At 46.2% G+C, this 71058-nt stretch overlaps 2 protein-coding genes across 10 annotated transcripts in view; one reads left to right on the top strand and one right to left on the bottom strand.

The window, feature by feature from the left end:
* The window catches only part of TCN2 (transcobalamin 2), a 26912-nt gene extending 6290 nt beyond the window's left edge, over nucleotides 1-20622 (bottom strand). Inside the window, exons 1-8 of one of the 4 annotated variants that reach the window (XM_084819466.1) lie at nucleotides 20564-20622; nucleotides 20416-20477; nucleotides 15555-15623; nucleotides 12261-12450; nucleotides 6222-6382; nucleotides 4972-5133; nucleotides 2616-2791; nucleotides 490-670 (exon numbers count right to left, since the gene is read on the bottom strand). In XM_084819466.1, the coding sequence (XP_084675592.1) occupies nucleotides 490-670; nucleotides 2616-2791; nucleotides 4972-5133; nucleotides 6222-6382; nucleotides 12261-12450; nucleotides 15555-15621 (937 nt within the window). In that variant the 5' untranslated portion in view covers nucleotides 15622-15623; nucleotides 20416-20477; nucleotides 20564-20622. Of the gene's footprint in view, nucleotides 1-489; nucleotides 671-2615; nucleotides 2792-4971; nucleotides 5134-6221; nucleotides 6383-12260; nucleotides 12451-15554; nucleotides 15816-20415 lie in introns of those variants that run through there. The other 3 variants (XM_084819464.1, XM_084819465.1, XM_084819463.1) reach the window with 3 other exon arrangements.
* Nucleotides 20623-24415: 3793 nt separating this feature from the next.
* PES1 (pescadillo ribosomal biogenesis factor 1) lies at nucleotides 24416-49864 on the top strand. 6 transcript variants are annotated; one of them, XM_084819459.1, is made up of 15 exons: nucleotides 24416-24539; nucleotides 26037-26116; nucleotides 28023-28176; nucleotides 28458-28567; nucleotides 31168-31339; nucleotides 31882-31971; nucleotides 36560-36676; nucleotides 38766-38843; nucleotides 39192-39281; nucleotides 40839-40969; nucleotides 41584-41709; nucleotides 44858-45042; nucleotides 45283-45410; nucleotides 46209-46376; nucleotides 49051-49864. In XM_084819459.1, the coding sequence occupies exons 1-15, from the start codon at nucleotides 24516-24518 to the stop codon at nucleotides 49135-49137; spliced, it is 1740 nt and encodes a 579-aa protein (XP_084675585.1). In that variant the 5' UTR covers nucleotides 24416-24515; the 3' UTR covers nucleotides 49138-49864. The 6 variants fall into 6 exon arrangements, with proteins under 6 accessions (XP_084675585.1, XP_084675584.1, XP_084675586.1 ...); XM_084819458.1 differs by having other exon boundaries at nucleotides 45280-45410; XM_084819460.1 differs by lacking the exon at nucleotides 24416-24539 and adding an exon at nucleotides 24757-25166 and having other exon boundaries at nucleotides 45280-45410.
* The last annotated feature ends 21194 nt before the right edge of the window (nucleotides 49865-71058 follow it).

Here is a 71058-nt window from a genome sequence, read left to right as displayed (position 1 = left end):
CCTCCTCTTGATATGACTGCTGCTGTTGCTGTTACTGCCATTATTGTTGTTGCTGGTTTTATTGTTGGCTTTTATTATAGTTTTTATGTTTTTATCACTTTTAATATTTTAACTGTTTTTATGTATTTTTTTTTTTTGCTGTAAGCCACCTTAGGAGGCTTCTGCCCTGAAAGGCAGCCAAGAAATGTTTTAAATAAAGAAATAAATACAGTTGGCCCCCATGCCTGAGAATCCCCACCCCTGATCTATCGGACCAGTGTTATCTGCTCTGACGGGCAGTGGCTCTCCAAGGTTTGTGGCCAGGGTCTTTCCCAGCCCTACTGGGAGATGCTGCAGATTGAACCCAGAGTATTTTGCTCTCAAAGCCAGGGCCCTGCAACTGAGCCAAGGCCCCTGCCTCCCCTGGGCCTGAAGGTGGGATGCTTCCCTAACGGAAGCCAATGCACACACCCCAGCCTTGCAACACCCTCCATGCTGCCTCCCCGGTACCTCTCCCCGCGTTGCACTGCAGGCCGGCGACGTCCAGGTAGCTCTTGCCATGTAGCGCAGGTAGTAGCTGAGACTTGATGAGGCTGTTCTTGAACGTGCCCTGCTCCAGGCCCCGAAGCAGGGCAGCCACCCCGTCGATGCACTTCTGCTCCTTCGGGCTCATCCCCGTAGCAATCAGAAACTGAATCACCAAGAGATGGAGAGGACATAAGAGAGGCCGGAGAAGGGAGCCGCTCTTTGTCTCCGTAATCTATGATGTTTCTAAAGATGAAGACCGATGTCCCCAGCCTTCCCCAATCTGTTTTGGGAGATCAAACCAGACCTGGCTGGGGATGATAGGAGTTGCAATTAGGGATGTACGGATTTTGTTAAAGCCATTCTGTCTGTGTTTCACGGACTGTCAGGCGTCTTTCCTTCCAGCATTGACGGGATTGGGTTTTTTTTAACCAGAATTTCATTCTACCTGTGCTAAATTACCTTAGTGCTAATGCACACTTGCGCGAATCTGCATTAGTTCGTGCACATTAGCGCTAATGTGCATGAACTAATGTGGATTCATGCATTTGTGCAAGTGCGCATTAATGCAAATCCCTCCTCCCAAAACAATTAAACAGAATCCGCGTGACTCAGAAAAAGCCAGTCCGTTGGGGAATCTGCGGGTCGGATTCATAGAAATCCAGACTCATTTGACTCCGTTGCAGATTTCTTTGACGTTGAACACATCTGCAGGGCATCAGGTTAGGGAAAAGCACCTCTTTTTAAACATTTTTAAAAGCTTTGCAGGTATGTTGATGTGTCTGCCTACATGTTTGTCACCTTATTAGTGCATAGCCAGCTTCTGCTTCAAACTAAAAGAAAATGTTTGAACTGCACAAATTTTTGTTAGATTTGTATTCACCCATATAACGCTACTGCTTGTCATCCAAAACCTGGAACAAGGAAAACTCCTATCTGTTTGGTGGACACACACTCTAGCCTCCATTCCTGGGGAGGAGCCAGGTGGCTGGTTCCTTTTGTGGAAGGGCTGGGAGGGCTGCACACCCAGCATGATGCACTTCTGGCCCCGGTGGAGAGGGAAGGCGAGCCCCATATAATACCCAAAGATGCGCAGATGGAAGGAGATGGATTTTGCAGTCAATCAGCATAGTTTAATAGTTCTTAAACTATGGTGTTAGGACAAGGAAAGGCAACCTGATGCCCTCCAGATACGTGGCTTACAATTCCCATCAGCCCTAGCCAGGATGGCCAATGGGTATGGGAGTTGTAGTCCAAAACATCTGGAAGGCACCAGGTTGTCTATCCCTGGTCTAGGGCTACCAGTAGACCCTGAGGTCCTGACAAAGATAAAAGGAAAATGCTGCATACCCAGAAGGCTCTTGGAAGTTTCCACCATGTGCTGAAGAGGCAAGTCACTCTCCAGCATAAGACTTAAAAACCATAAGCTGAAAAGCGGCTTGCCTCTTCAGCAGTGGAAGTGGCCACAGTGGAAACTTCAAAGGATGGACAGCTGATGACTGGAACGAAATGGAGAGAACTGGCTTCCAGAATGGGATGCAATTGGACAACAGATTTTTCGAGCTTCCTTCCTTGTGACAGCTATAAAGCAGAAGTGAGCAATACACTCCAGCCTGCAGGTAGGGGGACCTGGCCTCTTTGGCTTGAAAACAAGGTGTGGGAGCGCAATTCGCCTGGAAAACAATTGTTTTGCTACTGCCAGGTTTCAGTGGCAGAAGCAGCAGCAGGGATGGGTGCTGCCACTGGTGAGTTCCAGGGTGGGGTGGGGTGTGGAATCAGCCTCCAGACCACTGGAGGCTGGTGGCTCCGATGTCAGTGGGGGGGTGAATCTGTTCCAGGTTTCAATCAGAACTCTAAAGGAGCTATTAGCTCTAGAGCTCTGAGTGATTCTGACTGAAACCTGGAGCGGATTCACCGCCCCACTGACGTCGGAGCCTCCACTGCTCGAGACCCGCCAGACTTTCCCACCCTGCCATAAAGTAAGGAAATGTGGCAGCCTGCAAAGAACACCCCAGGCAGAAGAGCAATCTCCAGCCACCAGACTGTCCATTCCCACCGCCTCTATTGACCGAAGCAAGGAAACCCAGCCAGAAGGGCATGGTTCTTCTCACCTGCACTGCCAAGGGGCTGCTGTAGATGTTCCCAAAAGCACCCTCGGATGTCTGAGCCCGCAGGATCTTCTTCGTCACTCTCCTGACCGCGTGGTCAAGCTTTGGCGCTAGCTCAGGCGCGTACACGGTGGCCTGTTTCAGGCAGGCAAAGGCCAAGCCTGCCATTGCCTCGGTGTCTGGGTGAAGACAAGCAGAAGGGCAGTGGGGCGGGGGGGGGGGGATGCTGTAATATTTATAGTCGAAGCCTGGGAGCGAGCATCCATCCAAAGTGCAGATGTGCACCTTGGTAAGGCAGCTCCACCTCGTGGGACTCTCCCCTTTGCTTATGGCCAGCGTGGTAGCACAGCAGAGTAGGGCAGCTGCTGGAGCCCTAAAACCAAGAGTGAAGCCACTGTGGTAGTCTGAAGAAGCTGAGCGAACCCTTAGGAACAGAGGAAGCGGCCTTATACTGAGTCAGACCTATGGTCCATCTAGGCCAGTATTGTCGACACTGACTGGCAGCCGTGGCTCTCCAGGGTTTCAGGCAGGATTCTTTCCTTGCCCTACTTGGGGATGCCAGGAATCAAACCTGGGGCTTTCTGCATGCCCTACCCCTGAGCTACGGCCCTTCCCGTAAAGGCACCAGATGCACTCACAATTCCAGTGAGCAAAGGCTGGTGTTTTGTTTTAAAATGCACACTTTGCATGCACAAGTACGGGTGAATTAGTGACTGTTGTGATACATGGTCCCAGTTCGCAAGTCGAAGGAACAGCCACAGTTTGTCCTGCAGCCAGAAAGGTCAGCGGTGGCTGGTCCTCAAAACTGTGGTGACGGTGTGAGGCTTCACCCACAGCCACCTGCTATGTACCTGCTCAGGTGGACGCAGTTTCCACAACAGACTCAGGCTGTACCAAGCGGGTCTTACATCAGCACGGACGTTGACCCACAGGTTGGTTCAAACACAGGGGAAGGCCATCGGTTTTCTGGAGAGCAGCGGGCACAAAGCCACTCAACAGCCCTCAGAAGGCTTCTAAACAGCCACTCGCCGAGAGTAGGGAAGTCTTTGTCGAATGGATAAAAATGGGTTCCCTTTTCGTCACAATACATCAGCAGGGGGGCAGATGACAGCAGCTGAGGTCTGAACAGGTTTTGTGGACCTTTTGTCAGCTTAGGGCGCAATCCTGTTGCAATAGTTGGCAGCCTCTGACATCAGAGGCTGCAGAATATCCAATGCAGGGCAGTCGTAGCATGGAGACCCTGGCCTCCGTGCTCTGGCCACCTTGCATTTTTGGCTTGATGGCTGGTTTCAGCTGTCTAACTGCAGCTTCGGGGAGGGGGAGGGGAGGCTGCGCAGCAGATAGAAAGCTGCATAAAGCAGCTTCCGTGGTCTCCTCCCCTCCATGCCCCTGGGACTGCCCCCTTCCCCCCATCTCCACGCTCCATTTCCAAGCGCGGAGACCTAGCTGATGCAGAGAGAACCACGCTGGCTACAAGGGGGCAGGGAGCACGGTTTCTGGGAACTGCATTTGCAGCCCTGGCTCCGACCTCAGTCCCCAGAAACCGAAAAATCCTATGGCCCTCTAGACAGTGTCTAGTGGCCATAGGATTGCTGCCTCTGGCTGATATACCAACCACATCCTTATCTGGATAGAGATAGCCTAGCTAGTTATCCATGCTCTGATAACCTCTCATCTAGATTACTGCAATGTGTTATACGTGCCTTCGAAAACAGTCAGGAAGCTTCAGCTGGTCCAAAATGGGGCCGCAAGACTGTTAATGGCAACTGGCCAACGTGATCATATTACGCCAGTACTTTTCCATCAGCACTGGCTGCCAGCCCCTTTCCGGGCCCGATCCAAAGTGCTGGTATTAATATTCAAAGCCTTAAACGACTGGAGCCAGGTTATCTGAAGGATCGCCTCCTCCCATATGTGCCTGCCTGGACCCTAAGATCATCCTCAGCAGTCCTCCTCTGTGAGCCCCCACCAAAGGAAGTGAGGTGGGTGGCTACCAGGAAGAGCGCCTTTTCTGCTGTGGCCCCCCAGCTGTAGAATGAGCTTCCTGGAGAGGCTCACCTGTGCCTACATTGTGCTCTTTCTGGAGCCAGCTGAAGACCTTTTTATTTTCCCAGGCATTTAATCTTTTAGCTGTGTTGTTTTAGATCTGTCATTGTATTTTAAATCTCTGCATTGCTGCTTGGTTTTATTGTGGTTTGTACTTTTATATTGTAGTTTTAAGCTTTCATATTTTATATCATGCTTTATGATGCATTTTGTAGTTTTAATTGCTGTGAACCACCCAGACAGCTTCGGCTATTGGGTGGTATAGAAATGTAATAAATAAAAAATAAATAAAATGTGCCAAGCTGGCCCTTACCCACAGAGAGCCCGCGGGTGTGCCGAAATTTGGCCTGCGCCTCCGCGTGCAAGAGCTTGTTGATCACGTGCTCGTTGACCTTCTTGCTGTGCACACACATGGCCAAGACCCCCAAGCTGTACTGGTAGTAGTTGGTGATGGGATGGCTGATTCTCTTGTCGTCTGAGTGCAGAAGGAGACCAACCAACAGGTCAGCCCTTTCTTCCCACAGTGACCCATTCCTTCCCCCATTCCAGGCCTAAGAACCTCTGCTTTGGGATTCCAGACCCTCTCCTTCTATGTGACCACCAGTGAGTTGTAGTGGTTAGAGTTCTGGGCTAAGACCGGGGAGACCAGGTCCAAATCCCCACTCCGCTATGAAGCACTCACTGGTGACTGTGGGTGACTGTCACTATCTCTCAGCCTAACCCACCTTACAGGGTTCTTGTGAATCAAAAAATGGAGGGTGGGGATGAGAGAACAATGACCTTGAAGGAAAAGTGCAATACAAATGTAATAAAATAAAAAGAAATAAATGTTGGGCTGCCACTGCTATGACCCAGCAATAATACAGACGAAGGTAGTCTTGCCGTGGTTTATCCATGCTCTGCTGACATCCAGACTAGACTACCACCATGGGTTGCATGTGGGGCTGCCCTTGAAAATGACTCAGAAATGTAAGTTGGTTCAGAATATGGCAGTGAGATTGTTGACAAGCACTGGCTGCTTGGCACATATATTCATGGTATTAAAGGACCTTCACGGGCTTCCAAGTTCTTCCTGGGGATAATTCAAAGTGCTGGTTTTTAACTTATAAATCCATATATGGTTGAGGACCAGGGTACTGGAGGGGCTGTGGAATCCTGCATGAACCTGCCTATTTGCTAACATCTGGATCAGAGGCCCTGCTCTAGGTGCTTCTAACTTCAGAAGGGAGTTGGATGGAAGCCAGAAACAGGACCTTTTCGATAGTAGCACCCCAGTTGCAAAATGCTCTTCCCAACAACACCTAGGCAGGGCCAACTTGGTTATTTTTTCCGCACTGGGTGAAGATGCTTTTATTCTCCTAGGATGTGAACTGATACTTTTACTCTGCTGTTCCTTGTTTTTAACGGTTGCCTCTCTTTTCCCTGGCTTTGAGATGGCACATGGATCAGCTGCCTGTGGCTCGGCCCTGTGCACATACAGCCAGCAGGAGGTGGTACCTAGCCCTCACTAGCCCTCCCAGCACAGCCGCCCCACTGCCATTCCAGCACCTCCTCTGGTCTCACCTATCTGCTTCGCTTCCTCCTCCAAGTGAAGCTTCAGCTGGGTGACCAGCTGATTCCTCGCGACGGTGTTCATGTTCTGGCAAGCAGCTCGCAGCGCAAGGAGGTGCAGAGCCAGCCGTCCTGTCCCAGGCTGCTCCTGGTAGTGGACTTCAGACGGAGCACTGGACCAAAGCAAGTCAAACAACCACACTGTGAGCTCTTCTTGTGCTGCTTGACTGGGACTCTCCAGGTCTAGTTTTGTCTACAGTTATTATACTCGCTGTCTGAGTTCGCACAACACGGCAACCCATCATGGGTGACAAGCTATGCAGTGTGGGTTGTTTTGCAAACAACCCACAGTCTGCAGTTTGTGCGCCCAACAGACCGTTGGGCTCGACATGGGTTGTTCACGCCGCTCCTTCCCCCTTGGCCCTCCAGCCGGCTCCACTCAGGATCCCAAAGGACTTGGTGGCGGAACCCAACTTGTCTGCCATCAAGGCCCCGTCTCCACTCTGATCGCGTCCCCTGGTTGCAAAGGGGGCCTTACAAAAAATTCTTTATGTGCACGAAATGGGGCCAAAGAATAATTTTTTAAAAGCTCATCCTTGTTAAGGCGTGCAAATATCCTTTTTTATTATTATTATTATTTTTGTTGATGGATTTTTGTAGTTGCACAAGTGCACAACTCTGACTATCCAAAATACAAAGGCTTGCCTTGTCTAGTACCTTGTATGTTTCAGTTGTCAAACATGCAAGGTGTCAAAGGCTCCTTGGAGGCCTCTCTCAGTCTAATCCAGTAGCCAAGTCCAGACACAGACAAAGGGATTCTTTTCAAAGCTTTATTCTTCTTTTACAACTTAACAACTCTACCGTTTGCAACTAGATCTGAGCAGCACAGTACCTATGCCCTAAGTTGGAACAGTTGGTCCCCGTTTGAAAGGGAATCACTGGCAGACCCCTGAACTTAAGGGCTAGGGAGAGTCCCTCCCCTTTTCCCTTGGATCCTCTGGGCGCAGCCGTTGTTTGCGCGCCAACCGGGCACTACGCCTCCTTTCTGCGCCCTCCATTTGGCGCCGCTCTCTGCGTCGGCGTCGCGCGTCCACCAAGTCTGCTTCCCGCGCTCTGTCACTCCCAGGACTGCTATCTAAGCTAGGAATGCTGGTGGGAGGAATCTCCGTCAGCTGTTGGCCCTGGGAAAGAGGAGCGTGCTCCTCTCCCAGGAGAGACTGCTCTTCCTCAGAATCAGAACTACTCTGGGATTCCATGGGCTCAGTGTCCACCCTGACACAAGGTAACCGACAAGAAGGGACTATGTATTGGCTGATTTTTCAGCCTTTCACAGTTAACAGGTGGGGAAAAGGGGTGTAGATCACCCCTTTAGCAGAGTGATCCCCAGGGTTTTAAGTATTGCCCCAACCCTTGGGGATGCCTTGCTTTGAATCCCCACTTGCCTGAGCCCCCAGCATGTTGTTTTCATAGACAGGCACGAGCCACCCCCTTTTCCAGACACTTTCACCATAGCCACGGCTACATTGGACAGCTGTCAAAGGAACTGCCAGAGGTTGCTGCAGTCGGTGCAAACGGGGGGTGGGGCTGGCATGTAGATCTCTGTGAAAAAGAGCAGGGGCTGTCACTGGCAAGGGGCACTGGAAGCCACAATGTCTCCTTAGCAAAAGTTTGTCAAACTCGGCTAATTGTTGGAGGTGTAATGCAGTTAATGCTTCTTTTATTCATATGTTTTGGAAATGCCCAATAGTTGCCTCCTTTTGGGAGGAAGTTATCATATGGATAAACATTGTATTGGAAAGCTCTTTAATATTTACTGATGTACATGTTCTCTTAAACTATTTACCTGCTTTTTGGAATATAACACATGGTCAGCATAAATGGATTTTTCGAGCCCTCTTAGCAGCTGATACTGATACTACAATACTGGAAGGATAAAAGCTCACTGCCTATAATGCAATATATTGAAGACAACAACACTAGCAACATTTGAAATAGCGGAATATAGGCACCACTTGTGAATGGACTTATATCTGGATATCTGGTCTGCTTTTACTGAAGTTTATGTGTAATCTATTCTTTTTTCCTTTCCCCCCCCCTTTGAATGTTACAGTATTTGAAACTGAGGACTTTAGAATATGTTGTTATATTTTCAATTTTTTGGTTTTGTTATGTTTTTGGTTTTTTGTTTTGTTGAAACTCACAGTAGCAAATTGATAAAAAAAAAGAGGCTCAGTCGCAATCTCAGAGCGGCCATGGCCACGCTCCGGAAGAGCCGCAGAGGTTTCTCTCGTTCTTGCCAAGCGGCTTGCTGCCCGATGCCTGTAAGCCACGATGGGTTGGCATGTTCAGGTTCAGACTAGGGATGTATGAAACGACTTACCTGTTTCGTTTCGTACATCTGTGGGGGGGGGGGGGAGGCGCTCTGTCCCTCCCCCCAAAATCCTCGACGGCCAGCTCTGTTCTGCAGTGACTCTGCGGAGCCGCCAGCCGGGGCAGCCCGCAGCGACATCCAGCCGCTGCTGGGCTGCGCAGGGACGCAAATGGCGGCCGCCGTAGCTGCCGCCATTTGCGTCCCTTTTTTTTTTTTTTGGCCGTGATAGGCTACGTAAGTATTTACGTAGCCTATCACGGCTAAAATGGTGAAGTGAATGGCGGCCGCAGATGCGGCCGCCATTCGCAGAGCAGCACGAACAGCAGCAGGTGAGCGCTCCGTTTCGTACGCCTTTTGTGTGTGGGGGGCTTTGTTCCACCACAGGTTTCAGGGGGCCGAATGCACTGGCATTCGGCATCACCGAGATCTGTGGCGGAATTCTCCACCATCCCTAGTTCAGATGACATGCCAACCCATCATGGGTCAAACAGATGCAAGATGCAATAAGGATGGCAAAATGATAACAGATGACAAAGAAAAGGCAGAGGTGCTCAATTCCTACTTGGCTCAGTCTTCTCCCAAAAGAGGATCTATGACCCCCCTGGCAAAGGCGAAGTACAGGCTGAGGGGGCAGGATTGCAGCTGGACATCGATAGGCATATGGTCAAGGAACACCTAATGACTTTGAATGAGTTCAAATCTCATGAGGGCCAGATGAACTGCATCCTAGAGTAATAAAGGAACTGGTAGAAGAACTCTCAGAGCCACTCTTTGAGAAATCATGGAGGACGGGCAAAGTGCCAGATGACTAGAGGAGGGCTAATGTTGTCCTTCTCTTAATAAAGGGCAAAAAGGAGGAACCTGGGAACTACAGACCAGTCAGTCTGACATCAATCTCTGGGAAAATTCTGGACCAGATTATCAAGCAATCCATCTGGAAGCCCCTTGAAAACAATGCAGTGATTCCTCAAAGCCAACATGGATTTGTCAAGAACAAGTCCTGCCAGACAAATCTGATCTCATTTTTTGATCAAGTAACCTCCCTTGTGGACTGTGGGAATTCTGTGGACATCATATCCCTCGACTTCAGCAAAGCTTTCGACAAAGTGCCCCATGATATCCTGATGAGCAAACTAGCTCAAAGTGGGCTAGATGAAACAACAATCCGGTGGATCCACAGAATCGGACTCAAAGAGTGCTTATCAACGGGATCTTCCCAAACTGGGCAGAGGTAACAAGCGGGGTACTGCAGGGCTCAGTCCTGGGCCCAGTGCTCTTCAACATTTTTATTAATGACTTGGAGGAGGAGGTGCAGGGGGTGCTGATCAAATTTGCAGATGGCACAAAATTGAGCAGGACAGCTAATACTTTGGAAGACAGAAACAAAATGCAAAGTGATCTTGATAGACTGGAACACTGGGCAGAAAACAACAGAATGATATTTAATAGGGATAAATGCCAAGTTCTGCACCAAGTTCTTTTTCCAAGTTCTAAGAAAAAGAAACCAAATGCACAGTTACAAGGTGGGGGATACGTGGCTCAACAACACTACAAGCAAGAAGGATCTTGGAATTGGTGTCGATCACAAGCTGAATATGAGCCAACAATGTGATGTGGCTGCAAAAAAGGCAAATGCTATTTTGGGCTGCATTAATAGAAGTATAGCTTCCGAATCCCGGGAAGTACTCGTTCCCCTCTACTCAGCACTGGTTAGGCCTCATCTGGAGTACTGTGTCCAGTTCTGGGCACCACACTTTAAGAAGGATGCAGACAAGCTGGAGAGGGTTCAGAGGAGGGCAACAAAGATGATCTGGGACCGGAAACAAAGCCCTATGAGGAGAGACTGAAAGAACTGGGCATATTTAGCCTTGAGAAGAGAAGACTGGGGGGAGATATGATAGTGCTGTTCAAGTACTTGGAAGGTTGTCACAAAGAGGAAGGCCAGGATCTCTTCTCGATCATCCCAGAGTGCAAGACACGGAATCATGGGCTCAAGTGACAGGAAGCCAGATTCTGGCTGAACATCAGGAGAAACTTCCTGACTGTTAGAGCAATACGACAATGGAACCAATTACCTAGGGCGGTGGTGGGCTCTCCCACACTGGAGGCATTCAAGACGAGGCTGGACAGCCATCTGTCAGGGATGCTCTGACCTGGATTCCTGCATTGAGCAGGGAGTTGGACTCGATGGTCTTGTAGGTCCCTTCCAACCCTATTATTCTATGATTCTAAGAACGAGCCATGGGCTGTTCGGGCAGCTTGTTGCCCACGCACAAGCCACCCTGCAGGAATCGGTCCAGGATCAGACCACATGACAACCCACTGTGGCTTGTCACCCACGATGGACTGTTGTGCTGCGCAAACCCACTCATTGATTAAAAAGGGATTGATTGTTAAAAATTATGCCAACTGGCATTATCACAGTATTTTCAAGAAATTCCTTATTGTGTCCTTGTCTCCCCTATTCCTCCCCTCTGTTGTCTCCCAAACTGTTGGAATTGAGACTGCAAGCTCCTTGGGGCAGAAACCTGCCTTTTTTGGCTTAACAGTACTTGGTTAGAGCGTCACATCATGTTAACAGCATGGAAGATCTAATAGGTCATAATCTTAGTTTCCAAATTGTTTCCCTATAAACATGACTTGTGTTATGGTAAGGATACAAAACTAAGGTAGATTTAGATCGGGGGCAGTGGTGTAAATTCTGAAGCGCCGGTGTTAATCATAACAGTCCCCATAGCTATGCCCCCAAGGACAGTCCAAAAATTCAGGTAGATGTGTTTGATCCATATCAACAAACCAGCTCTAGCTGTTTCCATCTCCACCAGGAGCAGGTATTTTCTAAAGCTGCTGGGTCCTGATTTCTCATTCAAGACCAAGCCACCCCCAAATACTTGCCATTACAAGAGGGAACAATATATCGTTGCTGGGAAAATTCATTTCCCCCCAGTTACGGTGAGGATTGCAGCTAAGCTCAGAGGGAACAGGGAATTCTGAGGGGGTGGCAGATGACATCAACTGCAGCACCACTGATCAGGATGTTGGTGATGATGACATCAGCTGATGATAATTACATCAGCTATACCGCTGTTGATTACATGACATCAGCTACACCACTGAGCAGGAGTGGCAGCCTTCTTTCTGTCGGGGGATGCATTCCCTCATGAGTAATCTATCAGGGGCTGCATGTCAGTGGTGGGCGGGGCCGAATGTGGGTGGGTCACCACCACCCCTTTCTGCCACTCCCTTTCCCCCTCTCTCCTCTTCCTTGCCATCCGGTGGGCTTCCAGGGAAGGGACAGATTGTTCTTGCCAGAGCTCTAAACTAACTTCATGCAGAGGGCTTTCGAAATTAGTCCGAAGGTTCAGGTTCCCCACTCTAGGGCTTTTGCTCCCTGAACAAAAAGGGATGTAACCAATTTGGCAACTGACAACGCAGCCTTACACATGGCTGCTCCAGAGTAAGTCCCACTGAGTTCAATGGGACTTACTTCCAGGTAAGCGACTATTGGCTTGCAGCCTGACAGCCAAGAGAGATCAATGAAAATACTTGCCTCAAATTTCAGTTCCTTCCCACCTCCACAAAAAGGCTTAAACTTCCCCACAAGTGTTATTTTTCTGTTTGTGCCCCTGATCAGTTCCTCTGCTTTGGCCCAATTCATACTTTGATTCTGTTGGTCAGACCTGCTGGCGTTGGACTGGAAGCTCTCGTCCAGTTGCTTGAGGTACTGGCTCTCTCCCACAAGGCTGTGGTCATCGGAAAGGCGAAGGCCCAGGTAGACGCTGGGGTTCAGCATCTCGGACATATCCGACGTCAGCTTCAGGAGCTCCACATTCAAAGACCTGATGGCTTGAGAATGTCCTCTGGGGATTTCTTCCAGAACATGTGTGTGAGAGAGACAGAGAGAGAGATGTGTGTAAGGTAGGTGCAACAGATCTACAACCAATAACCTCATCCTATATCTCAAATGACTTTGGTTTACACAAGGAGTAGAATAAGGTGAAAAGGAAGAGGAGGCAATGGAATCCACAGGTGGTAGAAAGGACTGCTGGAGGGGGAACCAATTTTTGAACGCTCCCTGGCATAAAATCCTCCCTGCAAGTAGAAATCTAGCAGCACAGCAAGCAGCTGGCTGGGAAAGGTCCTGTCTCCTTAAATGTGAATTTGTCTGTTTACTTGCAGGGAGTATGTGTGTGTGTGTGGGGGGGGGGGATTCAAAAAGGCCACCCTTAAGGTCTTTTCAGCACTTGTTGAAGAGTTTTTTGTCCACACGGGCCTTTTAAATAATTCAGCTGTCCCCAGCCTGCTGCCCTCCAGAAGTATTGGATTGCAGCTCTCATCAAACTGCCTTTGGCCATCTTGGCTCAGAATGATAGGAGTTGTAGGCCAAAAAATCTCAAGGGCACCAGGTTGGGGAACACTGAAATAACTCATGTAGTCTGGGTCTCTGTTTTAAAATTTCTGTTTCTAATTGGGAAGTTTTGTTCCTTTTGATTTTATGGGTTTATGTTCTATTTTGAATCTAACTTGATTTTTATGTTTATTTACTGTAAGCCACCCAGAGGACTTTATGTTATGGGATAGGATACAAATGTCCTAAATAAATACATAAATAACACCCCCACACACACACACACACCTGCAGACTGAAGCAATAGGTGACTGTCACCTCAGGGTTCTACCAGCTCATTTTGGGTAGACTGGGCCTTTGACAACGGTTATCCACTCGCCTTTTATGGGCAGGGAAACTGAGGCACAAGCAGCAGCTGAATTTGTAGTTGAGAGTTAGATTTGGCAGAATGATCAAACATGTAGAAGGACAAGTCCTTCTGAAGAAGTATCAATGTGGCTTCTGCAAAAGTAAGTCCTGTCTCACTATACTTTTAGAGTTTTTGAGTGTATCAACAAGTGTATGGATAGGGGTGATCCAACAGACATCGTTTACTTGGACTTTGTTAAAAACCATTTGAAAGTCCCTCACCAAAGACTCCTGAGCAAACTTAGCAGCCATGGAATAAGAGGAAAGATCCTGTTATGGATCAGTAACTGGTTAAAGAAAAGGAAGCAGAGAGAAGGAATAAATGGACTGTTCTTGCAATGGAGGGATGTAAACAGTGGAGTCCCCAGGAATCTGAATTGGGACCAGTTCTTTTAAACTTGTTCATAAAGGATCTGGAATTAGGGGTGAGCAGTGGGGTACCCACATTTGCTGACAATACCAAATTATTTTGGGTGGTTAAAACAAAAAGGGACGATAAAGTGCTCCACAAGGATGTGTCTAAACTGGGTGAACGGGCATTAAAATGGCAAATGCGCATCACAGAAAGTATGTGTAAAGGGATGCACTGTGGGGCAAAATACCATAACTTCACACACATGCTGATGAGGTCTGAGCTGACAACGAGTGATCTGGGCTTTGGGGCTGTGATGGGTAGCTCAAGCCAGTGTACAGCTGGCGAACGTCACGAGGGAGAGCATTCTGAAAGGGATCGGAAATAAAACTGCCAATATCATAACACCTTTACGCAACCTATGTCGCAACCGCACTTGGAACAGTGCGTACAGGTTGGGTCACTGCACCTCAAAGCAGATATTGTACAGCTGGAATAGGTGCAGAAAAGGGCCGCCAAAAGGATCGAGGGCTCGGAGCAACTCCCCTACGAGGAAAGGTTTGGGACCATTTCGCTTAGGAAAAAGGTCGAGGGAGAGGAAACATGACAAAGGTGCATAAATTCATGAGTGGGGTGGACAACCCAGTGGGGTCATCCAAAGGAGGCAAGTGGTGGGAAATTCATGACAGAAAAAAGGACAGACTCCTTCACACAGTGCAGAGTCAGACTATGGAATTCGCTACTACAAGACGTAGCCATGGCCACCAACCTGGCTGGCTTCAGAAGGAGAGGGGACAAATTCATGGGAGAGAAAGCTATTGCCAACGGCTACTAGCCACAACACCCATATGCCACCTCCAGTGTCAGAGGCAGTGTGCCTCTAAATGCCAGTTGCTAGGGGATGGGTGGCGGCGGCGTGCTGTTGCACTCGTGTGCGACTTGTGGGCTTCCCATTGACGTCTGGTTGGCCATTGTGGGAACAAGATGCTGGACTAGAGAGGCCTGGGGCCTGATCCAGCCCGGCCTCCTCTCGCGTCCTCATGAACTCAGAGCAGGATGAAGCAGCCTCACAGATATAAAAGCTACACCAAACTAGGGGTGTTGGAGTCTTCATCCTTAGAACCGTGCTGCGAGGTAGACCCACGATGACCCCATTTTCTGGGTAAGAAAGTGAGGCTGAGAACCTGCAGCATGGCTTTGGGCTGCCCGGTGTTTCCGGGGCTGAGTCCATGACTTTAGATCCGATCTTTGTGGCTTTGACATTTTGTCATTCTATGGTCGCATTTTTTCCTCTTTAATTTGTAAGTACGTTATTTTGTCATTTTATTATGCACGTGCTGCCATAGGCCTCTGTGCACTGGGAACATTTTTTACACATGTATTGCGCTATTGGGATCAGACCAAAAGTCCAGCTAATCTAGCATTCTGATTCCAAGGGTAGTTAACCAAAATGCCACTGGAAAATCATAAGGAGGCATGAAAACACACACGCCATACTCTGGTTTTATTGTCCCCAGCATCTGGTACGCAAGAGATACACTTCCAGCTAGAAACTATTCTCTTTCTCCATGTGTTTGTCTCATCCTCTTTAAAAGCCATCTAAGCTAGCAGCGGTCACCGCATCTTGCGGCAGTGAGTTCCACAAGTTAATTATGCATCTGTTGTCTAAGTAACAACTTTTTAAAATGATACTGCAGTATAGCCTTCCCCAGCCAGGTGTCTTCCAGATGTGTTGGACTGCATCTCACACCATTCCCAGCCAGCAAGCTGTGCTGGCTGGGGATGATGGGCACTGTAGTCTGATATATCTGGGAGGGGTGCACCAGGTCGGGGAAGGCTGGTATAGTAGAAAGTAAGCAGACTTACCACACTGCTGGACTGAAGGAAACAGGATATAGAGGAGGAAGGGGAGCCATGGCCACGTGGGATCCATGCCTGCAACAAGAGGGAAGGCAGAAGACAAGGACAACGATTTTAGTGCCAGAAGGAAGTCCAAAGACCAGGCCAAGGAACCTGGCTGCCACCGGGCTGTGAGGCCCATCCATTCCAGATCACTGATTAAAGTAGAGAAATGTCAACAGAGCCTTCCCAAGGCGCACGAGCTGACTTGGCAAAACAGGAAGGACTTTGGCTGAATAAGAAAGATACAGAGACAGCCAAAGTGCTGGTGACACCGACCGGGGAGACCTACTTTCCCTTTCATTGGTGCTATGCTGGCAGCATATTACGCATATCCAATTCCACAGCTTTATCTCATTCTTGCATATTTGGGGCTGGCCAGCTGCAAGAGCAGAATCCTCGCCAAAGCCTTTACATTCAGGGGTTGAAAATGCTTCCCCAGTCATCCTAGAAGACCACTGCTGTGCCTTTAACGGTAGACAAGAATTCAACTGGTGAAGCTTTTCCACGCACGCATGAGCCCTGGTGTTTCCCATTTGCGGAAATTAAGGACAGCTTCCTTTTCCAACTGCATTTTTAATTTTATTAGTTATACTAATAAAAATTTCTATCTCACTTTCCCTCTCCAAAGGAGAAGTTCAAACTGGATAATGAAGTGTACGAAAGTAAAAGACAGTAACAGTCCAGTTACTGAAATAACAGAATAAACAAGAAATTAACAGACTAAAAACAGACTAAAAAGAGCCTAGAGTGCCAAACTAACAGACAGTAATGTAGGGTTTTTCCAGATGATGCTTTTAGGGTGCCATTATTACCCTGCCTCATTCACAGGATTTTATGGGGGCCCAGACATCATCTTCCCTTCATAAACCTCCTGTGTATTTCCATGTCTTTTCTTCCATCTTTTTTCTTGCTGCAGAAAATCCGTTATATAGAAAAAGATAGAATAGCTGCCCAGTGCTTTCTAACTGATAGCACTAAGAGCCCTTTAGGTGGAAGCAACCTTAAACGTCCTCAAAATTAAAAGCTGGCTGGAAAAGTCTACAAACACTGTCAGAACACAAATAAAGAGGAAGATCATCTAGGGCGCAGTCCTATGCATGTTTAGACAGAAACAAGTCCAGCATGGCTGGCTGGGGAATGCTGGGAGTTGTAGGACTTTTTTCTGCCTAAACATGCATAGGATTGCACCCCTACACTCTTAGGGCAGGACATTCCACAGACTGGGTACTGCTACAGAAAAGGCCCTATCCAGTTATCCTCGTAGAAGCACTGTCCTGGATTTTAAGAAACAGCGGACTTTGCTTTATTGGACTTGCTGGGAAGACTATTGAAAAAAATGCTAATCCACCTGTTTTAAAATGACATAAGATGCCATATTATGAAATGCAAATGCTCAATATTAATGATAGATTATTAAGAATTTGAAAATGTAAATAAGTAAGAAGTACTGTATTAAACCGTATTAAAGAAAAGACAACACAGAAACCCAAGCAGGTTCACAATGAATTCTGGGTAACTGGCATAAAAAATAATGGTCAAGTTGACCTGGATGGTATCCAAAGAAAAAAATGTTGAGTTAATGCCCTATCACTTGGACCAAAACGTTATTTGAGTAATGAAGCAATGAGTGAGACTATATTATTTCAGGTCAAAAGTGTACTGAAAGTTGTTGCTGATCAATTAATGATCAAATACTATGTGAGGTATGCACGTCCAAAAGCTTGATATATAGATGTCTAGACAAATTTATGTACTCAGGTTTAACTGGCAAATTTTGAGAAAAGAGTTATCTTCTCAAAAGTATAATTCAAAATTGATCTTACCTAGCCTGAAAGGTATACATGTAAGCCTTTTATGTATGTTCTAATTTTTAAATAATGTATTAAAGGTAAAGGTGTCCCCAACCAGTCGTGTCCGACTCTAGGGTGCGGTGCTCATCCCCGTTTCTAAGCCGAAGAGCCAGCGCTGTCCGAAGACGCTTCCGTGGTCATGTGGCCGGCATGACTGAACACCGAGGTGCACGGAGCGCTGTTACCTTTCCCACCGAGGCGGTACCTATTTATCTACTTGCAATGTCTTGCTTTCGAACTGCTAGGTTGGCAGAAGCTGGGACTGAAGACGGGAGCTCGCTCTGTCACGCAGCACTCGGGTCTCGAACTGCTGAACTGCCAACCTTCCAGTCTGCAGTTCAGCGTCTTAACCACTAAGCCACCACAGCCCCTAAATAATGTATTACAGCGAGATAATTAAGACCATGAGCCCTATTTATGGGACAATTTATGTAAGTTATGAGGTAATTTCTATACAGCAAGAGTATAAATCTGTGCTGATTTTAGAATGCAGGAGCTTCTTCTGAGAAGCTCCCACCTTGCCTGTGTCCTGTTGGCTGAATAGCCTATTCAGTATTGAATAGGCAACTTGCTTCATAGAATGAGATCTCTCATTTTACACTATTAAGATTTAAGGATTGTAAGCAAAGCTCTGTTTAACAACATAAATGTTTCTATGTCAATATATACAATATATTCTTATGTGATGCTATAAGTATATCTCTAATAATAATAAAACATGGATCAAAAATATTTTCCTGTACTAATTCTTGTTAGTACAAAACCTGGAATGCAGCCCACGAAACAATCTTAGGTGTACACTTTGTTTAGAAGCATTTTATCTATGTGGTATAGTGGTGAGAGTGGTGGACTGGAAGCCTGGAGATCCAGGTTCTAGTCCCCACTTGGTCATAGAAGCTCCCTGAGTGACTTTGGGCCAGTCACAGACTCTCAGCCCAACCTGCCTCCCAGGGTTGTTGTTGTGAGGATAAAATGGAGAGGAGGAGGATAATGTAAGCCGCCTTGGGTTCCTTGCAAGAGGAAAAAAGGTGGGATATAAATGCATAAATAAATATTAGGAGCTAAACAGACAGCTAAATGCTCTCAAAGTACTGAACTATAGACAGATAGCTCATACACATCCATAACAACACAAGCTGGGACCATTCCAGTCATTTTGGTGACTTCAGGCAAAAAATCCAAATGGCAGCTTCTCCACCCACCCCCAAATAATATGGGGCATACTAGGAGGTTCTCCTGTGCAAGGAGCTGTACAGGGGGAGAAGACCTGGAGAACTGCGGGGTGGGGGTTGTCACTTTCTTGTGTTGCACTGCGGTACATCTTATCAACATCTTGATAAATGTTTTACAATGATCTTCTCTTGTGTAAGGCAAGAAATGAGAATCCAGCACATTAATTATCTCTTTGTTAATGATCTTGAGCTAATGATGCCACTAACTTAGGATCTCCCAGAAAAACCAAACTGCTGGGAGCATACAAACCAGGAACACACAAAGGACATTTTAAAAGGATTATTCAGATTCATGCAGAATAGGTCTTTCCGTTGTTATAAGCAAGATTGGATCCTAATACAGAAACAGTGCACCTACAAATATCAGTAGATGGACCCAAACAAGAGGGGAGGGTGCTGTTGCCCTCATGCCCTGTTTGCAAGTCCCCCAAGGATGGACAAAATGGTTGGATCCAAAAAGGCAGTTCTTAAGATCATGGAGACCAGGTGCAAAGAAAGTGAGCAGGATTCCTCTGCCTGCAATGCAGGGGCCAGACCCTCAGGCCTCTGGCTCAAATCCGGCCAGCTGAGGTCCCAATCCAGCCAACCCCTTCCCATGACCACTCTCACTTTCCCCTGAATGCAGTTGGTGGAGAGTCCAGACATTCAGACAGCTGTGTAGATCCATATCCACAAGGTAGTTCTAGCAGTTTCATCTGCAGCAGGAGCAGGCCTTTAGTAGAGCTAAAAGGTCTGAATGGCCCATGCAAGACCACGCCACCCCCAAATACTTGGCATGACAACAGGGAACAATATATTGCTGCTGGGAAAATCCCTCCCCTCCAACTGTGATGAGGACCGCAGCTCAGCTCGGAGGGAACAGGGAAGTCTCAGGGGGCATCAGCGCCAAAGCGGCGGCGCTGTGTGCCTGCGTGCCCTGGCTGGTTCCACTACCCCACTGCTGCTTCCAGACGGCGGGCTCCTAGCGTTACCAGGCAAAAGGCATTGGGCTGTCTTTCTCTGAATGGCTTATCTGCGTTAAGAAAAAAGGAGAAAGGAGCAGTGGGTGAACATGGGACAGTTACAAGTGGAGGAAGACACCATCTGGATGCCCCGTCCAATTCTGTGGATGAGGCCAGGCACTTGCACAGTAAAAAGTCTTGTGTGGAAGCAACCGCTGTACCCTTCGCTTCTAAGGGACTGTGAGCATGCAGTCCTGCTTTGTAAATTTAGCACTCTTCACATCGGTGGGCCAGAGGGATTCCAGCAAACAATAAAAGACAAAGAAACGGACTGCACAGGACTGAAGTCAGCTGATCCCTGATCTAAAAGACCCCAGGAGAGAAAGACGTAGGGGAGGGAGAGACAGATGTTTCCTCTCTGTTCAACAGATGTTTCCTCTCTGTTGGACAGAAAAACGGACACCACCCACTCTTAAGTTGCTCAACCTTGCTGTTGGTCTGTCTCTGCTGCACCTCTTATCAGATAAATGCATTTCAGGCTTTATGCTTGCTGGGGAATGCTGGCAGTTGTAGGACTTTTTTTTCCTGTGTAAACCTGCATAGGATTGCACTCTGAGGCTTCAATCCTATGAACACTTTCCTCAAAGCAAGTCCCACTCCTCATAGTGGGACATACATACATACATAATACATATACATAGTAGAAAATACATAGATATCAATGAGCTAACGTCAAACTTGAATGAGGATTATACTAAAAAAGAAAGAAAAGACAAAACCAGCTGCGTGGATGCAGCCATACCTCCTGGTGGCTCTAGTCTCTTTCTGTCCCAGGAGCCAGTCGCTTCACATCCTCCGCTTCCCCTTGAATTGTAAAGGGGCGATAATGGGGGGCTAAAACCAGCTCTTAGAAAGACAGAGTCTTCCCCCCCACACACACACTTACTCACCAGAGGTAGAGTGTGGCGTGGGGAGATCCCCTTTCACTCTTGTTTGCTTGGAGTCATGTGACACCTCTTCCAGCTGCTGAAGTCAGCTGTTTCAGTAAAGCTGAGAGTCTGAGAGGTTCTAGAGGGGGAGAACAGCTGTAGTGATGAATAAATGGAATCAGCAAAGGGCAGTAGGGTACTTTTTAATCATTCACAGCGAAGGCCAAGGGGGGGAAAAGGAACACCAAATAACCTTGCAACCTTATGGATACGTTAGGTCTCTTCCCTGATCAACGATGGAGTTCATTTGAAGTAAACTGAATTATATCGTAATACCAGCTTATTCACACAATTTGCTAGTATATAAAGATTTATTCATAGTGTTCACACTCTGTAAGTGCCTTTCATTTTGATTCCACATACTTACATCTACCGTTGGCAAGTATCTTTCTTCGAATCACATCTTCAGATAAGGGGTACTAAGGTCATGACAGCTTGAGCAGGCATCTGTTGCACATTATGTTGAAGAAGATCTCCCTGCAGATCTCCTGAAGATCTCCCCAGGCCCCGCCTCCCTCTTCCACGCTTTGGGCCAGTCCCTGCTGCCCTGCTGCTCCTCCGCTCTGCTGATCTGTTTTCAACAGGCAGACTGAAAATGGCGAGGAACCAAAATGGCACAGGAGCGGGAAGGCTGAACGCCCATCAGACCTTTGTCACCACCTTCGACATCATGACCATACCCCCAACAACCACACTCAGCGCTTCATTCACGCTAGGGGAGAAATACACAGGGAGGAAGGACATGGCGCTCCATTTGTGCATATCTGGGGAAAAAAAACATTTTTTCCGTTTAAGGAAAACACAAGATAGGTGGGAGGAAATAGTGGAATAAAGACTGGACAACAACCACATCATGTAATGGACCCACACAATTCAGTGAGCGAGCAACCATGAATGCGCAATAAAATTTCTACACCAGCCTAAAATCCTGCATTTAAAACGGGTCTTTCTGCTTCCGTTTTAAATGCAGGATCATAACTGACTCCCTTTACACGCACACACACCCCCTCCCCGAATCTGAGTCTTCCATTATCTTTCACTGATCTCGCTCCTCTTCTTCATGCTTTAACTCTTTTCACGGAGGAAACTGAAGCGGAACATAACGGGGTAATTTGATAGCTCACTATCTGCCATCTATTTAAAAACGGAACAAAGGGCATTTAGTGCGGGAGACGCCCGGGAGAGTCACGGCGTCATGTAAAGAGCCCGTAAACTTCTGTGAAGGAGCAATCTCAGTTGCAGGATAAAAGCTCCGTGTGATGAAGCCCCTACTATTGCCATGGATTGCAATGACAGGGCTGGGTACATATGGCATAATTTCCAGCAGGCTGAAGCAGAGGAAGATAAGACAGAAAGCAGGGCCATTCCACCAGCCTGGTTGGATGTTTGTCTTTTTCCTCTTCCCTCCCCCTCCCTTTTTCCTTGTTGTGTCTTTCTAGATTGCAAGCCTGCAACCAGGGACCGTCTTGTTTTTATTGATTGTACGCAAGACACTCCGGGAGACTCTTTGGCTGAGGAGCAGGATAAAAATGCTTTAAATAAATAGACTATGGAACTCAGTGTCACTGAGGGGATCTCTACACCACAAGTTTATTGCGCATTCAGGGCTGCTCACTCACTGAATTGTGCGGGTCCATTACGTGATGTCATTGTCCAGTCATTATTCCACTATTTCCTCCCACCTATCCCGTGTTTTCCTTAAATGGAAAAAATGGGGTATTTTTCCAGATATGCGCAAATGGAGCACCATGTCCTCCCCGTGTATTTCTCCCCCAGTGTGAATGAAGCGCTGAGTGTGGTTGTTGGGGGCATGGTCATGACGTCTAAGGTGGTGACAAAAGTCTGATGGGTGTTCAGCCTTCCTGCTCATGCGCCATTTTGGCTCCTTGCCATTTTCAGCCTGCCTGTTCAAAACAGAGCAGCAGAGCGGCAGAAACAGCAGCGCGGGAGCAAGGGGGGTGGCAGAGTGGAGCAGCAGCAGACGGGCTGAGCTGCAGGGACTGGCCAAAAGCATGGAAGAGGGAGGTGGGTCCCAGGGAGAGCGGGGGTGGGGGGCTGTCTGCGTATCAGTCCCCATCCCCCAGTAATGTGCAAGGGGAGGGAAAGGGACAGGAACCCAGAAGCAGGTATTGCTGAACCTGGCGCATGTGTAATGCCTCTTCAAGGAAACATAACACTACGGGAATGGCCATCTACAGAGAAGGAAGCGCGTGTAGAGGGAGTAAGTTGTGATCCTGCATTTAAAACGTAAGCGGAAAGCCCCATTTTAAATGCAGGATTTTAGGCTGGTGTAGAAATCCCCTTAGTGTTGCAGTGGCATCAGGTACAAATGGGCTTAAGGCTGCCTTTGCCAACCTGGTGTGCTGGACTACTGTGCCCGCCATTCCCAGCCAGCATGGTTCCAGCAATTGGCCGTGCTGTCTGGGGGTGATTGGGTTGTAAAATAACACATCTGGAGGGCACCTGGGAGGAAGGCTGTGCCTTCATAAATGAAAGTCAGCTGTTCACGCTCTAAGTCCGGTCTTATTTCTTGCGAAATATTTTTTTCCAGGTTTTTAAAAAATACAAAAAGGAATAGCACTGTCAAATACGCCAACTCCAATGCAGCTATGATTCACTATCTCCATATTGTAAGCTGGTGGGGTGGGGAGAGAGTTCTGGCTGAGACAGAACTGCTTACAACAGCCCTGCAATTTAGGCCATTGTTAATATTGTTAATATTAGAGCCTCGTGTGGCGCAGAGCGGTAGGCGGCGGTATGGCAACCGAACTCTCCCCACGACCCGAGTTCGATCCCAGAGGAAGCCGGGTCCCGGGTAGCCGGCTCAGGTCGACTCAGCCTTCCATCCTTCCGAGGCCTGTAAAATGAGTACCCAGCTTGCTGCGAGAAAGGTGGCCACGGCTGGGGAAGGCAATGGCAAGCCACCCCGCTGTAGTCTGCCGTGAAAACACCGGCGCAAGCGGCCTCCCTCCAGGAGTCAGCAATGGCCCGGTGCTTGCACAGGAGGAAACTTTCCTTTCCCTAATACTGCAAGCGAGAGGTTGCGACGGAGGCCAGGTTGGATTTCCAGCCCCCAAATTCACCATACAGAACACCTCTCAGATGGCAGCAAAGGTCAACCTACTCAAATTGTCCCCTCAGACCTCCTCCCAGCCCAAATCCGAATTCTATCGGACACAGACGCTTTCCGCTACGCTGGTTTGCACGCAGACTGGTTATGCACATACAAGTTGCCCCAAAAGTTTAACACCCTTTTTTTCACTCGAGGTAAGACCCCACTTAGAAAAAGCAGAGCCTCTTGTCTTTGCTGCCCCATTTTGTTTTTTTTGGGGGGGGGGTGCGGGGTGGACCCGCCGCTGCCCCATCAGAGCTAAGCGAACATTGTAGGTTTCTCCGTCCGTTTCTATGGGCAGCTCTACGCGGTGACGCCACCAACAAAACTCTACGAGAACCGGAAGTCGAGCCCTGGACGCCAGTCTACCCTTCCTACGTCTAGCTGCGGAAACACGAAGCCCGAGGTTTTGCGTACGAAGGTCTTTCTATCCGTCCGCCGCTCTCCCAGCATGCTCAGTGCTCCTCAGCCCCGCGTCGTGGGGTCTTGCGTAAGCTGCCTCTTCGAGGCGTCTAACGCGGTGCCTGCTCAGGATGGCTGCCGCTCGGCGCGCTTCCCGGCGCGACGGAAGACACAAAGCGGCTCCTCCGTCGTCCTCGCTCGGTCGGCGGCGCTGAGTCCGGCGGATGTCGCTCCTGGCCTGCGGCCCCCGTCCAGGCAGCGACGAGAACACCTCGAGCGGCTGGGGCGGGGGCCCTGCTGACGCTCCAGGGGGCGGAGCCTGCCGAGGCCGGCCTGCCGGAGCCCCCGCGCGGGCGTCGACGGCGCGGAAGAGGCGCGGCGGCGGCAGCGGCAGCGGCCATGGGCGGCCTGGAGAAAAAGAAGGTACCGCGGGCCTCCAGATAACGCAGCCCGTGCGGGCGTCGCGCTGTGGGAGGGCTGCCCGCCTTCCCGCGCACGGATGAACGTCTGAAGGGGGAGACACGCGTCTCGCCGCGCCGCGGCCTCCCGCGTGTCTGCCCGCGTCAGACGCGTGTGAGCAGCCCCCGGCCCCGAGGCCGGTTCAGAGGCCCTTTTCCGGGTGCCCCCGCCGAGGGACGCCGGGGAGGCGGGGCGCGGCTGACGGGCCTCGAGGGCGCCGCCCTGTGCGCGTCCGGGCGGAGAAGGCCCCGCCGCTCCCCGGCCGGCGTCGCTGGCAGTCGCAGGGCTGCCTTCCGTCCGAACGCGCCCGGGGTCGCGCCCTCGGCCTTTCAGTTGCTGCTCGTGACGCGATTTGTTCCTCCTCAAGAGGGGGCTTACGGCCTCCTCCTCCTCCTCTCCGCTTTAGCCTCACAACAACCCTGTGGGGTCGGCTGGGCCGGGAGCCTGGGACTGGCCCGAAGTGCGCTTCTGCGGCCGAGCGGGGGCTGGAAGAACCCGGGCCTCCTGGCTCCCAGCCCAGCCCCTCTGGCTGCTACACCACGCTGGCGTTAAACCTGCTACGGCGCTTCGAGCCCTTGCGTCGCTGCTAGGGTTTATTTCGGCGTTTTACTTTCATTCTCTACGGAGTGTCAAGCTTTTGTGTCGTATCTTTTGTTCGTGCTTTGTGGTTTTGATCGTTGTGAGCCACCCAGAGAGATTAGGCTACTGGGCAGTGTAGAAACGCAATAGATAAAGAAATAATAAAGAAAGGAATAAAATAAAAAAAATAGCCCCACATTTATGGGATGCATTTCCCTAAGGACAGTCGCCAGGTGCTGACGCTGGCCTCTTTTCAGTGGCAGGGGAAGGAAGGCATTCTTCTTTTCCCCGGGCATCTGGGCACTAGTTATGGCCCAGTTGTTGTGGGCTGTTTTTGTGGTGGTCAGGCATAGGATGGGGACAGATTTTGTGTGGTGTGGATGAAGACTTTTTGTATTCGTTTATATTTGTATTGTGTTGTATTTTTTTTTCCTGTTATAGATTTCTGTATGCCTATACATAAATCACTTTGAGTCAGATTTTGTGGTGGGAAGTGATGCATAATAATAATTGTTATTGATAATAATAATAGTAATATGTAGAAGAGTTATTTCCAGGGGGTAGCTGTGTTAGTCTGTTGCAGCAAAAACAACAGAGTCTCCCAGCACCTTAAAGACATTTATTTTGCTATAAGCTTTTGTGGAGTAAGGCCTTCTGTCCCTCAAATATAGCCTCCTTGTGTAGCTCCGAATATCAAATGCTGGGAATATACAATATATGTAATAACTTGCCTGGCCCATAGCTCAAAATATGAATGGAGCAGCCCTCACCTAATACTTCAGTGAGGCTGTGGGTTACTGTGGGCTTTGTTTGGGTTTAACTTGAGGGATGGCAAATATTGACATTTGTGTCTCTCTTGTTCCTCCCCACCCTCAAAAAAAGTATGAGAGGGGTTCTGCCACCAACTACATCACCCGAAACAAAGCCCGGAAGAAACTTCAGCTGAGCCTCGCAGACTTCAGGTAAGGAAAGGAGCAGATGTTTACTGGCCTGTTGTAGGAGGCTGATACGTCTTTGTGGAGGGAGAGCTTGTGTATTGCAGTGATGCTTGGGATGGATGTAGTGCAGCTTTCTCCAACCAGGTGCCCTTCAGATGTGTTGGACTGCAACTCCCATCATCCTGAGCCAGCATGGCTGCTGGCTGAGAATGATGGGAGTTACAGTCCAACACATCTGGAGGACACTAGGTTGGGGGAAACTAATGTAGTAGGTCTCTGCATGCACAGACATAACACACCACTGGGTCCCTCAGTGCAGCGATGTGGGTTTTCCAGAAAATTTTGAACTGGAAAATTTTCCTCTGCAAATTAGGCTGTATTTGCATGTGGTCATTTGCATCAGAAAATTTTCAGTTTGCATCGGAAAAATTTGTGATGCCCTAGAAAGTGATCTAATTTAGCATGTGTATTTTATTTGTAGTTAATAAACAAAGCTCAAAGTATCTCATGTTAATTTTTTGTCCCTGTACACTACAAGTATTTGATCTAAAATATCTAAGGGTGAAAAATTAAAGTACACGGAGGGAGCAATCGTATGGCCACTAGTTAGTGGCTAGATGGCCTATAGGGTATGTCGGTTTCCAAGAAATGACCTTGGAGCCTATGCTTTGAGGTCAGTTCCCAGAGAACCGACCTTCCCCCCACACTCACACACACTGCTTCACAGGCAGGTAGGAACAGCCCGGCGCTCCGTGCTTGGAAGAGGAGTGCGGAGCGGCGAAAACAGGGCATTCCAGGGCAGGGAAAGTGGAAATGCTGGTACAACACATCCTGTGTCGTACTGGCAGCCGCTTTCCCTGCTCCTCTTTCCCATGGCTAGACAGCCGAAATCGGCTGTCTAGCCGCAAATGCAGGGCGGCTGAAGCACGGAGGGGACGATCCTGTCCATGCTTCTCCTGCCCTGCATTGGATAGGCGGTCGCCTTCGAACTGGAAGGCAACCACCTATCCCCATAGGATTGCGCCCTTAAAGTAATTAAATGTTATGTTATGTAGAAATTTTTACAGGAGTACTTGTAAAAATTTAATGTCAGTATCATTTACTTCCTTTACGTTGTTTGAATTTTTTTTTAAAACAAAGGTACTGAAAACTGTTAACACACTAAGGGCACAATCCTGTGGCTGCCAGACAGTGTCTAGACAGCTGTAGGATTTTTCGGTTTCTGGGAACTGAGCTCGGAGCTACAGCTCCAAGCTTGGTTCCCAGAAGCCTCATCCCCTGCCGCCTTGTAGGCAGTGCGTTTCGTCCACAGCTCCACGCTCATAAGAGTAGCATGGAGCGGGGGGAAGGGGGCATTCCCAGGGGCAGAGAGAGGAGGAGACTGCGGAAGCACTGTTATGATGCTTCCTATGCGCTGTCTGGCCTCCCACTCAGGCCCTGACTAGACAGCTGAAATTGGCTGTAGCTGTAAATACAGGGAGACTGGAAAGCGGAAGGAGGATCCTGTCTGTTCTCTGCCCACCCTGCATTGAATAGTCGGCCGCCTTCGAGTTCAGAGGCGGCCGACGATCCCCATAGGATTGCGCCCTCCGGTTGCAGTCCCATGCATGTTTAGACAGGGAAAAAAAGGCCAGGTGTCCACCGTTTGCCCTAGGTGTGAATGGAAACCATTCACACCTATGTGGGAGAAACGAAAGGGGTGCACTTTGGGGGCATCCTTAGGGTGGAGGCAAAACCTACCCTCCATCCCCACAGGGCTCCAAGCCAGGGGTGTTTGTTTTTGGTCCTGCCACAGGCTGAGAAACATTGACCTGGGATAGATGAGGGATGAATATCTTTCTGCCTTTTCTTGCCTGAACGTGAAACCACCTGGTGGCAGGGGAAAGGACCAGTGGGGCAGCTCTCACCTGCCATTCTTCCCCCTCTCCAGGCGACTCTGCATCCTGAAGGGGATCTACCCCCATGAGCCCAAACACAAGAAGAAAGTGAACAAAGGATCCACTGCGGCTCGGACCTTTTATCTCATGAAAGACATAAAATTTCTCCTCCACGAGCCCATCGTCAACAAGTTCCGGGAATACAAGGTATCGTGATCCCGGGGACCCCAACAGCCAGTCTTAGGTCTTTTGAATTGGTCGGGTTAGTTTTGTCCAGTGCAAAGTTTGTTAAGCTGTTAGCCTTTCTTGTGAGGAAGCCGATGTCAGCCCGATGTCATCTGCAGTTGGTTAGGTGTAGCTCTTTCCTGGTTGCCAAAGGGGGAGGGACTCGTGGAATATTGGAGGGCAGGAGGCTGGAGCATCGAATTATGGGCTGGCTGGCAGGGAGCTGGGGAGCCTGACGGCTCTGAACCCTTTCTCTTTCCAAGGTGTTTGTTCGCAAGTTGCGCAAGGCATACGGGAAGAGCGAATGGAACACAGTGGAACGGCTGAAAGACAACAAGCCTGGCTACAGATTGGACCACATTATCAAGGAGAGGTAAGAGATGGAAGGCCCTGGAGGAACGTCACAGAGCAGGCATGCTGGAGTCTAAGTAGCAGGGCGCAGGAGTGTCCAAAAGGAGGCCTGAGGGCCTTACTGGACCTTTTCAGGATCCGTAATGTGGCCCACAGCACTTCTATCACCCTTCACATGTACAGGACACTGGTATCCTTGACTTTCACAAGGCTCCCCCTTCCCTCTGAAGTAGCAATGCAAGGGTCAAGGAGTGTGGCACATATAGACGAATGAAACTAGAAAGTGCACAGCAAGGTATTATGGCTTCATAGTTCTTGTTGTAATTGCCATGCTAGAAGTATTTTGAAAATAGCTAACATGCCAAAATTGCAGAGCAACTGTTATTTTCTCCACTGTCTCCCTGAGGTGGAATTGAGGGGTTGGCATTGAGTTAAGGTAGAACTGACACATCATTATTTTTCATAATGAAAAATAATGTGTTTCTCTCTTGGGTACATTATTTTTTATTTATTACATTTCTATACCGCCCAATATCCAAAGCTGTCTAAATCTCTAACTTATCCCCCCCTCCCGTTTCTATTTTAATTTGAGAGCCCTGGCGTTGGGATTGGGAGACCACCAGGGTTCTTTTGATACGTGTGAACGTGTTGCAGGAGGAGGCAAAATGGGGGACTTGTGTGCTGTGGTTGGGCTTCTTTTTCCCGAAGGGTATCCCCAAAAGCTCAGGCTCTTTTATCACCTGTGTTATACTTAATCCATCCAGACTGGGTCAGGGATGTGGCTTTTCCAGAAATGTTTCTAGAAATATTTCCACTGCCCTAAATGAAAGGAGATCTGATTTAGCATGCTTGTTTGACTTAGGGTGCAATCCTATGCATGTTTAGACAGACAAAAAGTCCAGCAACTCCCAGAATGCTGGTAATTGTAGGACTTTTATTTTCTGTCTAAGAATGCATGGGATTGCGCCCTTAAGCCCTAGTCAGGTGTTTGGGAACTGTGTTGATTAAACACGGGAGGAAGGCAAGAGTGCGTTGCCCCATCTGTCATAATTTCCAACACCCTCTATGCATGGAGGGTGATCTTCTGAAGGGGGGAGCCTCCTCTCTCCATGGAACTCTCCAGATAATTTGTGGAGAGCCTCCAGTGATAGTCTCCACTTCAGAAAGTCACCCTCCACATGTCAAGGGAGACGGGAATGATGACAAAGGGGCAAGCATTTTCTTCCTCCTCCCATGTTTAATCAGTACAGTTCCCAAACTGCTGAATATGCATTCATTTTGTTTACTAAATGTATGTCATGTTAACTTCCTATGCTATAAATGTCTGAAAAGTTTTTCCAATAGCCCAATAGAAATGCAAATGAAATATTTGATGGGGGGGATGCAGTGCACTTAGTGTGATTTAAATGTTATGTTCAAACAAATTCAAAGCGTTATTTGGAAATTCATTTTATTGGAATAATGTAAAACATCTTAAAACATGACAAGTGAATTTCCTTGTGTTAGATTTTAAGACAAGTTGAAGACACTGAAAACGGTTAACATTCTAGCCTTACACATGTGCGCGTAAATATGTGCCCTTCCTGGGGATGGGCACCTGAGAAAAGGTTAATTACCACTCATATCTAAAATCAAAGTTGTATTGCATCCATTCCAGTTGCCCAGTTTGACTTCCATTTTGTTCATTTGCTATGCTGCACATTTATTTTATGAAGTAATGCATTTCTAAAAGTGGGCTAAAACTTCTAAAAACTTCAGAACGGACTGTAACAGTCTTGGAGGTTAGGGTCATCCTTTTTTAAACCTGCTTTTAATTTAACTTTGCATCCTCCCAAAGAACTTTTGGAATTGTAGCATAAGTGATAATTCTTAGAGAACTACAATTGCCAGGAATAGGCGGGGAGTGGCAGAGATTGGGAAAGATGAGTGAAAGTTAAATTTCTTTTTATCACTATGTATAGATGTATATGGACTAGATCTCTATAGTTAGAAAGGACCACGGTCCAAATCATCCTGCAGCTTTGTCATATTTTCTGTTCTGAAACATTTATAGCATGATGGTGAAAGCAGGGCCTTCTTTGTATCAGACCCCCACTGATCAGCACAGTAAGAGGCAGGAGTATCTGGGAGAAAAACTGGGAACAGGCAAAGCTGGCTAGGAGAAAAAGCTAGTGATGTTGCTTGAGATTGAGGTCCCATTTGAAGCTGTGTTTAGGATCAGTAGGACGCATTCATGGCCCTGCAGGGCAGAACTACCCTGGGAAGGCCTCTTGCGGATGGGGCTAGGTGAAGGCTGGGCCAAATTTAGCCCCACAGGGTTCCCCAGATGGCCACGCCCCCCTCCTCAGCCCACCCCATTTTCCCCAACCACTAATTGCTGGTGGTTTCCCGGCTCTTTTCTAAATGACTGAAAACCCTTTCCTAAGGCTTAGTTAGTGGCAGTAAAAGCTTGAAGTTGCAATATGCAGGATTTGTTTGTATTTTTGACCTGATCTCTTTTGCCCACTCCTGGGCTAGCTGAATGATGCTGGTGTGGAGTTTGTAAAGGACTTTAGGCAAAAGCTACATTAATAGTTTTTCTGTCTTCCTCTTCCTTTGTCCCCATCCGTGTGGTGGCTGCAGATACCCAACGTTTGTTGATGCCTTGCGGGATCTGGACGATGCCCTCTCCATGTGCTTCCTCTTTGCAACCTTCCCACGCACCGGCAAGTGCCATGTTCAGACAATCCAGTTGTGCCGCCGGCTCACCGTAGAGTTCCTCAACTACGTGATTGCCTCGCGCTCTCTGCGCAAGGTGAGCAGGGAAAGGCCCTTGGGAGTTGTGATTACAGGCGGTGACTGTTTCGTTTGGATTGATCATTGACTGGGTTGGCACAGCACACTAACCCACACTCAGTGGTTGAGTGTGGGTTGTTGTTGAACTGTGGGTTGCTTCTTGAACCACGGGCTACCATGTTGTCTGAACCCAGGACATTTTCCACAGGGTGACTTGTTAACCATGCAGTGTGGCTTATTTTTCTCGAACAATTGAACCCATGGTTTGTTTTTGGGTTGTTCAGGCTGGTTAACAAGCCACACTGCAGAAAATGTCCTGGGTTCAGACAACGTACTAACCCACGGTTCAACGAACAACCCATGATTCAACAACAACCCACACTCAACCATTGAGTGTGGGTTAGTGTGTTGTGTGAACAGCCCCAGTGTGTGTTGAGTGGATAATAGAGGAAGTATCCAAGGATGCTGCTGGTCATTTCTTACCTGTGTGCAGTATCGGAGCTCTCTGTTGTCTTCTGTGTTGCTTTACTGACTGAGCTGTTTGCTCTGCTCTCTTGCCAGGTATTCTTGTCCATTAAAGGCATCTACTACCAGGCCGAAGTGATGGGCCAGCTTGTCACCTGGATAACGCCATATGCCTTTTCGCACAATGTGAGTAGCAGGCATTTATCCCCTTCAGCACAGGCACAGATCCCTGTGTCTTATTTCCCCTGCTCCCACACCATCTCCCCCTGAAAAACAGATGCATCCAACTCCATTCAGCATCAAGATTATGTGATGGCCAATGTTGAACCAGAGAAATCCCGGTGGTAATATTCACGCTCTGCACAGGATTTATTAATATTATTTATTCATTTCATTTCTATGCTGCCCAATAGCCGAAGCTCTCTGGGCGGTTTACAACAATTCGCAAAAAATACGAACCGCAACACTATATAGCATTACATAATACAACATTATAATAAAACATAGTCTAAAACATTTTAATGTACAAAATTTAAAACAATTGTAATAAACAATTGCAGTAATAGACATGTTCAAAACAACTGAGATAAATGCCCCATCATATGCCATTCAATGCCTGGGAGTAGAGGGCAGTCTTAACCTGGTGCTGAAAAGATGACAGTGTTAGCACCAGGCGAGCCATACTGGGGAGCTCATTCCTCACAGTCGGGGGGCCACCACTGAGAAGGACCTCTCCCTTGTTGCCACCTTCCAAGCCTCCCTTGGAAGAGGCACTTGGAAGAAGGCCCCAGATGTTGATCATAGTGACCAGGTGGGTTCAGAACAGGAGAGGTGGTCTGTCAGGTATTGTGGTCCCAAGTTGTGTAAGGCTTTATAGGTTAAAACCAGCACCTTGAATTGGGCTTGGAAACACAATGCTAGCCAACGCAAGCAAGTCGTACATACTCAGAGCTTCTAGTCCCACTTATTAACCTGGCTGCCGCATTTTGCACAAGCTACAGATGCTACAAATGTAGCATTTGTGAATGTGACACATCTTCCAAGGATGTTGAACCTCAGGCCTGCAAGCCAAATCCAGCCCTCTGGGGTTTCCCAGAAGGCCACGTCCCCTCTGCCATGCTTCACCCCTGACCACCAATAATTTTGTGATTCCCTGGCTTTTACACCATTTTTTCTCTCCATTCTAAAAGGCTGAAATGCCTTAGGGTGCAATCCTCTGCATGTTTAGACAGAAAAAGTCCTACAACTCCCAGTATTCCCCAGCCAGCTGTGCTCTGCCACTGGAATGTGTCTCCCAAGAGCTCCTCCAAAAATGATTTCAGCCCTCAGATCAAAGGAAGTTCAGCACCCCTGCACTGTGCGATGGGATCCTGGGAACCTTTGTGAACGGCCCAGAGAGCTTTGGCGATTGGGCAGTGTAGAAATGTAATGAAGGAATCAAGCATGTTTGGCCCTGCTGCGCCCCAGTTGTGGCTGCATTTTGGTCCAGCACGCTCCCTTCAACGCTCTCTCCCTCTTTAAGGTGCTTATGTGTTCTACTTGTCAGCTGTCTCTAGGGGAGGGAAGCTCCTTTGCACAGAGGTCCCGCTGCTGCTGCAAGCAGCTTTCTGGAGGGTTACTCATTGACCCGAGGGCCTTGGCTCGGAGTGTGCCTTCCTTCTGTTGTTTGCTGGAATGGAATTTGGGTGCCTTGGCCAGATGCCTGGCTCCCTCTGCATCCTGTGCATCCTGACCTGCCCTTGTCCTTGGTGCTTGCCTGTGCGAGCCGAGATCCTCTTGGGTTGAAAATAATTAACCTTGTTAAAATCAGGGTGAAAGCGACTGAATTAACGATTGACCCCAGACGTGCTGCTCCATTGCTGGAAGCCAGTATGTGGCCAGTTTCCTGGACGCAGATAGTTCTGTTCGTTTATTTGCATAACTTACCCTCTAGCTTTTCCTGTCCTGCCATGCCTCAAAGCAGGTCGCACTAGTAACTTTCCCTACCGGGCTTGTTAATAGCCACTTGAATAATAGCCACTGCTCAAGGCGAGCAGGCAGGGAAGCATCTGTGAATGGGAAGGGCTGGTTTTTGTTACTTTCAGGCCGTTGATGTGCCCTGAAAGAGAATGGAAGGGGCTTGTCAGGATTGGGCCCAAGCTCCCTGGTTAGGTTTTGGACTCTGGTTCGGGGGCAGAGCTAGAAGAAGCCCAGCCAAGACTGGGAGCTGGGGAAGAAATCCCCCAAGGCTATCCAGAAGTCAGGGATGAATTTTCCCAGGGTCTCATGGAACAGGAGGCCCAGGTTCAGAGGCTGTCATATCTCCTCCCTGTGGAAACTCCCCTTTGTCAGAGGGGGAGGGAGCACCAGAACTGACAGACACCGGAGTTCACCACAGAGTTAAGCAGGTGGAGTTGAGAGGAGGTTGGAGATGGTCTGCCAGACTGGCAGCCTGTCTGAAGTTGGGTCAGGAGGACCCTCCATGCAAGTCAAATTTGGCTACTGGAATGGGTACAATTCCAGTCAAATCCAGAATGTAAAGTTTTAGAATCATAAAATAATAATTTGAGTATAATATTTAAGCCACATTAAGTGTACTTTATTGTCCCGTCCCCCCCCCCCATTTCTGTTCAAATACTTTTGGCTATTGGACAAACTTTACATATATTTATATAGTGTGTAAAATTAACATGACATACTTTTGTTTTGTTTATGAAATGCAAGTCAAATACATGTGCTAAATCAGCTCCCCAACAATTTGGAGCAGTGAAAAACTTTCCAGGGGAAAATTCAGATCCAAAGCACTCTGTCAAACTCACATCACTTCCCTTAGCCTTAGGCCATCCTGCTGGGAATGATGGGAGTTGCAGTCCAGACATCTGGAGGGCACCAGGTTGGGGGAGGCCTAAAGCCTTGCAGGACCACAGCCACTAGGCGGCCTGGCTGCTTGGCTGTTTATATGCCAGCTGTTTTTGTTCCTCATTTGTGGCCCATTACATGATGCTGCCTTACACATCTATCCCATCGTTGTCTGTCATTACTGGCAGCTGCCTGTATGTTCATGATGCCACAAATGATTAACGTAAGTATGTGCAAACAGGCAAGTCACCAAGTTTTGCAGATACATATTTTAAGGACTGTATCATCTCTGTAACAAGGTCCAACTATAAATCCTCCAATCTCCAACCCAAATGAAGGAATTTATTTATTTATTTATTTATTTCATATCTATACCGCCCAATAGCCAAAGCTCTCTGGGCGGTTCACAAAAATTAAAACCAAACAGCACACAATAAAACAATTTAAAATATATAGAACATTAAAACCACAATTAAATATGGAAATGAGACCTTTGCACTGGTTAACAATGCTTTTGTTCTTGTGCCGTAAGCAGGAAGATAAGACCTTGTTACCTTTCATCTGGGATTACCTTTATTATCACTGCCGCATTTCTAGGTGTACACTTACGGCAGTTATGAGCCTGTAAGCATAAAACTCTTTCATTTCATGTATTTCATTTCTATACCACCCAGTAGCCAAAGCTTTCTGGATGGTTCACAATAATTACAACCCAAAATACAACATACTAGAAACATAATATAAAACCTTTAGCATACAAAAATGTAAAGAACAATTTGAAACAGCTGGAAAAAAGTTAATAAAGTAAGTTAATGAAATACTGGGTCCCAATAAAACAACTGACATTAACAGGTCAAATGCATAGGAGTAGAGGAAAGTCTTGGGGCTGTGGTGGCTTAGTGGTTAAGATGCTGAACTGCAGACCGGAAGGTCGGCAGGAGCAGTTCGAGACCTGAGTGCCGCGTGACGGAGTGAGCTCCCGTCTTCAGTCCTAGCTCCTGCCAACCTAGCAGTTCGAAAGCAAGAAATTGCAAGTAGATAAATAGGTACCGCCTCGGCGGGAAAGGTAACAGCGTTCCGTGCACCTCGGTGTTTAGTCATGCCAGCCACATGACCACAGAAGCGTCTTCGGACAGCGCTGGCTCTTCGGCTTAGAAACGGGGATGAGCACCGCACCCTAGAGTCGGACACGACTGGTTGGGGACACCTTTACCTTTTAGAGGAAAGTCTTATCCTGGCTCTGAAAAGGTGACAACCCTGGTGCCTGCTGGACCCTGGTGAGGAGAACATTCCACAGTTGGGGGGGGTAGGGGCTACCACTGAGAAGGCCCTCTACCTTGTTGCCATCTTCTGAACCTTTCTTGGAAGAGGCACTCAAAGGAGGGCCTCAGATGTTGATCATAGCATACACGTAGGTTCATACCTTATCAGAAACAATGCAGAGCCTTTCAGGAATTAATCTTCAAAGTGTAGGAACGTAGGAAGTGGCATCATCCCAAGTCAGACAGTTGGTCCATCAATGTCAGTATTGTCTACACCAATACAGCCATCAGGTTTGTGGGGTCTACTTTGTTTTGCTGGGGGTGATGGGAGTTGTGCTCCAACACATGTGGAGGGTGCCTGATTAGGGAATACTGTTGTAGGTCCATCCATACAGCAGTCTGTTTCAATAGTGGCCAGCCAGATGCCTCTAGGAAGTTCAAGCGGGACATGCAGGCAAGAGCCCTTTCCTGTGGTCACTCCCCAGTGACTGGTATTCTGAGGTTCACTGCCTCTGAACATGGAGGCTTCGTTTACGCACACTGTGTGTGCGCGCTGCGAAAGTGGAGAAGTGGATATTTAAAATTTCTGTGTGGACGTAGAATTGGGAGTTTGTAAAAGAAAACAAGTTTGTGCATGATCCTGTGGCCTCATTGACTTCACGGACCTATTCCAGCACCCGACTGATGTGGATTACAGGGTGATGGCTACATTCACCGAGTTCTACACCACTCTCCTTGGTTTTGTCAACTTCCGCCTCTACCAGTCCCTCAACTTGCACTACCCCCCAAAGGTGAGTCAAGTAGGCAGGGGCATGCGTGGGAGCCTTATTCTGGGAAGGAACGGTGTGGAATTAAGAAGACGGCGGAGGGAGATACACAGTAGTTGGGATGGCAGACCTCTTGCATTGCACTCTTCTGTGGCTGCAGGAAAGAGCAGTGAGCAGGCTACTCCAGCCAGGTGTCCTCCAGATGTGTTGTGCTGCAACTCCTACAGCCGATACCAGTGGCCATGCTGGCTGTGGATGATGGGAGTTGCATCCCAACATCTGGAAGACACCTGGTTGGGGAAGGCTGGCATAGAGGAATGCAGAGGAAGCCAGTCGAGCCTTTGGGTCCTGTCAAAACAGTGTGGCGGAAGCCCAGCTAGAAGTGGAAGTAAAGGAGGGACAGGGCAGGGACATCAGTAGGGAGGAGGGAGCCAAGGACTGGCCAAGGCGCAGCTCCCCTGTGTGGGCCAGTGGAAGTCCAGTTGGGGGCGTGAAGGTGGTGGTAACTCTCCAGGATGCGCCTTCCGAGACCATCTCTACTTTCTCCCTAGGTTTGTCCCTCCTTCCCGCCTACAGCAGCGGTGAATAAATTTGGGGTGAGGGGGCAGCATACTCTTGTAATCGTGCTCTGGAACGATGCTGTTTCTCATGGTGTCCCAATCAGGACTCGCACAGGAAAAAAACAGAGGAGGAGATCACCCTTCCTTATTCAAAACTCCTGTGCTCTTCGTCTGTTTTTTGAGGTCATACTCTGCAGTTGTAGCACCGGTCTTGGGTTAAAGAGCACCTGGTAGTGCTGTTGGAATTTGTTTATTAATTAAAATATTTATTTTCCATATTTTGGTCCAGAAGGATCCCCAAGACTCAGTTTAAAGCATCAATGTAAATGCATCAAGTTTAGAAAACATCCATTTAGATTCAAGATAACTGTCAATAAAAACCAGCAACAAAACCTGAAAATCAGTAACCAAAATCACAAAACAACAGAAAGGGAGAGGAAAGATCAAACCGACCTCAAATTATGGTGAAATGAAAACATCTTAAGGCAGGGGTGGGTGATCTCTGGTGGTCTGGGGGCCACATTGCCTCCCCAGAACCACCGGGGGCCACACACTACCCAACACCTGCTACCGCTGAAATTGTCACCGCTGAATTTGCTATGGCAGCAGAAATCACGGCCATTTTCCAAGGGAACAAGGCTGGGTGTGTACCTTATTTGGAAGCAGAATTGCACTTCCAGGAGCATGGTTCTGCTTGTGAAAAAGGCATGTGCTCCCTGTGTGCTTCGTTTCTTGGGAAATAGCTGTGATTTCTGTGGCTGTGGTGAGGGCAGAGAGCTGCTAAATTGGCCACGGGGCCTGCATGTTGCTCACTCCTCTCTTAGAATCATAGAACAGTAGGGTTGGAAGGGGCCTACAAGACCGTCGAGTCCAACCCCCTGCTCCATGCAGGAATCCAAGTCAGAGCATCCCTGAGAGATGGCTGTCCAGCCTCGTCTTGAACGCCTCCAGTGTGGGAGAGCCCACCGCCTCCCCAGGTAATGGGCTCCATTGTCATATTGCTCTAACAGTCAGGAAGTTTCTCCTGATGTTCAGCCGGAATCTGGCTTCCTGTAACTTGAGCCCATTATTCCGTGTCCTGCACTCTGGGATGATCAAGAAGAGATCCTGGCCTTCTTCTCTGTGACAACCTTTGAAGTACTTGAAGAGTGCTATCCTATCTCCCCTCAGTCTTCTCAAGGAAATGCTGATAAAGAAAGGGCCTGTCGGCCTGCTCAGGGTGAGATTTCTGCAGCCTGGATGCCAGAAGTGAGCCCCCCATCTCAGAAAACCAAAAACATGAGGGCACCGAGACAGAGTAAAGCAGGGCCTCTAATGAAGACTGGAGTGGGTGAGCAGGACCATATGGGAAAAGGGCAGTCCTTGATTTTGTGGTAAGCTTTGACTTGTTTGTGAAGCATAAAAAGGGACGGACTGCACCAACAGAGAGTGGGAAAGGGGGAATCTGTCAGATTCTTGAAGATTCCCCTTTGTACTGGTAGCATGTGCAAGTGTTCTCTTGTTCAGTTGATGCTGAGGAAGCCACACCACCCCTGTTTTTCTCTGCCTTTTAGATTGAAAGCCAAGCTTCTGTACAGCTGAAGCCGGAGGATAGAGAGTCATATGCCTTGGACTCAGAGAGCTACATGGAGGTGAGAGCGCTGGTGTTCTAAAGATCCCTGTGCTGCCAGGATTCAAGCACCCGGGCAGTGTTGTGGCTGTACACCTCTGATTCTGCTTTGCAGCCTGCCCCAAATCTGTTTGCCAAGGAAATAAAGTTAACGTCTTTCACAGTTTACACTTGAGTTCAGCCTTTGCCCAAGCTGGCGCCCTCCAGATGTTTTGGACTACAACTCCTAGCATTCCTGACCTTTGGTCATGCTGGCTGGGGCTGATGGAAGCTGAAGCCCCAATCATTTGGAGACATCAGGTTGGAGAAGGCTGCTCTAATTAGCCCCAAGATAATGAAATCCCTGTTAATTTCTGGTCTTCCTTTTCAGAAACTGTCAGCTCTTAGTGCCAGCCTGGCCCGAGTGGTAGCACCAAACCCAGAGGACGAAGCAGAAGTGGATGAGTTCCCTGTGGAGGGAGTAAGTGTTCCATGTGGAGCCCCAGAGTTGGGGGAGGGGAAAGGATGCCACACGTTTAGCACACCCGTGACTGGGGCCTGCTAGAAAGTGCCTTTCTGTGTTACGAAGGCCTTTCCTGGGAACGTGGAGGTGAGTGGTGTGAGTCACTACTCCAGTACGTCGTGAAGGGATTGAGAGGGCCAGAAGCAGGTGGCTCACCTGGAATGGTTGCCAGAGATGTCTGAGCTCTTTCTGGTTTACCTTAGAATAATTTTGAAGATCATGTGATAGTCTCCATTCCTAATGTCAATTGTCTAGTCAGCAAATCAAAAACGTACTTCAGGTGCAATCCTATGCGTGTTTAGACAGAAAACAGTCCTACAATTCCCAGCATACCCCAGCCAGCATGGAGTGCGCCCTTCGTAGCTGAATTCACCTTCCTAATGGCTGCAAACTTACATCTCAAAGGATTCAGCCAGCTTGAGTCAGTTAGCCCATTATTAAAAAAAAAAAAAAGAGCTTGAGTTTTTGGATGTATATCAGAGGACAAAAAGGTGAAATAAGCCTATTCAGGCATCAGCATAGAGGTGTCTGTCACAGGGGACAACCAGAACTCAGCACCACAACTGTGGTTCAATACAGAGGAATTCAGAACTAGACGTTTAAGCACTAAGCACTCAAAGCCGTCTGCCTGAATGGACAAATCTGTTTTGCTTTCTCTCACATCTGAGTGTTGTTAATCTCTAAGTTCTTACCATCCTGGAAAGAAGGAATCGGAAAAACAAAACAAAACAAAATTCTCACCCACTTCACATGGGAGATTTAGTTCTCCTGAGGGCTGCAGCCAATTTTAGCAACCCCTGGGAGAACTAAATCTCTCACGGTTCGTTGACTTCGTGCTCTGGAATGCAGTTAGCAAGGACATCGGGGCAGTGGGAGGGGAGGATGCCCCTCGGCTGCTCCCACAGAAAGAAGGGCAGGGAAGCTAGGAATTAATTCTTTAGTTTGAGCTGGGGAAGACCCTAGACATTAAGTTCCAAGCTCAAGGTTGGAGACCTTCACAGGTTTCCCTACCTATAGTGTGAAAAGGAGTCACTATTTATTTATTATTTATTTACAATGTTTATATACTGCTCCACATCAAAAGATTTCAGAGCAGTGAACAGCAAAGATAAAAGAATAAAACACCGTGTTAAAACAATTAAAACTTTTAAAAAGAGACCAGTTCTGATAACACCGAATTTAATAAACTGCGGCTGGTCACTCAAGGAAGGCTTCCTGAAATAACAATGTCTTCAGGAGGCACTGGAAGCAACAAATGTTGGTGCCTGCCTGACCTCCAAAGGCAGGTTGTTCCACAGGAAGGGGGCCACCATACTGCAGGCTCTTTTCCTGGTGGACTCCAATCGGGCCATGGCTCCATGTGCAACCACCAGGAACATGCTCTCTGATGACCTCAGTGACTGGGCAGATTGGTAAGGAAGAAGGCGCTCTCTCAGGTGTCCTGGTCCCAAGTTGCTTAGGGCTTTGTACACTGTAGAAACTGGGCCTGCCTCATGTTGCCTTTCCCTCCACCAGGAGAGCGCAGAACAAGAGGAGGCCCGTCAGAAAGAGCAGGAAGCCCTGGAGAAACAGAAGAAGCTCTTTGAAGGGTTGCGTTTCTTTCTCAACAGGGAGGTGCCCAGGGAACCTCTGGCTTTTGTTGTCCGGTATGTATGGATTGTTTGGGCTTGGACCTTTTCTCTGGCTGTGGGTTCTGCATAGTATACAAGGGTAGTACCAGGCCGTGGTAGCTTGACTGCATTTTGGTGGCAGGGGTGTGTGTGTGTGTCATTCTTGAAGAGCAATTAGCAAGGTTTACTTGGAGAGGGAGCGGAGAGAATCTACTTGCAAGGGCCTTGGCTTGTAACAGCAGAACCCTGATCTCATTCTAGGTTCAGGGATCTTGACTAAGAGCTAAGCCTCCATCTCATGCAGATTTTGCACGAGTCATCAGTAGCTAGGACTGCATGTACAAGTTTCTAGCCCCTATGAAAGCAAAGCAGAACTTCTTTGTTAACTACATATTAGTTAGCCCATTATTCCCCTCCCCACTACACTGTGTTCTAAGCTTCCCCCCCTCCTACTAACCAAAGAGACATTACTTAACGTATATATTTACAACCAGCGAGACTAAGATGAGTCAAGGCTTCCTCAGTCCGTTCTTGTTGCATCTCCCTCAATTCACGCCCTCCTGTATGTATATCAAGCAAAAATGTGTTGCTGGACCTGGTTTTTGGTCACCTGCTTGATCAGTTCAAAAAGCATGTGTCTACTTTGGCAGGTGCTTTGGGGGCGAAGTGTCATGGGACAAGTCCATTTGCATTGGTGCTACCTACAGTGTGACAGATCCAAAGATCACCCACCAAATCATTGACCGGCCTGGTTTGGAGAAACAGGTGATCGGCAGGTGGGTGCTGCTGCTTCTTTCTCAGAATGATAACTTAGAATCATACAATCATAGACTTGGACAGGACCTTGCAGGTTATTTAGTTCAACTCCCTGTTTGGTATCGGGATCGTGCGACTCCAGCATTGCGCAGGGATGCCCACCCAGCTTCTACTTCAATATCTCCAGTGCTGGTTACTGTCAGGAATTTCTTCGTGTTAGACTATTGGTAGCTCCTAAAGCAATGCTGCTTCATCTATTTATTATTTATTACATATCTATACTGACCCACAGCTGAAGCTCTCTGGGCAGTTTTCAAAGGTTAGAACATTAAAAGTACGATCTGGAAAATTTAAAATATAAAAAACACATGAACAGGCAGTATGCACAAAGACAATGTATATCTAAAACGACTTTGAGCAATCAGCCAAACCATAAAACATATCCAGGATCAATTAAAACTCATCACATGCTGCTAAATGCCTGGGAAAAGAGAAAAGTCTTGACCTGGCACCGAAAAGATAACAACATTGGCGCCAGGCAGGCCTCATCAGGGAGATTATTCCACAGTTGGGGGGCCACTACTGAGAAGGCCCTCTCACTTGTTGCTCCCTTGTTTTTGAACCCAATGATCCTGGATTCCGGCATAAAGACCTTCTTAGGCAATTGTATGCAGCTGCAAAGTTATGTATAGCTTGTAACTGGAGGTCTGCAAAGCCAACCAACTAAAGAGCAGTGGATTGATAACATTTGGGAGACTATGAGTATGTGTAAACTTACTCAGCAAGTGCAGCAAGCAAGGAATCCTAATGTGAAGAATGATATTATGACACCATGGTTTCCATTTATTTCCTATGCTGAGGCACTTCAAACTTTTGATAAAGTTCCAACAAAAAATGGTTGCCTATATTTTTTCTGCATACAATGCCCAAATACAAATGGCATATACCGGCACGTGTTCCTTTCGTATGTTATGGAGCTTGCGTTTTTACTTTAGAAATTGAGCTCCTACTTAGATTTATAATTAGTGAATTCCTTTGTTTCTTTTGTGATTGTGATCTATTATGATGCACATTCTTCCTCCTCCTCTTTGTTGCTTTTATTTTGTTAACCTTGTTTCAAAATAGAATAAAATTTTATGATTTAAAAAAAAAAACCCTCTCCACGGAAGGAGAACCCATCACCTCCCAGGCAGTCTGTTCTGCTGTCAGGCAGCTCTCATCATTGAGTGGTTTCTCCTAACGTTTAGCTGAAATCTGCTTCCTTGCCATTTCCACCCAGTCATTCTAGCCCTCGCACTAGAGCAAGAGAAAACAATTCTGCTCCATCTGCATGACAGTCCGTTGGATAATTGTCATGTCTCCCCTTAAACTTTTCTCCAGAAGAGAAACACACCCGGTATGTTTTAAAATGTGGTGCCCAGAACTGGAATACTCCAGAAGCCGCCTCACTGGTGCAGAATAGAGTGAAACTATAACTTCTCATGATATAAACACTGTGCTTTTGTTAAGGCAGCCTAAGACTGCATTCGCTTTTTTAGCAGCCACATTACACTGCTGGTTCATGTTCAGCTTGTGATGAACTAGGAAACCTGGATCCTTCTCCCATAGATCGCTGCCAAAATAAAGTGGCATAGGGTGCTTCTCCTTTCATATGCATTACATACTGTGGAACCCCGGCCTTCTTTTGCTTTTGGCACTGTGGGTGAACCTGAGGCCTGGATAGTTAGGGGGCCTGGCCATACAGGAAGTCCCCAGTTCCATTTCCGGCATCTCCAGGTGGGGCTGGGAAAGGCTCCTCCCTGAAGCCTCTAGTGGTTAGTGCAGACACTGAGCTAGATGGACCTGTTATGGTTTTGTCCTTCGCTGAGCATTATCAATCTATAGTTCCAGTATTTAGAAAGCCTCTGGCTGCCAGCTAACTACCCATAGCTGATCAGTACACTTCGAACAAAGTATACACTAAAACTTGTTTAGGTGGATTCAGTTTTGGTTTTGTACTAACAAAAATTAGTAAAGGAAAATGTTTTTGATTTATTTTTAGGATAAATATACTTGTAACATCACAACAAAATAGAACTTGTGTAAAATGATGTAAAAACATCATTTGTTTTTAGACGTCTAGTTGTAATAGCTTAAAACGAAGAGATCGCATTCTAAGTATCAAGTTCCCCATTCAGTACTGAATAGGCTATTTGGCTGACGGGTACACAAGCCTGGTGAGCTTCTAATAAGAAGCGCCCACATTCTGAAATCAGCACATACTTACACCTTTTTTGTGTAGTAATTACGTCATAACTATTATCAGCTGTCCATAAATTAGGGCTCACAGTCTTAATTATCTCATTCTTAAAATATTGGAACATACAAAAAAGGCTTACATGTATACCTTTCAGGCTAAATAAGATCAGTTTTGAATTTTACCTTTGAGAAGATAACTCCTTACTCAAGATGTGCCAATTAAACCCAGGTCTATAAATTTTTCTAGACATCTGTATATCAAGCTTTTGGATGTGTATGCCTCACAGTATTAGATCATTAATTGATCAGCGACAACTTTCAGTATACTTTTGACCTGAAATAATACAGTCACACTCATTGCTTCATTACTCAAATAACTTTTTGGTCCAAGTGATAGGGCCTTAACTCAACATTTTTTCTTTGGATACCATCCAAGTCAACCATTATCTTTTATGCCAGTTATCCAGAATTCATTGTGGACCTACTTGTGTTTTTACATTGTTTCCCCCTTAATACAGTTACTACTTTTTACTTATTTGCATTTTCAAATTCTTAATTATTCATCAATAACATTTGGCATTTGCATGTAATAATATAACATTTTACATTGTTTTAAGAGCTGTGGGTTAGCATTTTTTCAATCGTCTTCCCAGCAAGTCTAAGTCTTCCCAGCTATTTCCTAAAATCCAGGACAGATCAAGGGTCTGACTCAGTATACAGCAGCTCCCTATCTTCCTAAACGTACCATTAAATGCATGTGCCTCTTTTGGTAACGTGAGAATCCAGCTTGGCCCACTCAAGACTGTCAGAAAGTTGCTCTTTTCTGTTACACTGGAGGCATGCTGCAGGCAAATCAAATAGTTTTTCCCCCATTTTTTCTCTCTAGCTGGCTGTGTATTCTGATTCTCATTGGCTTCCTTTCCACCCCAGGTATTACCTCCAGCCGCAGTGGGTCTTCGATTCTGTCAATGCCAAGCTGTGCCTTCCAGTGGCGGATTATTTCCCTGGTGTGCTGCTGCCTCCGCACCTCTCTCCATTTGTATCTGAGAAGGAGGGGGACTACATTCCACCGGAGAAGCTGAAGCTGCTAGCGTTGCAGAGGGGTGACAAGCCGGGTAACGAGACTTTGTTTTATTTATTGATTTGATCTGTACCCTGTCTTTGTACAAAAAAATGGCACTCAAGGCAGTTTACAGAGACAGTTAAATTACTTTCTGTGTCGTCTGGGCCAGTGTTAAGCCTTAGAGTTCTACGCTGATGTATTGTGTTCAGTGGAGGGTGGGGAGTTTTCTCTGGCAACCTGCCTTCTGAACATGGTGCTCACGAGTCATCACACAACTTCCTTTCTGTAGCAGAAGAGAGTGGGTCAGGAGAGGAGGAGGAGGAGGAGGGTGAAGATGCAACAATAGGCTCAGAGGAGGATTCTGACAAAGAGGATGAAGGAAGGCTGAAGAAGATGGAAGTCCAGAGGTCCCAGAGCAAGGTATGTGGGAAAGTTGAAGTATGTGTGCATATTTAATAAAAGCTAAATATTAGAGACCTACAATCAAAAGCTTTAGCCATCTTCACATCTGCAATAATGTGACCTCTCCTCTTTGCCTGGCCTCTCTCCCGGTTTTCTTCCTCGTCTATTCCTCTTCCCCTGGTTTCCCTCCAGCATTGCCTCTTCCAACCCTCCTTTCCTAGGCCCCTGCTTCTTCCTTTCCCATTCTAGGACCAGAGTAGCTCGCTCAGTGGTAGCCAAAGACCCTTCTGCCTGCTCCATTCTTTGGGGTGAAATTAGTTCAAGTGCCAATGGAGGATTTATCGCCATTGAAAATCCCTGCAGTGCATTTTTTTTAAACAAAAACTTTAAGATCTAGGTCAACATGCAGCATGAGCAAGCGGTGTGGGCAGGGTTACTGAAACGATAAAAACGTACTATTGATCTTCATTTATGATTTCTAGCACTCCTAATGTGCAGAGTGCTTTACCATGCTTTAGGGTGCAATCCGATGCATGTTTAGACAGGGAAAAAAGTCCAACTCCCAGCATGCCCCAGCCAGCATGACTTTTTTGGTCTAACCATGCATAGGATTGTGCCCTTAACTCTTCTTTGATGTATCATCTCAACACCTTGTGAGAGCAACTTGTGCCAATCCCAGGTTGCCCTGAGAGCTTTTTATGTTGAGATCTTGCACTCCTGTGTTCACCATGTTCCTGGATGTTTTAAGCTGCCTCCGTGTTTAAAAAAGACAAAATAGAACTTGCTGTTTGAGCTCACTCCCCCCTTCTTCCTCAGAACCTCCCTGTGAAGGTGACAGCTGGCAAGGTTCTGAAGGAGGACAAGCAGCGGCTGGTGCAAGAGCAGCAGAGTGAGGAGAAACGCTTGGCCATCATGATGATGAAGAAACGGGAGAAATATCTCTACCAGAAGATCATGTTTGGGAAGAAGCGCAAGATCCGAGAGGTATTGCAGTGAGGTTGCTCCTTCCCATGCTGGGCTTGTGCTCTTTTTGCTGTTGTGGACCTTGAACATTTTGCCAGTCCAGGGGGCTGCGGGGTAGAATATTGCACACCTGGTTGCCATCTTTTTTCTTTTAAATGGCTCCTACACCTTTAACAGCAGTCTGACCTGGAGACATTAGCAGGTGGTGACGATTATTTTAAATACAATAGATTTACACCTCCAAATAAAACGACAAAACATCAGTAGATAAGCAGCAGATACAAGATGAAACAGTACTTAAAATGCCCGAGTGCATAAGAACCTTTTTGCCTGGCACCTGAAAACCAACAATGTTGATGCCAGGCAAGCTTCCTGGGCAGTGTCAGCCAAAAAAGCCTTCTCTTCCATTGGCATGAGTCTTACATCAGATGGAAAAAGGACTTGGTAGATAACCTTAGAGTACAGGCAGGATGATACAGGAGTAGGTGTTCCATCAGATGCTTGGGTCCTAAGTTGCTCAGGGCTTTAAAGGTAGGCACCAGCACTTTGACGTAAGGCTCTGAAGCAAATGGGTGATCAGTGAAGCTCCTAAGACTGATGAGATGTGGCTGGAATTTTGTCCCACTCAGAATTCTGGCAGGTGTATTTTGCACTAGCTGGAGCAGGGGTCTCCAACTTTTTGGGTCAGTGGGCACATTTGGAATGCTCTCACAAAATGGCTGCCATGGGGGCTTGCCCGTTCATAAAATGGCTGCCGTGGTGGGTATGGCCAGCCACAAAACAACCTTTTCCCAAAAGGCAAACTGGTGAGGCTAAAAGAAAAGTAACTTGTCTAAGAACCTAAGTACAAGGCATACATGACGACTGCACTCCAAAGCACAATACCACCCTTTCAAACCCAATTAAAAGGGCCCCTCTTTAATGAGCTTCCGTCGTGCATTAAAAACGTGGTTGTTCAGGCAGGCATTTGGGGTGGGTTAGGGTATTTTAAAAAAAAATTTGGTAGAATTTTACTGTTTTAAATTGTTTTATGGTGTGTTGTACATCGCCCAGAGTGGCTGGGTGACCAGCCAGATGGGCGATTAATAAATTTAATAATAAATAAATAAATAAATAAATAAATAAAAAGAGATGGTGCTAGAAGGCAACACTTCACTGGGATGTCAGCCTCCCAGTTTAGATGATAATTTTTAAAAGTCTTAAGAAATAAAATTAAAATCAGGAGTGAAGAGAGGTGTCCAGAGGCAGCTACATGTATAATGCTTTGCAGTAATCCAGACAGGAGATTACCAGAGCATGGAGACTGTGGCCAGACTATCACTATCCAGGAGAAGTTGCAGCTGGCATATCCAATGTAGCTGATGAAAAGCACTCCATACAACAGAAGCCATTTGGCCTCAAGTGACAATGCTGGACCCAGGAGGACCCCCAAGCTACAAACCTGCTCGTTCAAGGGGTGTGGAGCCCCACCCCCTATATCACAGCAACCTTCTGCCATTTTGGGTTGTGCCCTTTTGTTAAGACATCCTTAAGCTGCTGTCTACAATGGGTGGCCATCAGTAAAGTGGTGGAAATCAAGGCCTCATTACACAGTAGTGTCCTGAACTTGGGTTTGAGGGACACATTCTGAGGAGCATTTGCTGTAGCTTGAGATGTGATAATGAAGGAAAAGGAGAGTTGACTCTCTCAAGCTTTCTGTCAGACAACTTCCAAAGTGATGTGAAACACACTTTAGTCAGATGCTGAAAATGCGTGAGACTAGATGCCTTCCACCACCTGATGCCCTCCAATGTTTATTCAGAGCGCAATCCTGTGCATGTTTAGACAGAAAAAGTTCTACAACTCCCAGCATTCCCCAGCTATCCATGCTGGCTGGGGAATGCTGGGGGCTGAAGGAATTTTTTTTTGTCTAAACATGCATAGGATTGAGCCCTTACTGTATTTTCCAACCACCCAGTCACAGAAGTACCCTGGGCGGTGTATAATCCGTCAAAAACATAAAATACAAACATTAAAACAAGGGACAAGAACACAGAATCAAACAAGATAAAACCAGCAGCAAAGAATAAAACCAGCAGCACATAAAACCAAATTAAAACAAACAAAATAAAGCACTAAAACAGTTCTTAAAATGCCTGGGAGAATAAAAAGGCCTTCACCTGGTGCTGAAAAAAATGTAACATAAGCACCAGGCAAACCTCTCTGGGGAGGGCGTTCCACAAATGGGGTGTCACCGCTGAAAAGATATTTTGAACTACGTCTCCTAGCGTTCCTGGCCATTGGCCTTGTTGGCAGGGGCTGATAGGATTGAAGTCCAAAATATTTGGAGGGCACCAGTTTGGGGAAGGATGGTATACAGGATCAAACGGGCTCGCTTTGGAGAGCAGATGTTCAACTCCACAGCGCAGGTGCAAGGGGTCACCGCAGGCCATACTCTGTATGTGACCCAAAGTGCAGTGTTGCTGCAAAGCTCTTGTGTGCTCTGCTCTTCTGCTTTTGGGAGAACATCTCATGAATCTTGTGGCCTTGGCTTTAAAGTTCCAGACCAAGCATTGGAAAAGCTTGGCTGTGCATTCAGCCTAACAGAGGAGAATGGCCTGTTAGCGAGGTTTGTCAGAGGAAGGGCTCATATAACAAGGGTATCAGAGTTGCTTATTTTTGTGTGGCATCGGCTAATCTATTTTCTCTTTCTCAGGCAAATAAACTGGCAGAGAAACGCAAAGCTCATGATGCAGCAGCAAAATCAGAGAAGAAGAAAAGCAAGAAGGCACGACGGGAGTAATGTGGGCTCCTCGACTCGGCCTGGCCCTTCATACGCAGGTCTACAAGATGGACACTTCGGACCTCATGTTGAGCCTCTCAGCTGGACCTGGGAACCTCAGAATTCCAAGCTCTTGTGGCCTCTTCCCTCGAGTCGTGCTTCTCCAAGGCAGGCAGTGGCACTGGTACCTTGGCCATGTAGCCAAGAGTGTCTTTGAGGAATGTCCACTATAAACAAATCTGTAAAACAAATCTGGATTTTCCTCAGTTCCCTTTAGGATTTCCCCATTGTACAATGGCTGACCTAGTTCTCACTTTGTGAGAAGATCTCTCCCCTTCTCTGCCTGTTTTGCCACAGAGAATAATAACTAGGCCTAGCCACCACAGAGACCAGCCTGCATTCTTACATGTCGCTATTTTCCAGTAAGCTTATGGGAGGAGCAGTGAGGCCCTTCAGAGGCAAAATACCTCAGGACTGTTGCTGCGCTTTGTAAATAAGCCTACTTATAAGACCAGCACAAAGGCTCAGGCAGGGCACTCCTATCTGTGTAAGGGAACAGCTTGGGATTGGAGTAATGTGTACATGGTTTTTTCTTTCCCCTTTATCTTGTTTGATTCTAAGGCCATCCGCCAGCACCCATCCTAGCTTGGATAGCTACAACAATACATTTTCACCCCAAGCTGCTTCTCCCCTTCAATTGTAAATGGCAGGTTAATTATGTTCTCTTTTATTAAACTGACCTTTGAAATGGTGGCTTTCAGCAGAGTTTTTTTTACCTATATTGATGTCGTAATATATGATGTACCTATAATTTTACCTATATTAATGACAGAGAAAATGGACTTTATGGTTTGCCTTCTGCCTTTATCCGACTACATTCATGTACAGCAAGAGTAAAGACATGGTAAGAAAGGGAACAGCACCATTATTTAGTGGGAGCAGGAGAAAAATTCTATATTCGTTTTCAAGAGCAACTGAATATAATTCAATTTTACATTTAACTCTTCTGTAACTGGAGGTTCAGAAAAAGAACACTGCTGCTTATGCAGGGTTTATTACTTATTCTACTTATTTAATTGATTAAAGGTGCAATCCTATGGCCGCTAGACAGCGTAGGATTTTTAGGTTCCCAGAAACCTAACTTCCCGCTCCCTCCCCTGCCACCTTGTAGGCAGCGCAGTTCATGGCTCTGTGCTCATAACAGCAGCACAGAGCGGGCGAAAAGGACATTCCTGGGGGAGGGGACCATGGAAGCACCACTGCAACGCTTCCTATGCACCATCTGGCCTCCCCCCCCCCCACTCCGATGCACTCTCGCTCGACAGCCAGAATTGGCCATTTAGCCGCAAATGCAGGGCAGCCAGAGCGCGGAGAAGATCCCCTCTGTGCTTAACCCACCATGCACTGGATAGTCAGCCGCCTCCAAGTTCAGAGGTGGCCGACTGTACCCATAGGATTTCCCCTAAAAGTTTAATCAAACAGATTGCTCTACTCTTTGTACAATAAAACATCAAAGCATAATAAATGCAATAGAATCACAATAACAACATAAAACTGATAGACATACCGACACAACATAAAATATAATGATGCAAAAACTAGAACCACCATCAGGTACAATAGTTAAAATCACACCAACAGAACTAAAATGGTATATTTTAAACACGAAAAAATGTTAATTGCATTTAAGAGGGATGGCGTTCATGAGCAATCACTTAACATGACAATTGGGTTAGTTCCTGTGTTTGCTACATCCCTTCAGAGCATGCCGTTTTTGGCCCTGGAAGTCCATCAAGTATGTGGACAGGCTCTCTCTTCAAACCTGAGACCTCTAAACCAGGAGTTCTTGAATTCTGCTGATGTGGAATTCGCAGCTCTCTGGTGATAGGTGTTCTCATGCTGAACACCATGCACATTATTTTCCACAAATGCTTCTGTCAAGTTTAATTACATGTGTAGGGGAGCATCTTCCCCATCATGGAAATGCCATCTGAAGAGGGGTGTTCTAGAAACTCAGGCAATGGACCCCTGTTAGTCTGTTGCTAATTCACTTTTAATAACCAATTCTATGGCTGGAGGATGGAGTGATTTTCAAAATTTGTATCCGAAGAATTCAGAAGTTCAGTTTATTTGTTGTAACCAAACTGCAGGCTCTGCAGTTCTTTGGATTTCAGATACTGATTCAGTGCATGCCTTTCTTCAGAAGCAAGAGCTTGAGGTTTGTTTAGAAAGATAAAGTGTTCCGTACCATTACCAATCAGTGTTCAATATTTGGAATTTTTATTTTCACTTTTGAGGAATCTTCATTTAGCTGCTAACATGTTGTAATTTTTATTTATCCTTGTGTCAGTCTTTCTTAGAAGAAACGTTTAACTGGGAGTCCATATTAAGCTGGATTTTAGTAATATTACATATTACGTTTACTATAGTAAACCAGAAACATGCTAATGGAGGATGTCCACTTTATGTATTCTACAATTCCACATGTTAAATGGGAGCAATCTATTAGCAGAATACTTCAAGATAATAGTTTGAAATGTCAGTGTACACGTATGTGTGGTAACCTAGTCTTGTTGGTTGCAATCCTATGTACCAGGAGTAAGCTCTGCTAAACACAGTGGGATTTATTTCTGTTTAAATGTGCACAGGATTATTCTGTTTAGCACTGAGGGGCTGTACATACTCAAAGTATTAAAACTAATGACTGAGATGAGTGGGGCAATAATTCCATACCCGCTGAGTTTAATGTTGCTTTATGTATCTTGATGTGTTAATAAATGACAAAGGGCATAATCCAGTCAAAGTTAAATAATTTTTAAGGTGAGAGTTAAGCACCTGCTTTGATTCTAGCGGCAGAGTTTAAAGTGCTGTTTAATTTTTTATCATGAAACCGATGGGATTCAAAATAGCTTAATTTGGCTGGGTTATATCCAGACATCATTGTGTACTACATTGTGTCTCCCCATATCCAGAAGATCTTCCATGAATGATAGGACTTTCAATAACATTTAACCATAATAGCTAATGAAACATCAATGCACAGTAGCAGTGCATCTCCAAAATAGCTATCTCCCGTCGCTTCATCAGTATCTTGTTCTACTTGAGGGCTTTCCCAGGCCATCTGGCTAGCAAACAGAGCACTAGGCTAGACTAATCTGGTAAGGGTTTCTGTCTAAATTACTATTATTTCTGCCTAAAATAAAAGTGTGAGCAAGCCCCTAGAAGAGAAGGAAGTTTCGAGCAGCTGTGGAAATCAGAGGTTTGTTAGGCCTGTGAGATAAAATATGCAAGATCACAGCACACAGGTCCGCAGCCTGGGGGTCATTTTGGACTCCCAGCTGTCCATGGAGGCTCAGGTGTCAGCTGTGAGCCGGACAGCGCTGTATCAACTCCATCTGATACGGCGGCTGCACCCCTTCCTTCCCGACCATCTGCTCCCATCGGTAGTACATGCCCTGGTCTCCTTTTGTTTAGACTACTGTAATGTGCTCTACATGGGGTTACCCTTGAAGACAGTTCGGAAGCTGCAGCTGGTACAGAACACGGCGGCTCGCCTGATTAAAGGCAGCTGCCGGCGAGATCACATCACTCCAGTGCTGAAGGAGTTGCACTGGTTACCAGCTGTTTTCCGGGCCAAATTCAAGGTGTTGGTTTTGACCTTTAAAACCCTATATGGTTCTGGCCCAGCCTATCTTAAGGAGCGCCTCCAGCAGCACCGGACAGGCCGCTTAACAAGATCAGCCTCGGATGGCCTCCTCTATGTCCCATCAGCCAGGACAGCTAGACTGGTGGGGACAAGGGAGAGGGCCTTTTCTGTGGTGGCCCCCACTCTGGAACTCCCTCCCTAGGGAACTTCCGCTGTGCATTAAAAACGTGGTTGTTCAGGCAGGCATTTGGGGTGGGTTAGGGTATTTTAGGAAATGTTTTTATTGTAGAATTTTACTGTTTTAAACTTATTATATGCTGTATATTGCCCAGAGTGGCTGGGTGACCAGCCAGATGGGCGATTAATAAATTTAATAATAATAATAATAATAAACCCTTTACAGCCTCGTAACCACCCTGTTGTACTCACCATTAAATGGAGGGAGTGTGAGTCCCTCTCCACCTGCCCCAACTGTTTCAATGCAAGTTTACAAATTAGGTGCAGATTCTAACCCTTATCAGCAACTATAAGTATGACACTACATATTCCTCATGAATTAACTGAAGAGTACGAAACTATGATCTTGAATAATAAACCATGTTATAACCTTTTTTCTGGAACCTAGCAAATCGCTGTCCCTATTTTTGCTTTTTAAATTAATACTTGTACCTGTGTTTGCATTTGGGGCCGGGACGGTGTCAAGGGTAGGTATGCTGGGCACCTGCTGAGGGCCTGCACCCCAGCAGAGGCCCACTGAAAAGATCCCCTAGACCCCATTCTCTTCACGATCGCAACCTGTTTGTTTACCTGGCTCTCATTCAGACCCAGACAGTGGTGGTGGTGGGAAAGGGGAGCAGCCTGTCCACTCATTGGCTTTCTGCCTGCCAATGTTGAGAAAGGAGCAATAGCAGCTGGTGACAACGTCAGTGAGAAGACCCCTTCACTGGAGGAGGGGCCCGTTGAAGGCATCTTGCCCAAGGGTCCTCAAAAAGTGCTGGTTGCAGGTGATTTGGGGAACGCTTCGTTAAAATTTAGTGTCGGTTCCTAGAACGGTCGTTCTTCAGGATTCGACTCACTGCTGAGTGGGAGGTGGGTGCACCATGTCTCTTAATGTGACATGCGTCATGAGATTGATGCGACGTAATGTGCAGCCTCACATGCTGGGGTGGCTCATTTTGAACTGCGAGTAACAGGACTGTAGGATGACTATATTTTTTTAGCAAATGTTTATCCCATTACAAAATAAATGAATGTAGCAGATTGGAGTAGAGCCTTCGGGAATATAAACTAAAATGGTGGTCCTGATTAATTGGGCAGCAGAATTTTTACAAAAATCAGTGCAAGAACTTAAAGAAATTGCAGTTGACAAGCACCATCTCAAAAGAAACATTTATTTATTTATTTATTCATTCATTTCATTTCATTTCATTTCATTTCTATACTGCCCAATAGCCGAAGCTCTCTGGGCGGTTCACACAAATTTTTCTTTCTCTCATGCACAGGAAGGCCTCTTCCAATATGATGCCTGCTATACGTGTGCATCTAAAAAGAAAGGATACTTCACTGTTCTTACTCATATGCCAATTTACTTGATTTACTAAAACTCATGCCTTAAGATTTATTTAACTGGGCCGACTGCCTTCAAAAAATCCTGCAGGGGTATGGGCCATACAGACACACACAAAATGAATTCCTGATGCATTTTGAACCCAAGCTGGCTTCATAATTGTCTTTTATATTTCCATCTATCTCCAAGCGTGTGCGCGTACACACACACGTACACACACCATCACACGATACCAATAAGCATAAAAGGTTTGAAATCAGCCAGAACAGCCACAGTGTCTTCCTTCACCCACAGCCCACCTCTAAATCCCCTCTTCCCTCTCCCGTCAGCTCCCTTGCTAAGGGGAATGCCAAATACAAGACAAAGTAACTACTCCCAAATGGATGAGCAGATCCCACTGTCTCATTGTACTTATGAATCCATTTTCTGTTGAGAGGAAACCAGAAATTTAAGGATAATTTTTGTCCATACATCTGGTACTGCAGTTTTTTTTTGTCTTGCAACTTTTACAGCTGTTGCATCCATTTGGGCACTTCTGTGTCACAATTGTGCCCCTATTCTCACCCGGGGCATGTTGAAAGGTATGTAGTAAGTGGTGTATGCGTAACGTGGGGATCCTAATCCGCTGGAATGCGAATGCTTCCGGATCGATCTGGAGCAAAAGCGTGGGCGTGCAAATGAAACGGTGCGAGGATGCAAGCGGCTCCACCGGGGCCACAGATCGGAGTAGGCCGAGGGGATGGGGATTCTGGCTCCGAGGGAAGGCCTACCTGGCGACTTTGCAACGGCAGCTTCCTTCAGGCTTAGAGCAGATTTTTCTGGGCAGGGGAAAGAGCAAGCGTGGTTGTGATCCAGCTCTGTGAGGGATTTTTATTTTTTACTTTTTGCTTTGGGGTCTCAAAACCACAATCTGATGCAAGCTGCCGCCAGGCTGGTTTTGGGGGCAGGGGGAGCGCCTGCCGCCCCCCGGTTTCGGTTTTGTCCCTTCACCCGCTGGGAGTGAGCGAGGCCTAGTGTGGCGGCGGAGTAAACATCGCAGCATTGGTGTGGTGACCGGTACCAGACTGGGAGACGGTATAGTTGGGAAGCTCAAGTGCACCAAGGTGCGGATTTTGAGTGAGGGGTGTGTATAGAAGAGACGCGACTTTTCATTTTTAAATTCTGCCTCATGGGATCCTAACGGGCCCCAAATGCCCTTACGCGCAAAGGGGCATGGGAGGAAGAAGCAACTTGGCAGGCTTAGCCCCACATTCCTCTATGAACCCGTTTTTCACAAAAAAATAAAAAATGCTGCATGATCCTTGACGCGTTGTGAATCCTCCCTGGGGGAGGCACTTCGACTGGGGCCTTTGTTTTAAGCTAAAGCTGTTTTCAGTAATGGGGAAGCCATCATGAGTGGTCCTGTAAAACAAGTGCAGGTAACAATACCTTGGCCGAAGGGCACCAATGTATTGTGTAACATCGAACGGTGGAAAATAGGGTAAGGGCGCAATCCTGTGGGGGCCGCCTATCCAACGCAGGGCAGGAGAAGCATGGAGGGAATGATTCCCTCTGCGCTTCTTCTGCCCTGCGTTTGCGGCTAGACAGCCGATTGCGGCTGTCTCGCCGCGGGAGGTCGGAGCGGGGCAGGAGGCTGCCGGACGACACATAGGATGTGTCGTACCGGCATTTCTGCGCCCCCCGGAACGCCCCATTTTGGCTGCTCTGCGCTCCTCTTCCGAGCGTGGGACTTGGGGCTGTTCCATGCTGCCTGCGAGGCAGTGCGGAAGGCAGGGAAGGTCGGTTCTCTGGGGACCGACCTTGGAGCGTCAGTTCCTGGAAAACTACATATCTTATGGCTGTCTAGCCGCTGACTAGCGGCCATAGGATTGCTCCCTAAGTGAAAAAGGGTGCAGTCCTATCCATGTTCAGACAAAAATAAATCCTGGAACTCCCTGCATCCCCCAGACAGCATGGCTGGGAGTTGTAGGACATATTTCTGTCTAAAGTTGCATAGGATTGCACCTTAAGGGATTCAGCTGAGCAAGAGTGCGCTGCTTCTATGGTGGCATACGCTGCTGGAAAAAAAAAGGTATAGAAGAATTGGATTAGGGACAGATAATGATGTCCATGAGAGCTGAAAGTGGTTTGAGAGAGACTTCCCTTCCCGTGGTGCCTACATACTTTTGTGTTGCTGTCCAGCCTTTGCCTTAAGTTAAACACATTTTATTAAAACAATTTTAAAACCTGCAAGATCTGTTTACCAAAGGCAGAAATGGGACGAGTTTCTCAAAGCACTTTCAGTTCTCTGGAAAATCTATTGTTTGTCTAAGTATGTGTATATGTGTGTGTGTGTGTATGTGTGTGTATAAATATATATATATTTACAGAATATACATTCAAGAGTAAATGTCATAAAACATATCTGTCTATCTATCCATCCATCCATCCATCCATCCATTTATTTATTGCACATCCCAGGCCCCAAATACAATAGCCAGAAGTTTGGTATGCCCTAAGAAGGTTATGAGGTCAACTTCTCAAAGCCAAATAATATAATGTAAGCCCAAAATAAGCACAACAGAGAAGCATAATTCAGTATTAAATGCATGACCATTACGCATTGCCAAATGGTACACTTTCTGAGAAAATGTATACCACAACTATTAAAATGGGTACCTATAATGAAAACGTAGGCTCAAAACAAAATAATGAAAATATTTTGCATTTGCATTTTTTATTAGTAACTCTTAGAACAATCTTGTAAGGTTGCTCACAATTATTGTGCCCATACTGCAGATGAGGAGATGAAACAACAAGGATGGATTTATGGCAGAAGCAAGATATAAATGAGGGATGAATAGCTGGGTTTCTCTCAGTCCATTAGCTACTATAGTATAGGGGCTTTTAATGGGTTGCATCCAGATTGATTCCTACCTAGAGTAGACCCACTGAAATCAATGGGACTTAAGTTACTCGAACTATGACTCAATCTAGATTCAACCAATATCTCTTAGTTGAAGGTTTTTCTATTGTCAGGGATTGCTTGGACATAGTAGGAATAACGTTGAAAAGAGAGAAGAAAAATAACATATAAAAGAGGATGCTTTTCCAGGCTTCTTGGAAGTATGTTAGAGGAAAGGAGGAGATGTTGCAGTTGCTATTAAGGATCCCAAACGTGAAGCAATTATATGGACTTACAACCCACATTGTTAGTCATGAAATATATCTGGGTGTAACAAAGAAAGAAGGAAATGCTTCAGTTTCATCTTATATGTATAGCTGTAAGATCAAAATGTGCAGTACAAGTTAGAAGGATAAATAAACCAAAAGAATATTAAGAAAAGTCACTCGTCAGAGATGCTTTGACTTGGATTCCTGCACTGAGCAGGGCGTTGGACTCAATGGTCTTACAGGCCCCTTCCAACCCTGCTCTTCTATGATTCTATGACCTAATATGTATAATATGTCCCTGCACACCAAAGTAAGCTTTGGACTGCCCCATGTCATATATCCTTCAAGATAGACAATGGTTCTCTTCAGTCAAAACCAGAATTTTTGCACATTTAGAGTGGCCAAAAATTATTGTGGGGTTCACACCTGCATTGTCACGAGAATCAAAACATTTCAAATCTGACTGAATCCTTTGTACATTTTTCTTTACCATTCCCAGGTTACCTTCTCCGAAAGAACAGAAGTGACCATTCCGATGGCTCAGTGTCTTCTTTCAAGACAACTGCTTCAACAGGTACATTTAGGTCCAATGTTTAGTTAGGCCTTAGCTGTTAATGGCAAGTTCCTTCCCTAGAATGGAGACGACAGTTTGGTAGGTCCAAGTATGTGTTGCCCAGGACAACAGAAATCTTACGAAATCAGGTATTGGAGCATGAAAGTGATCTCTTTTCTGTTTATGTTAACTCCCTTGATCAGAACTGTTTGCATTCTGAGCAGAACAATCCAAGATTTGTTCAAAAATATGGCAGACGGTATGCTCAAGATGCATAATGCAAAACTTCCTAATTGACATTACCTTGCTCAACATGCATGTCCAAGTGGAGACAATGGGCCAATCTACATTGTGCCCGCCATCGCAATGAATTCGGTGTCCCATCGGGTTAAACGCTCTCGCATTAAAATGTGATTATTCACACTCACCCATTTTCCCCGTTGCAGTGCTTCATTGAATGCGCGGGCTCGGTTCACACTTGAGCGCTGTGCTGTTTTCCTGCGCGCTTGTCTGAGCTCTGATGCTAAGCGGGGTTGGCCACGGTCAGTAGTTGGATGGGCCACCGCCTGGGAATCAGGCTTCCTGCAATGAGCAGGGGATTGTTCTATCCCTTCAAATAAGACTAAGTTTTACCCCCTCCTATCCCCTGCTCCGGATGTTTTTTTTAAAAATTAACGCGTTATCCTCGCAGTATCGGGGCTTCGCGATGTTTTTTTTTCTAATTCAGGCATGATCTTCGAAGATTTGAAGTTGTGAAGCTTCACCTAGACTTGTGTGCTGACTTTTTTAAACTTCAGAGCAGTTGGAATGTTCACAAACGTGCCACAACACCAGAGCTGCTGAACCACTGACTATAGAGGATTGGTTGAAGCCAGAATTCTCATAGCCAATAGCTATGGAGGTTTCAAAAACTGCACTCTGAGTTTATGCCCTCTCCCCCACCCCCTTATGCTTTCATTTGATTTGGGGAATAAATTGGCAAAAGAACTACTAATCTGTATGTGTTCTGTGCTTAATGTGGCATTCATCTTAGTACAGTCATAGTAAATGTCTCAACATATTGGGTTGGATCCAGACTAAGTTAGTCATGCTTAAGCCCTATTGAAATCAATGGGACAAGTTAATGATGATTAACTGAAGTCCCACCGATTTCAATAGGACTAAAGTCAGATTTACATCTGGATCCAACCCGTTATCCAAAGCTATCTTTGTCTTGGCAAACATATATAGATATTCTGATCCTAATATATGCCTTCTGCAGAATTTGGAAATTGGTGAGGTGCAGCAGAGGAACACAGGAAGGAAAATGTAACTGGAGACTGGGGGAAGGGTCAGTTTAGATAGCCCCTCTAGACTTCCTTTCAATGAGCTTCTACTCCTTGAAAACTGGAGCCTTTCATAGATACTGCTTGCATACTTCCAAGCATAATGCCATCAATGAAAACTGACAAACTTACATGGATACAAAACTAGACCGCTGATAACAGATTCTGCACAAAGACCTTCAGTGCAGAATCACAAAAGCAAGCAACTCTCTGTTTGTGGTGCTTTCTCAGCACCCACATTATCAAGCTTGAGTGGATTCTTACCAGGATTCTTTCAGTTCAGCAGAACCCCTGACCAGAAGCGGGTAGGGGCTTGTGACTGGCCAATCTGATCAGAAATACAAAGGCTAGGATGACAAATACAACTCCTTGGGCCCTTCCTTACAAATAAAAGAACATGTGGGCATCCAGCTTGTCCACAGAATGTTCCCCATTCCTAAGCTTGTCAGGGGGATGGTGGGTGGACTGTTCCTAGGCTTGGATGTTTGAACCTTTTCATCAGCAGCTGGCTGTTGTATGATAAGCCTTTCCAACCCTGTATGTCAAGAGAACAAGAACACTGCAATGGATTCGAGCCAAAGACCTCCAAGACCAGCTGCACTTTATTACATTAGAGGCCCTTTACTGCAGGATACTGCCTCTCTATGGGTCTAGCTAGAGATCACACAGAAATAACATCACTTGCCAGAAAAGCCACCTCAAAAGGACCATTTGAATTTGAAAAGTGAGGGCAGGGGGAGTGAGTAACCCTTTTCTCGCCCACTTTTTCCTCATTCCAAACACACACTTGCACAGGCCTCACCTCTTACAGATGTAAAATGCATCCTTGCCTGCTTTTGGAGTTCTATAGGGGTAAAGCTGTCAAGGTAATGTTACAGATATCTGTAAGTAACATCTGGTGTAGCCATAAGTAAAGCACATGGTACATTCCAACTGTACCAATTTATTTTATTTTTATTTAGGTATTTAAAACATTAATATTCTGTCTTTCCACTACAAGATCTTCAAGGCAGTTTACAATCCAGAAAAAAAGAATGCCAGATAAAACCTTAATAATTGAAATCAATTAATAAAAAATAAGAACAACAGAATAATCAGCAGCAAAATAGGCAGGCAACAAAGTAGCAGTCCCATCGCTACTCACCAGAGGCTTGAAATAATAATACAATTATATAAACGTGGCATCTGAAAGACAGAAGGGTAAGTACCAGAGAAGTGTCTCTGAGGAGGGCTTTTGATAATCTGAGCACCATCACAGCAAAAGCACTATCCCCAGTAGCCACCCACCTAACTTCTGATGGGCAGGGCCTCAAATAATTATTCTGTAATTGTTATGTTTTTATTGTGTTTATTGTTTTAATCTATTTGTAATTGTTTGTAAGCCACCTTGAGAGCAATTTTTGGTAGAAAGGCAGGGTATAAATCTAATAAATAAATAAAATAATGACAACAAACAAGCAAGTTTGTAGAGACCTTCCAATGCCCTGAACCCAGACAATTTCAGGCTTCAGAATTGGCACTCTGAATTAGGGTGGCCATGTGTCTAACCTTGCAGAAAGCAGTCCTCCATTTGAAGGTAGCCTCTGTTTGAAGGACCGCCCACTCCAAGTCCAGTTAAAAAATAAAGAATCCTAAGAAGGGAGAGACCAGGGACCTGGAAGTCACCCATCAACAGTTAGCAGCACCTGGACAGCAGACTGAGCAGGCACATGGGCCACCTGGTCACAGTCCTCCCTGCAATGGCGGCAGATGTATTTTATTTCTTTTTCAGTTGTAGTAATGTTACACTTGCATCTCTACCTATAAATTAGCTTATGGCAATCTGGGTTCTCTTTGTCCATGAGGGTGTCTCCATGAGCGATTTACTTTGAGCTGGCTGCGTTTGGAGTTTGTTAGGGATATATGATGTTGTGGCCATCCAGCAGCCACCCCAGAGCTTATCATGGAAAAACTGGATTTCATGAAACTACTTAAAGTCCCATTCTTTTCCTTAAGTCAGGTTCTCCTCGGTATAGTTGCTTTGTACCCCAACCCCCGCATTTGCCTCAGGTATGGCTGTGAGAGCTGGACTATAAGGAAGGCTGAGCGCCGAAGAATTGATGCTTTCGAACTGTGGTGCTGGAGAAGACTCTTACGAGTCCCCTAGACTGCAAGGAGGTCCAATCAGTCAATCCTAAAGGAAATCAACCCTGACTGCTCATTGGAAGGACAGATACTGAAGCTGAAGCTCCAATATTTTGGCCACCTAATGCGAAGAGAAAACTCTCTGGAAAAGACCCTGATGCTGGGAAAGACTGAAGGCAAAAGGAGAAGGGGATGGCAGAGGATGAGATGGCTAGATAGCATCACTGATGCAATGAATATGGACTTGAGCACACTCCCGGAGAGAGGACAGGAAAGCCTGGCGTGCTGTGGTCCATGGGGTCACGAAGAGTCGGACACGACTGAACGACTGAACAACAACAACAACAACATGCTAGTCCTGCCCAGGGGTGTGCCTTTCACCATGACACTGGTCTAGGGGTGTTTCCCATGTGTTTCCCGTCCCTGCACAAACCAATTAGTGTCTACTCAGAAGTAACTCCCATTGTGGTCAATGAGGTTTGTCCCCTGAATGCACACACCAGCATTTACAGAGATCCCTCTCAAATGAAATAGAAGATTTTAAAGCACTAATTCTCTGAAGGTTGTAAAGCGCTTTCCCCACAGCTGCGATTATCTGTTGTTCGGTTTATTGCCATTTGGAAGTAACTGCTTCCACCTTTGATCACCAGATCCCGCACAGCATCGGGTTAGAAAGGGGGCTGGTTTCCCATCCCTTTGTTTTCCTTCTGTCTTTCCCAGCACAAGCATATGTGTGTCTACTCAGAAGTAGCTCCCATCAACAGGCCCAGATGGTATCCATCCTAGAGTTCTGAAAGAACTGAAATATGAAATTGCCGATTTTCTAACCAAAATATGCAACATGTCCCTAAGATGAGCCTCTCTACCAGAGGACTGGAAGATGGCCAATGTATCACCAATTTTCAAAAAGAGATCCAGGGGGGATCTGGGAAATTACAGGCTGGTTAGTTTAACATCTGTTCTGGGTAAATTGGCTGAAGGCATTATTACAGATAAAATTAGTAAGCATATAGAAGAACAAGCCATGCTGAAAAAGAATCAACACGGCTTCTCACTAACCTTTCAGAATTCCTTGAAAGTGTCAATAAACATGTAGACAGGGGTGATCTGGTAGACATTGTTTACTTGGACTTCCAAAAGGCTTTTGGCTAGGGATGTCAGAGAATTCTGCCATGGATCTCAGTGAGGCCAAATGCCAGTGCCTTCAGCCCCCCAAAATCCGTGGTGGAATGAAGCCCCCCCGCCCCACGAAAGGCGCGTGAAACGGAGCACTTACCTGGTGCCGTTCACGCTGCTTTGCGAATGGCTGCTGCGTCTGCCATTCGCTTTGCCATTTTTGCCGTGGTAGGCTACATAAATACTTATGTAGCCTATCATGGCTAATGCAGGGACGCCATTTGCGTCCCTACGGAGGCTGTGATAGGCTACGTAAATATTTACGTAGCCTATCATGCCAAAAAAAAAGGGAATGCAAATGGCGGCGGCTACGGCAGCTGCCATTTGCGTTCCTGTTTTTTTGCCGTCATAGGCTACGTAAATATTTATGTAGCCTATCACGGCGAAAGACAGGGGTGCAAGTGGCAGCTGCTACGTCATTTGTGCCCCTGTTTTTTTGCCATGATAGGCTACGTAAATATTTACGTAGCCTATCACAGCAAAAAAACAGGAACGCAAATGGCGGCTGCCGTAGCTGCTGCCATTTGCGTCTGCAGGCTCCACACGCCTGCAAATGCATCCAGCCGGTGGCTCCGTGGAGTTGCCGCGGAGCAGGGCTGGCCAAGTTAGGATTTCAGGGGGAGGTGTGGAGCACCTCCCCCCTACCGCGAATCACCCCCTTCAAAAAGGTAAGTGGCTTTTGCACATCCCTACTTTTGACAAAGTCCCTCACCAAAGATTCCTGAGCAAACTTAGCAGTCGTGAAATAAGAGAGGTCCTCTTATGGATCAGTAACTGGTTAAAGAACAGAAAGCAGAGAGCAGGAATAAATGGTAAATTCTCCCAATAGAGGGAAGTAAATAGTGGGGTCCCACAGGGATCTGTATTAGGACCAATGCTTTTCAACCTGTTCATAAATTATCTGGAATTAGGAGTGAGCAGTGAAACAGGAGTGAAGTGGTCAAGTTTGCGGATGACACCAAATTATTTAGGGTGTTTAAAACAAAAAGGGATTGTGAAGAGCTCCAAAAGGATCTCTCCAAACTGGGAGAATGGGCATCTAAATGGCAAATGCAGTTCAGTGTAAGCAAGTGTAAAGTGATGCACATTGGGGCAAAAAATCCCAACTTCCATAGCCTGATGGGATCTGAGCTAGGGGTGACCAGCCAGGAAAGAGATCATCGGGCTGTGGTAGACAGCTCAATGAAGATGTCAGCCCAGTGTGTGGCCGCTGTAAAAAAGGCAAACTCCATGTAAGGTAGAATTAGAAAAGGAACTGAGAATAAAACTGCCAATATCATACTGCCCCTATACAAATCTGTGGTGCAGCCACACTTGGAATACTGTGTCTGGTTCTGGTCACCACACCTAAAAAAGGGATATTGTAGAGCTGGAACAAGTGCAGAAAAGGGCAACTAAAATGATCGAGGGGCTGGAGCATCTCCCCTATGAGGGAAGGTTACAACAGCTAGGATTGTTTAGCTTGGAAAAAAGGAGGGTAAGGGGAGACATGATAGAGGTCTACAAAATTATGCAGGGTGAGGAGAATGTGGATAGGGAAACATTTTTCTCCCTCTCTCATAATACTAGAACCCAAGGGGTCATCTAATGAAGCTGATTGGTGGGAGATTCGGGACAGATGAAAGGAAGGACTTCTTCATACAGTGCAGAGTTAAACTGTGGAATTCGCTACCACAGGATGTAGTGATGGCCACCAATTTGGATGGCTTTAAAAGGGGATTGGACAAATTCCTGGAGAAAAAGTCTATCAATGGCTACTAGTCCAGATGGCTATGTGCTACTTCCAGTACCAGAGGCAGTGAGCCTCTATACACCAGTTGCTGGGGAACATGGGTGGGAGAGTGCAGTTTCGCTCATGCCCTGCTTGTGGCTTCCTGGTCGACAGCTGGTTGGCCACTGTGTGAACAGAATGCTGGACTAGATGGACCCTTGGTCTGACCCAGCATGGCTCTTCATATGTTTTTAATTGGCAACAATATCGTGTTCAATGGGATACTTCAGGGTCAGGATACCTCTTTCACTCTGCGCCTCATCACCAACATAACTGTCTTTCTGGCAATTCATCACATCTTGGTGTCTATAGGCTGAGTTTTCAATGGTTATTCTTACAGCAGCATCAGCAGCATTTCACGGATGAGCAATGTGTAGTCACTGGTGCTGAATCAATTCCTTTTCTAAAGTGAGGATGTATATTTATGTGCTAAGCTAACTAAGGGCACAGTCCTATGCAGATCCTAGCCAATGCAGCACAGGAGAAGCACAGAGGGGATTTTTCCCTCCACGCTCTTCCTGCCCTGCATTTTCAGCTAGACAGCCAGTTGCGGCTGTCTAGCCACAGAAGGGCTGAGCGGGGGAGGAGGTTGCCGTACGACACATTGAATGTGTTGTACAGGCATTTCCACCCGTCCCAGAACGCCCCATTTTGACCACTCCGCACTCCTCTTGCGAGCGGGGAGCACGGGGCTGTTCTGCGCTGGCTGTGAAGCAGCGCGGAAGCGGTGGGAGGTCGGTTCTCCAGGAACCGAGGTCAATTCCTAGAAAACCAGATATCCTATGGCTGTCTAGCCACTGACTAGCGGCCATAGGATTGTTCCCTCTGTATCTTATTCCTCCCACCCTTTACTATGTATGTGCTTCACATTAATAGTTGTGGTGTGTGAAAATATTTTTGTCTGTGCACTTCTTGCTTACCTTAAAGGTATTATATTATCATGTAGATTCAAGAGAAACATCAGGAACACAGCAACACATGCAAACTCAATCATCTGCTATTCACTTGGGCTTATCAGACTTTTCAGGATTTCTTCAATCTCCTCAATCTTTAACCAAGATGAATGTTTAATCTGTTTGAAACAAGACATATTAAAACAATAATAAGCATCCTATCAGCCAAGCTTACAATATATGGCGGAAGGTTTGCCTTTTTACAATTTTTACACACAGTAAAGAAATTGTTATGGCATGTATTGATAAAGTTAGAAGATTCAGAATACTTTTCCAGAAGATCCAGAACATTTTCCAGAAGATCCAGAACTGTTATCAATATTATTGCGTGTACTGACAACAGCCTGAGACCCTTAGAGAAACAACAAATAGAAGGTTCGAATTCTAAGGTAAGATGTTACTAGCACATGACCTTGATGGAGTCACATCTTTACCATGGACTCGTTGGTATGCTGATCTCCTTGAAAGTTTTGATCTGGACATCTGTTTTCTTGTAAATAATATAATTCTTGCTGATTGGAACACTTGTATCTTTTCCTTATAGGTCAGAGTTTTTTAGTCATCTTTTCAGTCAAAATACCATTTCACTTGGTATTTACACAGAGTATTTCTGTTCATCTTTCTCAATTAAGATATCAGCACTTTCTCCGGATCTTTTCTGTCCTCTGTCTGTCATTTCACACCGGTATCTGACAAATATAGGTTAAACACACACACACACACACACACGAGAGAAAACTATACCAAAGCATACAAAATACAATCAGTTCTTATAATTCAGTCAAAATGTTAAAATTGATAAGGTCTCCAACAATTTATCTGCACATATCTTTCACCAGCCCAAAAACCACTGAGACTATTGAGAAATATACGCTAGCAATTCTACACCATTCTCTCAATATAGTAGTGTATTTCCAAACTATACATTTCTCAATAGTTTATATGACTCAAGAATTCACTGGTTCCCAGTGAACCTTCAGGCAGAAGGCGCCTCTTTTTAAATGTTTTTCTTTCTATTTACATTTTCTGTGTCATTCAACCTTTCCTCCTGCTTTCTCTGTGGATTTTGCAGTTTTTGGACCCCAAGATATATTCTTATTTATATTTTACTATGCTGTTAAGCTTTTTCAGGATCTAAATTGGTAGGTATTTCCGTTTCCAGGTGTTTATCCAGCAAACTCCGGAACAAACTTCAGCTTCAGCTTGCACTTGTACTGAAGTGCAAGCCAAACACCAAATTACTCACACACAGCTTACTCACATACACACAATTAAACACTCACATATCCTGAGTTTTTTGTTATAATCATCCACTCATTCAACATTCTGTTCTATACATTCTAAAATTTTGTTTTGGACTCTTTATTTCTGATTCTCCATGTGCACATGTTTATTGATTATATACACAAAATCACCCCAAACCTAATTTCATATTGACTCAATGCATTGATATAAGATAGTGCTAGCAATATATCTGTTTAACAGGATCTTTTAAAATTTGTGAATTTTTGTCACGAGCTTTGAATAGTAAAACAATAACAGAAATACTTCTTAATTTGGAAAGAAACAATCAAAATAAAACAAGGAAATGGCCATGTCAACATAACATAACAGGCTCACAGTACAAAACATACATATACACAGAAAACATATAACATGTAATGTAGATATTAATTTTCATTGGTCATAACATTCTTGATTAATCTCATGTCAATACACCTGTAATGAGGAAAAACAACAAAACAATAACAACCGCTATCCTTTCTTTTGTAGGGCTTACAAGTTAGTAAAATACCATATTTTTATTTCACATCATTCTAAAACATTAAATATGATTTGTCTGTTTTTGTTGAAAACCAATTTCTTTTTGTGTGTGCTCAGAGGCACCATTCCTTTTACTTCCTCTTGATCCCAACTCCCTCTTTCTTCCCCCTTCTGCTCTTAGGAAAAGAGGAAGTAGATCAAATACACCAGGCAACTTTGAAAGTTTCCTTCAATGCAGCAATTTTTTTCAATCAAGGCAAAAATAAATGCAATCAACAACAACAAAAAGCCATCTACGTTATAACACTCAGATTAAACTATTTACATTTCTAGGCAACTTCATTTTATTTCACATGTTTCAAATCTTTCTAATTTTCTTGAATAAGGTAAGATTCCAACTGAGTGGCATGTTACTACTTCAAACATCTTGGTCTTTTCTGAATTTGGAAGATTGTTAACTAATTTGTACTTCTACTAAATAGTATAAAATCTTTCTTTTAACGATTTCTTATCATTGCTGTTCTGTGAAATTCATTGCTCACTGACAGTTCTAATTGTTGTCACTGGTTTAAAACCAATATCTAATTGAGACAATCTCTTTATCAATTCTTATTTCAACACTGGAGTTGCTTTAGATACTCCTGGGGTGGAGTCAGTGGTTGTGATCCATGTTGGTACCAACGATGTGGGGAAATGTAGTTGTGAGGTCTTGGAAGCCAAATTTAGGTTGCTAGGTAGGAGGTTGAAATCCAGGACCACCAAGGTGGCTTTCTTGGAAATGCTACCTGTTCCATGTGCAGGGCCAGCTAGACAGGTGAAGCTGAGGAGTCTCAATGCATGGATGAGACAGTGGTGCAGGAAGGAGGGGTTCAGATTTGTTAGGCACGGGGGAACGTTTTGGGACAGGCAGGGTCTGTAGAAGAGGGACAGACTCCACTTGAACCAAAATGTAACCAGACTGCTGGCACTAAACATAAAAAGGGTGGCAGAGCAGCTTTTAAACTAAACCCTGGGGAAAGCTGACGGGAGCTGGGAAGAATCCAGTTTGGGTTAAATCATCCCAAAGGGATGAAAATAAAAATATTTTTTGATTACCCAAACGCAGAAGGGGAGGAAATAGTCCGGGAGTACATGGTAGAACATAATAGCCAATCAAAGAGGCCAACTTCCCATAGGAAAGGATGCACATGCCAGAGGCATCTGGGGAAGGATACCATGTATATGTGGTTTTATGCCAATGCTAGAAGCTTCCAAGCCAAAAAGGGAGAGTTGTGGTGCTTGATTTTAAAGGAAAACCTGGATATAGCAGGCATTACAGAAACCTGGTGGAGCGGTTTCTACCAGTGGGATATGGGGGCCATCTACACGGCACTGCTTTCACCCTTCACTTTGTCGTAACTGTGCAGCGTTGCAGCTGCAAATTAGCTTCTGCTGTGGTACACACGCAATTTATTGCAGACTTCTCCAGCGGGAAAATCCGCTGTGCCCTGACACATAGCCGTTGAAGTGAACTGTGGCAGTCGTGCTTTTTTTTTTTAACCATTATTTTTAAATGCGCAGCTGTGCAGGTACGTGAGGGTGGGGGTGCGACACCTTGGGTTTTAGTGGCTGTTCTGTATTTTAGGGGTTCTTTTGTGTCTGTCCATTCCTCGTTAGGTAAAATGTGGGTGGTCTGCTCCTTTGTTACCATGCCAACTGTTTGGCAGTTCTCCAGCCCGAGACTCTTGCGATGGTTCTCACACACCAAGGTGTGTGCCCATGAGAGGTACATGCCTACCCATCATTCCAAAATGGTGGCTTGAGGGAAGTTGGTCCTGGACCTTCTGCTCCCCCAACACCCCCTCAGCCCTTGGCCGCTGACTCCAAAGCAGCCATTGCGAAAATACGAAGCTGTGAAAGTGTGCAAATATGTGGTTGAAGAAATGAGCACGCTTCTCCATGCCTCTGTAACTGCACAGCCGCGAAGGAACAGGGAGGAGTGAAGGGTTGTCACACAATGACACAAGCACTAGGCACATCTACCACATGCCCACCACAAAATGCGAAGTCATTTCGGGGAAGGGACAGACAGCTTGCAATTGCAGGAAACCCACAGCAAACCAGAAACATAGCAGCAAAACATGTGTTTGGAAATCCACATTTTCCGGGTGAAAATCCCAGTATGGCTACAAAGTGGCAACTACGTCGTATGTCCCAAAGGACCTCAAATTGCAGCAGCCCCAGAGTAAATGGCTCGTGTTGATGGGGCCATGGTCATCTCTGGATATAAACTCTATAGGAAGAACATGGACGGGCGTACTGGGGGAGGTGTTGCCCTGTACATCAAAGGGCATAGTGTCGAGCAGGCTAGAACACCTAAAAGGGGTTGGCTCTTCCACAGAAGCACTGTGGGTGTCAATACCAGGCCGCAAAACTAATTTAGCGCTAGGAACATGCTATTGGCCCCCAGACCAGAATGCTCAGAGTGAGCTTGAGATGGAAAATGAAATCAGGGAGGCTTTCAAACAAGCAAGTGCTGTAATAATGGGCAACTTCAATTACCCCCACATTGATTGGATAAATGCATGTTCCAGCCACTTGATTGATTGATTCTTGCATTTATATCCCACCTTTTTTCCTCCTTGAGGAACCCAAGGCAGCGTACATTATCCTTCTCTCCGTTTTATCCTCACAACAACAACCCTGTGAAGTAGGTTGGGCTGAGAGTGTGACTGGCCCAAAGTCACCCAGTGAGCTTCCATGACTGAGTGGGGACTAGAACCCGGATCTCCCAGCTCCCAGTCCAACACTCTCACCACTACTCCACACTTCTTGATGCCCTAAATGATTGTGCCCTAGAACAGTTAGTCATGGAACTGACCAGAGGGGAGGTGATCCTGGTTGTAATCCTAAGTGACGTCACCTAGGACCTAGTACGAGATGTAAATGTTGTTGAACCAATTGGAAACAGTGATCACAGTGCTATCAGATTTAATATATATTTAAGTGGAAAATTGCCCAGGAAGTCCAACACAGTTACATGTAACTTCAAAAATGGAAACTTCTCTAAAATGAGGGAACTGGTGAAAAGGAAGTTAAAAGGGGGAGTCAAGAGGATTAGATACCTTCAAAATGCTTGGCGATTACTCAAAACCACAGTAATAGAAGCCAAGCTAAAATGTATACCACGGGTGGCTTTAAAGGGAGGTTGGACAAATTCCTGGAGGAAAAAGCTATCAATGGCTACTAGCTTTGATGCCTATGTGCTACCTCCACTACCAGAGGCTGTGAACCTATGTACTCCAGTTGCTGGGGAATGTGTTCTGCTTGTGGGTTCCTGGTTGACAGCTGGTTGGCCACCATGTGAAGAGAATGCTGGACTAGATGGACCCTTGATCTGATCCAGCAGGGCTCTTCTTATGTTCTTATGGTTGTCCATCCATCCAATTTAAATTAGCTCGTAAACCTTTTAATTGTCTCCAGACCGGTGTCCTTGTTTCTTTAGCATCCATTTGAGACTGCAACCTTTCAGCCCCACTCAGATCTACCGTGACTGCAGCTGTGGTTGAACTCCATCTGGATTGAACTTCTCTAGTTGCATTATGGTCTATAGTGGCTATATCTGCAGTTCTCTGCCTTAATTCTTGCTCAGAGCCTGGATTTCCTTCTTGCAATCAGAACATTGATCAGTGGCCTTAGCGCCTTGATCAATCAGGTTTGTTCTTTCCTGTCTCTTAGTCTGTACCAACATTCTAAGGGCAACTTCAGCTTGTGCACTGACCATTTTATTTTGTAATCCCAATTGCTTATTTATTTCTATTAGATGTTTAATTTGGGTTTCTAACTCTTTGATTCCTTCTTTCTGAGTTTCCACCAAACTCCAGAGACAGACTGTTTTAGATTGGTCTTCACAAAAGGAAAGAGGATTCTC

The sequence above is a fragment of the Heloderma suspectum genome, chromosome 13 (genome assembly GCF_057233095.1).
Source record: "Heloderma suspectum isolate Gila_16-S chromosome 13, 16-S_ref, whole genome shotgun sequence".
NCBI lineage: Eukaryota > Metazoa > Chordata > Lepidosauria > Squamata > Helodermatidae > Heloderma > Heloderma suspectum.
The sequence above is the reverse complement of the archived record's forward strand: the minus strand, read 5'-3'. Positions and strand labels throughout refer to the sequence as shown.

What these genes read in the sequence shown, in the direction of transcription:
- PES1 (XM_084819456.1), top strand. Translation starts at nt 25,983, where the DNA reads ATGGCAAATATTGACATTTGTGTCTCTCTTGTTCCTCCCCACCCTCAA. An exon ending in GACCACATTATCAAGGAGAG is followed by an intron (nt 28,568 to 31,167) that starts GTAAGAGATGGA and finishes TGGTGGCTGCAG; the next exon opens with ATACCCAACGTTTGTTGATG. An exon ending in CCTCGCGCTCTCTGCGCAAG is followed by an intron (nt 31,340 to 31,881) that starts GTGAGCAGGGAA and finishes CTCTCTTGCCAG; the next exon opens with GTATTCTTGTCCATTAAAGG.